At 32.7% G+C, this 72,089-nt stretch overlaps 2 protein-coding genes across 6 annotated transcripts; both read left to right on the top strand.

Annotated features, from left to right (window-relative positions):
• The first annotated feature begins 13,457 nt into the window (after positions 1-13,457).
• LOC127721526 (uncharacterized) lies at positions 13,458-63,478 on the top strand. Of its 3 annotated transcripts, none has more exons than XM_052228284.1 (11): positions 13,458-13,606; positions 26,117-26,272; positions 28,930-30,683; positions 40,616-40,840; positions 41,513-41,638; positions 45,368-45,502; positions 48,738-48,867; positions 55,921-56,048; positions 56,711-56,788; positions 57,938-58,108; positions 58,624-63,478. In XM_052228284.1, the coding sequence occupies exons 2-11, from the start codon at positions 26,125-26,127 to the stop codon at positions 59,152-59,154; spliced, it is 3,426 nt and encodes a 1,141-aa protein (XP_052084244.1). In that variant the 5' UTR covers positions 13,458-13,606; positions 26,117-26,124; the 3' UTR covers positions 59,155-63,478. The 3 variants fall into 3 exon arrangements, with proteins under 3 accessions (XP_052084244.1, XP_052084245.1, XP_052084242.1); XM_052228282.1 differs by lacking the exon at positions 13,458-13,606 and adding an exon at positions 20,698-21,008; XM_052228285.1 differs by lacking the exons at positions 13,458-13,606; positions 55,921-56,048; positions 56,711-56,788; positions 57,938-58,108; positions 58,624-63,478 and adding an exon at positions 20,659-21,008 and having other exon boundaries at positions 48,738-50,641.
• A 2,436-nt stretch (positions 63,479-65,914) lies between these two features.
• Positions 65,915-71,343, top strand: LOC127721525 (E3 ubiquitin/ISG15 ligase TRIM25-like). Of its 3 annotated transcripts, none has more exons than XM_052228279.1 (3): positions 65,915-65,981; positions 68,290-68,381; positions 69,312-71,343. In XM_052228279.1, the coding sequence occupies exons 2-3, from the start codon at positions 68,356-68,358 to the stop codon at positions 70,258-70,260; spliced, it is 975 nt and encodes a 324-aa protein (XP_052084239.1). In that variant the 5' UTR covers positions 65,915-65,981; positions 68,290-68,355; the 3' UTR covers positions 70,261-71,343. The 3 variants fall into 3 exon arrangements, with proteins under 3 accessions (XP_052084239.1, XP_052084240.1, XP_052084241.1); XM_052228280.1 differs by having other exon boundaries at positions 65,936-65,981; positions 68,293-68,381; XM_052228281.1 differs by lacking the exons at positions 65,915-65,981; positions 68,290-68,381 and adding an exon at positions 68,171-68,254.
• The last annotated feature ends 746 nt before the right edge of the window (positions 71,344-72,089 follow it).

The following is a 72,089-nucleotide window of genomic DNA, read 5'->3' as shown; positions in this document are numbered from 1 at the left end:
CACGCCCACTAAATCTTTTAATTTGAATATGACACATGCTACTACTTTGAAATTTAAATAGACTTATTTCGATAATTATTTGGAAAATAGGTGACTGATTTGATTACAAAACAACAGTCTTTCGCAGTTAAAAAATCCGTTCATTATAAAAAATTATATGTTACAGGCATTTTCTAAATTTAGGCATTTTGTAAAATGCCTGAAAACTGTAGGCATTTTCTAAAATGCCTGTAACAATCAGGCATTTTATATTTTGACTAATTTTTTCAGGCTTTTTACAAAATCGCCTGGAAAAATTGAAAGGCAAATTGTTACAAAATGCCTGAAATTATTTTATAGAATGAAATTTTAACACTGAAAGTATTGAACAACTATGATAATTACTTATTATAAATTTAACGGTTGCATTTTAAAAGTTTTAATATGGTAATCTAAAATAAATTCTTCTGAATTATTTAAAATTCACACAAGCACTCGTCAATTATTTGTTATTTCGTGAAATGTTTGGATGACAGGTTCTGTTACGCATGTCCTGATTTTTATATATTTTGTTTTTTGCAAATACATCGTTTGGCTTTAAATCTGGTCAATACTACAATCACAGTTGGTGAAAACCGTCCATGGCACATTCAACGCTGTCAATACGTTTATGATAAAACACATAAAGTGCGAAACAACATGGGGGTTTTGCAAAAAACATACACATGAATATCTTCTTTACATCTGTTCCCAAAAGATTAAAAAAAACAGTAGATCGATTAGATTGCTTTACATCTTTTGGCTTATTAGAGCATTCAACAGGCTGAAGCAGATCTTCGTCAGCCGGTGATGCATGTATAGCAGGAAAAGCTTACCATGTCCACGCACCCCGTCTGGCTTCGTATGGAATGCATGCGATCCCTCGGGTTTTGTTTCTCAGTTACCTTGATTTGTCTCATCTTGATCGATTTTCTAGATTTTATCAACGGTAAAGTACTCTCCGGCGCCTAAATTCATCAGATAGTAAAGACCCTAGAATTCACAAGCGGCATTGAAGATGAAGATACTCATATCTTTGCATCACAAACAATCACGGCCTTGTATGGTGAACACCTAAAGAGGGGAATCACTTTGATTGTGCAGGATGTATAAATTCTCATTTTTTCTGAATGAGGACATTAAATCTGATGCCTTGTGTAAGGAGAGTGCCACACTCTCTGCAAGTTAAGAACTCTTTAACCGCTCCGTAGGTGGCCTGTTGGAAGACAACATTTCTGTCCCTATCCAACATACCTTCATTTCAAGTGGCAGTCGAAATTCCAGTCCTTTATATGAGTCAATCCATTGCAAAACTTATTTAATTTATTATCAATATTTTCTCTTCCCAATTATTCATAAAATATTTGCTACTGAACGCAAACAATCAACAATCAGTCATGCAATGAAACCCCATCCTTTCTTTTCTCTGCACCATATTGTTTTGATTCTAGATTTTCTAAAGATTGGGTAGTTAATTTTGTTCTATTGCAAGAACAATTTGTCCTTCTGGAGTGAGGTCGTGGAGAGGTTGTTTCATATGTGTATATTTATGTTTTGTGTTTGTCTTGTGGTTGTGGTATTATTAAATGCAAATTTTTATTTAGTTTTGTTTGACGCCCAATTGACAGATCTATTTGATTGTCCCCCTTACTAAAAGAACACAGAAGTGAAATTTTCACTTCTTTACATTTGGCCATTAACTAACTTATTGCACCCCTTTTAGGGAGCTACCATTTGATTTTTATGGGGGGGGGGGGGGGGGGGGGGGGGGGGGGGGGGGCTAGGATGAAAAATTTTGTTCTGCATTTTTTTTCAGTTGTAATCTCTGTCCTGCCTTTTTATTTTTCATTCTATTCGGTCCTGCCTTTTTTTTTTAGTTTATCCTGACTTTTTTTTACATAAATTGTCATCCTGCCTTTTTTTTTTGCAAAGTGTCTCATCCTGCCTTTTTTTTTTACTCAAAACTCCTGTCCTGCCTATTTTTTTCAAATTTCATCCTAGCCCCCCCCCCCCCCCCCCCCCCATAAAATTCAAATGGTAGCTCCCTTATTGCACCCCTTTTACAACTTGAGAATCACATGAAAAAAATAGGATTTTCTTCAATTTGCACTTTGCACAAACATGTAAAAAAAATCAGGTGCGGGTCAAGGTGATTGGCAAGCCAACGTAGGGAGTGATACTTGTAAAGAGTGTATGTATTTATATATCATATATTGACGTTACCCGGGTCCCTGCCCCCCTTAATTCGCATATGAAAATATAACCATTATTGCTTAACATAACACATTCCCACCCAGATTCATCTATCACAGGGGCTCGGTTTATGGAAACAATTTTTAATCATCGTCTCCTTTTTTTCTTAATTCACAACGATAAAATATTGTTTTATCCAAACTATAGTGAACTGTAAAGGCAGGGCGGATTCACGATTTTTGAATGTTTCCGGAATTTTCGAAAACGTAATATGTATCGCCGAGCTGAGCGAGTCGAAAATGTTTTTGGACGATTTTATACCAAAACAATCAAAGAAAGAGCATTAACATACATTTTATAATCAAAATAAGGAATACATTTTATAATCAATATAATATTGTTCGGGTCCACACATACACGAAAACACTATGATGAACACGGCGTCGCCACAACACCACCAGTTTGTCTCCTATGCTTGTCACCTCGAATTGAAAAACACTTAAAAAGAAGACTCAAAACTAAACAATAATGTTCTATAAGATAGATATATATACTAGAACTTATTCCTATTCTATTGCAAAACATTATTCTCAACCCCGTCAGTCTCAAATTAGATCTTCCCATAAAAATTACTACAGACAAATAAGATGCAACAAAGAGATATTCAACTTTCATAAATAACCAAAGTCATGATCAGGAACCTGTAATTCAGTGGTTGTCGTTTGTTGCTGTGTTTCATATTTGTTTTTCGTTCATTATTTTGTACATAAATTAGGTCGATAGTTTTCTCGTTTGAATTGTTTTACATTTGTCATTTCGGGGAATTTTATAGCTGACTATGCGGTATGGGCTTTGCTCATTGTTGAAGACCGTACGGTGACCTATAGTTGTTAAGTTCTGTGTCATTTGGTCTATTGTGGAGAGTTGTCTCATTGGCAATCATACCACTTCTTCTTTTAATATAAAGACTGGAATAAATTATTCCAAAACATTAGCAAAATTGTCTCGTCAGACACTCACTCATAAGGTGTTTATTGACACTTATACACACCTGCAATCAATAAATCACCTGTTTTCATCTTATAAAAATTAGAAGTTGTGGTATGATCGCCAATGAGACAACTCTCCACCAGAGATCATATTTCGTAGAAGAAAGCAACTATAGGTCACCATACAGCTTTCAATAAAGAGGAAATCACATATCGCACAGCAAGCAGTATAAAGGCCCCATATGACAATTGTAAAACAAACGAGAAAACTAACGGCATGATTTTTGTACAAACCAATAATTAACTAGAAACAAATATGATATACAACAACAAACAACCACCATTGAATTACATGTTCCTGACTTGGGAAGGTACATACATAATGTGACGGGGTTTAACATGTGAGCGGGCGCCCACCTACCCGTTATAACAGAATTCTGATGGTTTCCCGTAACCGAAAAACCGGAGAAGAAGAATAACGTTAATGATATCAAACCATTACTGTTAAACTAGCACCAAGATTTATATAAAATATAGAATGGAAATGGGGAATGTGTCAAAGAGACAACAACCCGACCAAAGAGTAAAAAAACAGCCAAAGGCCATCAATGGGTCTTCAACACTGCGAGAAAATCCCGCGCCCGGAGGCGGACTTCAGCTGGCCCCTTAACAAAAATGTGTACTAGTTCAGTGAAAATGGAGGCCATACTAGTATATGTATACTTTCAATGTACGGTATACAACAGTATGTACCACCATATCCGTGTAATACAAAAAACAAATCTTGATCTCTAATAGTGTCTCGATGGTGTTTACAAATTAGATAACAATGGGACAAAAAATAAAGAATGGAGAAAAAATGACAAAATATAAGATGGTGTGCTAGACCGAGAGGTTAAAAACTTTTTGAATAAGGACCAAAATATCGTTTTCCATCTAAAATAGATTTGAAACAGTATCGTCAGGTCATAAAATACCGGCGCTCTTTCATCGTATTGTAAAAATTGGTGTAAACGGGAAATCGGATAAAAAAAAATCTCTTGATTCTTGTTTAAATAAATGTACTGAATGTTGTGTGTATTCGAATATCACATTTTGAAAACAATTTATAAATACATAAAAGAGTACATAATACGCCTATTTCTAGAATAAGAAACACACTTCAAGTACTCGCAAACGGTTTGTACAAGTTTGTAAAATATTTTTTCATCTTGGCCTCTAGTAAGTGTTCTACAACTAATCTTTCAGTGCTTTTAACTATAAAAATAAGAAGATGTGGTATGATTGCCAATGAGACAACTCTCCACAAGAGACCAAATGACATGGAAGTCTTAGATGCATGATTTTTTTTTCTTTAGTTGTTATTGGCTTTGAAGAAGCTGTCAGTAACTGCGAGTACTCTCAGATTTGTACTTAGTGTCTTTCTGTTGTGTGGATGTACAAGTGCCCGTCCACGTCCACTCTGTTTTTGTTAGATGTTTTTCTATTTGTATCCATCTGATGAGTTAAGCCTTTTTCAACTGATTTTTATAGTTTGTTCTTATATTGTACAGTTACACCACTGTCCCAGGTTAGGGGAGGGTTGGCGGCTTCAAACGAGTTTAACCCCGCCACATTCTGTATGTGCCTGTCCCAAGTCAGGAGCCTGTAATTCAGTGGTTGAACTGGCTGTCAGTAACTGTGAGTACTCTAAGCTAGATCTGTACTAAGTGTCTTTTTTGTTATGGGGATGTATATATACCCTGCCACGTCCGGTCTGTGTTTTTACTAGACGTTTTTCTGCTTTGTCTCAATCTGATGAGTTCAGTCATTTTCAACTGATTTTTATAGCTTGTTCTTATGTTGTACTGTTACACCACTGTTCCAGGATAGGGAGAGGGTTTTGCGCCAGAAAACTAGTTTAACCCCGCCACATTCTATATGTCCCTGTCCCAAGTCAGGAGCCTGTAACTGAGTGGTTGTCTTTTATTGTTGTTTCTCATATTTGTTTTTCGTTTATTGTTTTTTTATAGTTTGTTCTTGTGTTGTGCCGTTGCACAATTGTCTCTGGTTATGGACAGGGATGGCGCCTTCGAACATGTTTAACTCCGCCACATTATGTATGTGCCTGTTCCAAGTCAGGAGCCTGTAATTCAGTGGTTGCGTTTGTTACTGCATATCATATTTTTTTTTCGTTCATGGTTTTGTGCATAAATCAGGCCGTTAGTTTTCTCGTTTGAATAGTTTTACATTTGTCATTTCGGGGCCTTTTATAGCTGACTATGCGGTGTGGGTTTGTTAACTTCTATGTCATTTGGTCTCTGGTGGAGAGTTGTCTTATTGGCAACCATACCACATCTTCTTATTTTTATATAGAATAGAAAATAATGGGGAAAAAAAGCACCCCATTATTCTCTATTTCTAGCTTTTGTTTGACCTATTTTTCTCTATTCTTTATTTTTTCCATATAGCTATGCTATAGTCTATTAGTTTGTAAGTGTTCTCTATCATTTTCATTTTATTTTTCAATAAAAATGTTTTTAGCCATAAAGTGGAATGGGCAATTGCACCCTAACCCCCGGCTCCTACGCCAGTGCAAACCATTTCTATAGCAAAACACATGCAATATTAAAAAATACACTGTCTCACTCACAGACACGCAAACTATTCATCTATGCAAATATAAAGCGAAAGAAGAGAACCAGTAAAAAGAGGGATAACTCTATTTGATATATCTAATTTGTAGGCACTGGTAACGATTACTCGCAAAAAGTAACAGTTAGAAATAATTATTGGTACTTCCGAGACTAATCGCCGAAAGGTATGTCCGGGCAGGGAACCGATTTCATACGGAAATTGCAATTAACAATAATATCACTTTTTATTGTTACCTGCATTTATTGTTACCCGCAAAGTATATTCAGGCAAGCACTGATCTAAAAAATGTTTGATTTGCGAATAATCTGTGAAATAAATTTTGTAACAATTACATGATTAAACCTCCAGATGTATTGGCCAATATGGCGTTCACTTTTGCCAAAAAGGGGTCGATTAAAACAACTCACTAAATACGAATGAGCAAGATGTCCAATTTGTGTTCGGTGAAATGTATATAATTATCCTTTCAAGATTAGATGCAAATTATGTGTAGTTATATAGAAGAAGTTCTTGTAACAAACAAGATATCACCGAAGAAGGATAGAGCAAAATGGAGCCGTGTTTAGTGTTCGGTATAGACGTGCATATATATACTAGTAGTTTGTGACGGATGTCTGGAGATACGTATCACCTGAAATGTGTTGGCTTCAAAATGACACCTGCAGTTACATACTGGATGTGCAGAAAGTGCCACCGAAATAAATAGATAAAAGAATTCTAAATATGTAAAAATGTGCTTTAAGTTTATCATTGTTTGTTCAATAAATATTTATTGTTCAAATATGTAAAACAACGTATACGGGTCAATGACACGAAGACAGTACAAAATATCCCAATGCTATACACACAAAAAGACATAATTTGCATAGTTTATGTAAAGTTTTGCAGATAACAATAACGATAAAAAACAATATTATTGTTACCTGCAATTTCTGGTATGAAATTGGTCCCTGTCCGGAAATTCATTTCGGCGATTAGTCTCGGAAGTAGCAATAATTATTTCTTATTGTTACCTTTTGTGGATAATCGTAGCCAGTGTCTAATTTGTATTTCTTTTCCCTCCTGTTTCGTTTCATTAAGACATAGACTTTAAAAAATGACGTATTTAACTATAAATCTTCATATAACATGATCCAGATAAAGACATTTTAAGGTGTTTTTTTTCAGGTATGGAATTTTTTTGAAGTATCTTTTCTCCGAATTCATTATGTTGCTTCATTTAAAATATGATACTCTAGAACATACAGGAACAAGATTGTAATGGTTTTTTTTAACTAATTTTCAATTGATACAAACTATTTCTTCACTTTTCCACTGAAACATTTTTTTTTTTCTATAAAGTTAAACTGAAATAATGTAGTTGAAAAAAATCCATAGCTCCTATAAAAGATGAATGGTCGCTGCCTAAAAGAAATACACCATGCCTTAAACACTTTTTACAATCTGTATGTAATTTAGTTAATGATTATAAAAAGCCTGTGTCCATGATGACATCTTACGTGCTCATTATAGGGGATATATGCTGTTTGCAGAACAGAGAATCATCGGCAAATATCAGAGAATAAAAGGCAAAATAAAATAAATACAAAAAATAGTAAAAAAAATATGTACAGAATAAGAATTGAGAATAATGAGGTACTAAAACATAAAGGATAGAGAATTGAGAATAATGAGGTACTAGGACATAAAGGATAGAGAATTGAGAATAATGAGGTAAAACATAAAGGATAGAGAATTGAGAATAATGAGATAAAACATAAAGGATAGAGAATTGAGAATAACGAGGTAAAACATAAAGGATAGAGAATTGAGAATAACGAGGTAAAACATAAAGGACAGAGAATTGGGAATAACGAGGTACTAGGACATAAAGGATAGAGAATTGAGAATAACGAGGTAAAACATAAAGGATAGAGAATTGAGAATAATGAGGTACTAAAACATAAAGGATAGAGAATTGAGAATAACGAGGTACTAGGACATAAAGGATAGAGAATTGAGAATAACGAGGTAAAACATAAAGGATAGAGAATTGAGAATAATGAGGTACTAAAACATAAAGGATAGAGAATTGAGAATAAAGAGGTACTAGGACATAAAGGATAGAGAATTGAGAATAACGAGATAAAACATAAAGGATAGAGAATTGAGAATAACGAGGTAAAACATAAAGGATAGAGAATTGAGAATAATGAGGTACTTAAACATAAAGGATAGAGAATTGAGAATAACGAGGTAAAACATAAAGGATAGAGAATTGAGAATAATGAGGTACTTAAACATAAAGGATAGAGAATTGAGAATAATGACGTATCTAAAAGATAATTATCAACGGAAGGTATCGTCCTTAATCCAGAGAAATATACTATAGATGTCTCTCGTTAATATGAGAATCCATTTATATAGATATAAGAAGATGTGGTATGAGTGCCAATGAGACAAATCTCCATCCAAGGCACAATTTTTAAAAGTAAACCATTATAGGTCAAAGTACGGCCTTCAAAACGGAGCCTAGGTTCACACAGAACAGCAAGCTATAAAGGGCCCCAAAAATGACTAGTGTACATGTAAAAACATTCAAACAGGAAAACCACCAGTGCATATATCAAATAAAAACTTCATATATCAAATAGAAAGTGATTCGTGATTTAAAAGTAGTTTTATTATTGTAGATACATTTTTGTACTTGTAATACATTATTTAAAAGACTCACCAATATAGAATAGAAAAACCTGCTTGTATAATGCTAGTTATTCAACACATATAAATTGATTCACTATCAACATAAAATACCTTAAATGAAAAAAAACTAAAAGAAAACAGAAAAAAACAAAAACGCACACCCCCATCCCTTCAAGAAGAACTCAGTAAGACACTCAATATTTAAGCCTAACTAGCATGATTTCTTGCTTACGGTTTGCTGTTTACAGCGAAGCTAGTAAAATTGGAGTCTATCTTCATAAGATGCAGGACGCCTTCATATTTTGGTTGATCGCTTTAGGATGACTATGTCACAGATGACAAGGGATATTTCCACTTGTCGTATCCACAATCCCCTTTACTCCTATGTGATATAACCGAATGTGACTGCAGGACTTGATGGGGGTTCTTTATTTCTATATTTCGTTAGTTTTCTTAGGTCATTTTTCTCTATTTTTCTATTTTTGCCCATTCTTCTCTATTTATTATATTTTAGCACCCCCACTATTTTCTATTCTTTAATTTTTGCCATATTTTTCTCTTTTCTTTATATTTTGACCCATTTCTTCTTCTACTGTAAACCCCATCCAGATCACCGACTATGTCATGAGTAACACGACAGTGTCAATGTGTTGTCTGGTTAATTTCGACTATTATAGTTTAGATTGTCCCCCTTTGTATCTATCCAACCGTATTTTGTTTTAAGACAACCGGGAACGAAGTCTTACTTTTGGACAAGCTTATACATATAAATAGTGGAATTGAACTAGTTTATCTAAATCTCAACCCTTCCCTTTAAATTAATATCGATAGGTAGATTGATTGATTGTTTTTTTTATCCGTCCAGTGACGCATATTTCAGACATATTAGGACGACTAAATAAAACACTACATCCAAAGGTAACTTTGGCTTTAGTGCGTAGACCGGATGAAGAGTGAGTTTTTAGACTACCTCTCGAAAATGAGGGTAATCTATGCTTGGTACATCAGATTTTAAGTCTTGGAACAGTTACATTTATCAATAGAATAACAAAAAGCATCTAAAAGAACGTACAGTAAAAACTAGTGGATGAAATATTAAAGCACACGACTATAAAATAGCGGTATAATTTTTAACACAATCAACTTTAAACAAAACAATCCGTATCAAACAATGCTCGCAGTTACAGAAAGCGCTCAACTTGCTGATACACAATCGTGATGTCCGTACACACTAAATTCGGGGGATGTATTTTAATTGTTGCAATTTCAAACTGCAACGTCGTTAATAGAACAGGTAAAAATGGTCTGGATAAATGTAGTTGATTATTCCAATGATATTAGTTTTCCTATTGTTACCTTCTCATTCTTGAGTATTAATGAACACACGTTCTGTTATAATCTATGAAATCACTTATCCCAGTTGGCACAATATATCAATGTATATTTTTAATGAGAACTTGACAATACTCAATACTCACACATAAAAGAACTGTTTTTATTCTTTTGAATTGTTTTTACATTTTGTCATGTCAGGACCTTTTATAGCTTACTATACGGCATAAATTTTGCTCATTATCGAAGGCCTTATGATGACCCATAAATGTTAAAATCCTCGTCTTTTGGTCTCTAGTGGATACCGGTGTCTCATTGGCAACCATACCACATCTCCCTAATTCTATCAACAAGAATATGTGTTTCTATTGGACACCATTCTCCGTTGTCATTACCACACGTCTATGTTCAGTGAACCGTGAAATAAGTGTCAAACCCCTTGTTTGGTATATATGTTAAAAAGTTCAATAATAATGAACATGTCTACCAAGTTTCACGTGGATTTGACCATAACTTTAAGGCAAACTACTTTCACTCAAAACTTTAAACTGATTCGAGAGGGACTAACGGACGGACGGACAAACTTATTAGAAACATACCCTAGCCCCTTTTATTAGCGTGGTATGAAAATCTACTTCACTTATCTATTGTTGGAGACGATGCGTCTTGGTTTTTGTAAAGTTTTGTGCTTTTCTCATTGGCATTCGCATTTATACATAATTCAATAATATCTTTATTGCAAAAAGTAAAAACCCTGTCGGGTTAAAATGCAAACATGATTGACACAAGAAACATACAATACATAAAAAAAGTTCTAAACAAGTCAAGTTAATATTAACAATATATATTTATAAGTATATAGATAATTGACCAATGTGGATCTTATTTTCGAAATTCCATGGATTGCTTTATATAGCCTACAACATTTAAAAGAGGTACATTTACGACTATTTAAAGCTGTTATCCTAATGCTAGAAATTTAAAGGTTTAGTTGGCTTGCTTGCTTTGTTTGTATAAAAACTTCAGCTTGTTTACATTATATATAACACCCAATAACATTTAAGTATCAATAATGTATACAAGCTGAAGCTGAATCCCGCCTATCTATTGATTGCTGATGTCAATCTTAATTACAATGCTTGAGCAAACATTTATACAAACAAATCAAGCAAGCCAACCAAACCTTTAAATTGCTAGCATTAGGATAACAGCTTTAAAACGTACGCTTCCAAAAGTTCAACGTCTTTACTATAGACTTATTTATCTGCAATTAGTCAATTATTGTACTTTTATGCTTTAGTTTGGCATTTTGTTTTTTCTTCAGATTAAAAATCAGTCTTTTTTTCAGGTCACAATCTTATTGATTAGCAACGCTCCTTTATAGTCATATACTAAAGTACTTAATTGACAGAGAACTATGATAGCCCTTTTCAATGTTAACACATTTGAGAAAATGTTCTATATATATAGTAAGTGTGAGACCTGATTTATTTCCATTGTGGCAATAAGCTGAACTTTCAAGAAGTTTTTGTTCAAAGGTTTTCGAGTTATGTTTGTTTTTCATTTTTAACTATGGCGCGTGACAGAATAGCAGCACTGTAACTCAGGATAACCATTCTATGCTTTTTATGAAGGAGGCTCCTGGAAGATGAAAAATTGAAACACAATATACGTTTATTTAATTTCATGTAAAAGTCAGTTTATAATAGTTCGTTAAAAGTTATATAAAATTGAGAATGGAAATGGGGAATATGTCAAAGAGACAACAACCCGACCAAAGAGCAGACAACAGCCGAAGGCCACCAATGGGTCTTCAATGCAGCGAGAATAATTGTTTTTGGCCTTTATAATTTTTTTGTTCAGAGGTGTGCGAGTTGAAGTTGTTCGCATGTTTATCTGTGGCGCGCAGCAGATTGTGACTCAGGATAACAAATCTATGCTTTTTATGAAGGAGACTCCTGGAAGAAGAAATAGTGCGTTAAAAGTTATATAATTGTTGTTGGTATTTTTTACTTTTTGATTCGAGCGTCTCTGATGAGTCTTTTGTAGACTAATTCACATCCGGCATACACAATTTTAATCCTGGTATCTATCAGATGATGAGTTTATTTATAATCTCTGGGTTGATTTCTCTTTATGATTTTAGTCTCCTTATTAGATTTCCTGTCAAAATACTTAAAAAGAGATTGATTTCAATAAAGTAGTGGATTTGAAATTAATTCATAGTAAGTCTTTTTAGTAGACTAGTGCCAACGTATAGTTGGTCTTCCTCACAGAAATACTCTGTAAACTGCCGTTCATGTGTTATCAACGATGCTATAATATCTACTCCTGGTGGAACAAATATTCTTTAACTACCCTTTATTGTCAGGAACGTATACTGTTATATTTCTTCAAGTGGAAACTTATATCATGAAGGAACTTCTATTTCATGACAAAAAAGAATCCTCTAGAAACTATGTTATGAACGATGCTATAATATATATTCCTGATGGAACAAATATTCTTTAATTACTCTTTGTTGTCAGGAACGTATACTGTTATCATGGTTATATTTCTTCAAGTGGAAACTTATATCATGAAGGAACTTCTATTTCATGACAAAAGAAATTCCTCTGGAAACTATGTTATCAACGATGCTATAATATATACAGTCTGCGCCAAAAACTTTTTCATTTACTAGTCCGGAAACTAAATATCAAAACTTGTCCGTATATGACTATATAAAATTTAGAAAATTTTCACTTGTCCGAATCAATATTTACTAGTCTGGGGCATCAGACTAGTGGCTAACGGGGCAGACTGTATATATTCCTGATGGAACAAATATTCTTTGCCCTTTATTCTGTCAGTAACGTCTATTGTAATATTTCTTCAAGTGGAAATGATATTATAGAATATTTCTTTAATTAGGAACTTATATCATGAAGGAACTTCTATTTCATGACAAAAGAAATTCCTCTGGAAACTAAGTTATGCACAATGCTATAATATATATTCCTTTTGGTACAAATACACTTTACCCTTAATTCTGTAAGGAACGAAGACTGTAATATTTATTCCACAAAGAGAAATAATTTTCTAGACTATTTATTCCAATGGAAATAATATTCAGAATATTTTTCCAGTGGAAATCATATTCTAGAATATTTCTTCCAGTGGAAATAATATCCAGAATATTTCTTCAAGTAGAAAATAATATTCCAGAATATTTCTTCCATGCATTTTCGAAATACTATATTATAAAGGAAGTTCTATTCCACGACAGTAGTTTTACACAGAATCTATTTATAAGCAGCTTGGTTACTCCTCTTCAATGATCGATACTAAAAAGAATGACATTGCAGAATATCTGTCATATTGTCATGCAGGTGGACTTTGATTGTAAAAACAAATAGTTAATTTTTTTCCAAAATTCAACTTTAAAAAAGAAATAATTATTAAAAATTATCACGAAACTATTATAATGATGCCACGTAAATCGCAATCATTACAGATTACCTGCATAAAAACAAAACTATTAAGAAAGTCGGAATCTGATTGGTTGAGTTCTTGAATTGATTTCCAACAATCTTCGTCATTAAAATTACTCAATATAAGCATGTTATGGTGCTATACATACATCAATGTTTTATAACTTTCATAGAATTTTCAATTTTATCAGTATTGGATATTGTTATAATATTGATATTGGATGACTATGCATAAAAACATTATGGTTGTGTATATGTGGACAATTTATTAAAACGATTAAGGTAATGTATAATATTTTGATATTTATGGGTGCACATGTATTAAAAAAATCGTAACACCGTCATCTTTCGTATGCAAGAGTCATTGTAAACACGTGCTTTAATAATTGTCTGACTGACCAGTTATTTTTTTTTGTGAAGGGGATAGAGGCAAATGGGGGTTTAAAGGAAAACATTTTTCTCTCTCAAAAATTGGGAAAAATAAATTTGGACAGTGTTGCATAAATATCTATTAGCATTTTCATCATGTGCACTGATTGACTATTGCACCATTGTGTGAGTCAGAATTTTCATTTTCAAGCTGTCTTTGTAAATATTTTTCATGGATCATTTGATATTCGGGGGATATTGAAAATAAAAGTGTTTTTTTCTATAGCCGTCGAATATCAAATGATCCATGGTCCCCTGATATCTTATTTCAGGGATTGAGATGCAAAAATATATCATAAGCTGACACAATTCATAAACAAACAATACTCGCTTTAAATTCTCCATTTTTTCCAAGCTGTGACGTGTACAATTTTTGCATGCAGTATACCTTACCATGCCAATATTGAACGTACATATCAAAGCTGGTATCGTATATATCTATTTTCGATTTTTTTTTTCTCGATTAGATATTTCTTTCATTAAAAAGGGAGAGAAGATAGCAAGAGTGTAATCAAACCATGTGCGGAAGAAGAAAATAAGACATCGCCATGGTGAAAAAAAAGTCCCACAAACAACACAATCAACAATAAACAACACGAACCCCGTAAAACAGGGATGAATTCGGGCGTTTCGAAAAGGGCGGAATCATTTTTATAATACAATACTTGCTCTGCATCTATATTGTCGTGTATAATAAAATTAAGAAAATGATGTAAAATTGAGAATGGAATTCGGGAATGTATCAAAGAGACAACAACCCGACCAAAGAGCAGAAAACATCTCAAGGCCACCAATGGGTCTTTAACACAGCGAGAAAATCCCGCACCCGGAGGCGGTTAAACATGTTTTGTGAGATCTCACCCCTCTATACCTCTAGCCAATGCAGAATAAACAAACATACAGCAATACGCACAGTCAAACTCAATTTAAAAGAAGTCCGAGTCCGATGTCAGAATAGGTAACAGAAGAAACTAAGCAAAATGACAATGATACATAAATTAACAAAGAACTACTAGCAGTTACTGACATGTCAGCTCCATACATCAGACTATATACACGGTGGGTTAGGTTGTGACAATGTCCTTCGAGAGAATGTTTTGTGCCGTTGTTTTGGTCCTGATTTTGTGCTGGGTGTTTGTTTATTCTCTATTCTCACCACCAGCACATTGTCAGGACAATTTCGTTTTGCGCGACTTTTGCTTAAAAAAACGTTGCAATATACCTCGCGAGGTATACTTGTAACGTATTTGTGTAAAAGTAATCATTTGAAAGGTTGTTTATTGCCGTTCTGATACAATGTAATAATGTCCTGGTACTTTTTATTTCAGTATAAAGGAGCAAATATTTAAGCTCATTGCTTTCGAAAATATGTATAATTGGTATTAAAAAACTTAGCATACATACATACTTGCCGCGTTTAATTTTAGGTCCTATATAATTCTTAATATTTATTAATGATTTGCCTTTATGTAATCCTGATCATAATACTGATCTATTTGCTGATAGCACTATTTCTGTAATTGGAAAAGACAAAAGGTATATAAGTCAGGCACTCAGTGTTGTATTAGAAAATATTTGTCATTGGGTTGATGAAGTTAATGTGTCAAAAACTAAGACAATGTGTATAGGTTCAAAACAAAAACTGTCTGTCATGTGCAATGACACATTAAATATATCCATTAATGGCCAACATATTAATGAATGTCATTGTGAAAAGTCCTTGGTATTTTTGTTGACGCCACTCTTTCTTGGTATGATCAAATTAATCATATAATCAAAAAAAATAATTCTTCATTAGCTTTATTAAAAAGAATCAAGAAATACTTGAATCGTAATGCACGAATTCTATTTTACAATGCGTATATTCTTCCACATTTGGATTACTGTTGTTCAGTATGGGGAAACTGTAACAAGTTTTTAGTTGACAGTTTACTAAAATTGCAAAAAAGGGCAGCTAGAATTATTTTAAACGAACACGATATTCGTAAACCATCTACTGAACTATTTAAGGATTCTGGAATTATTCCCGTTACCAAGAGAATACTTTACCACAAGTCATTATTAATGTATAAATCAAAACATGAACTGGCACCAAAATATTTATCAAATCGTATTGTGCCTACAAATAGTAAACAATCGTACAATACTCGACTTTCATCATCACATAATTTTATTGTCCCTAAATCAAAAACAGAATCATACAAATCAAGTTTTTCTTTTAGTGGTCCAAAAGTGTGGAATTCACTATCCAGTGAAATTAAAAAAATCAAAAACTATATCTGCATTCAAATACTCTTACAAGTCATTATATTTTTAAAAGTGTGAAATTTATAAGTTAAGCCACAGTGTATACTATAGGTGGTTTTTTGTTGTTGTTATATTTGTGTATATATACATCTATTGTTTATATGTGTGTAATAGTAGATTAATTATGTTTTATTCATGTAGTTGATATTGTATGTAGAGAGCCTTATTGAAAATTGGTTTAATCCAAATGAGTTACTCTCTTTAAATTAAGATATTATTATTTTTTTATTAGTATATCATTAAATTTTTGTCTCGCCTGCGATTTGTCGTAGTATGCGAGACATAGTGATTTCTATCCGGCGGCGGTGGTGTAAACTATTTGTATAAAGCTGTATATTTCAGAAGGTAGAAGACCTCGATGCTTCATTCCTTGTATGCAGATGTCTTATGTTACGAAGTTTCTGTCTGTCATATGTCCATTGTCCTTGACCTCATTTTCACGGTTCAGCGACTGCTTGAAATTTTTTAGTTTTTTTGTCATGTAAATTTTTCACTTATGAATAATAGGATAACTACTGGCAAAGTTGACCTTAGATGGATTTAGACATATTTTAGGTCCTTTTTGGTAATACAACTCTTCAAATATTTCGGATCTTATACATCTTTGTCTTTCAAACATTCGGCTTTGAGCGTTCCTGATGAAGAAAAAATCTAGAAAAGCGCTTCAAAGGCGTAAAATTTATAACGTGTCTTTTTTTTTCTATATTTGGTATATGGGTTCCTTGGAACGTCTACATGACCGTCAAACAGGGTTCACCAGAGTTAGCATTGACTTCATTTCATAGATCACACCGTCCAGAACGCCACATGCGGGGTGTTGGTATTAATATATTAATATTATATAAAAAAAATCTGAAATATGATTGAATTCAAAGCGACTGTGTTTTTGTTATATAGTATAGTTAAATTGTCTTAGAATTTTATGAAACTTTGGTAGGAGATTTTTCTATGATTAAGAGAAAATGCGCTATAAACGCTTTACGATGTGTTTTACATTTATAATCTCTATTCTTTTGGTATATATATATATACCTACCTACTTCAATGCATAGGGAATAGGCATATTGATATAGGTACAGAGAAGACATTTGCACTAGGTATATATTATTAAGAGTACATAAAGAATGTCTATACCATACATAAGTCATTTTCGTTAGATACGATCTTATAGCCAGGAGCACATTCACCTTTCTTGATATGCTTGATAAATTTACAAATTTTATCTATAGCGATTTTCTTATGTCATAATCTTCCTATAATAAATACTAGTAGTATTCAGTGCAAATATGTTTTTGTTACAAAGTATAGAATATATACTTTAATTTTATTGAGGGTCTGGATAGGGGGTCCATCATTTCTGCATTCCTTTATATTTTAGGTCATTTTTCTCTATTTTTTGCCCATTATTCTCCATTCTTTATACATGAACTTAAGCACCCCATTATTCTCTATTCATTATTTTTCATGCTATTTTTCTCCATTCTTTATTATTGTTGCATGTTAATTTTTCTGTACATTTGGCCCTTTATTCTCCGTAATCTGTAAACCCCATACATACCCTCTTCTATCTATATTATTCTACGACTTCGCTCATCGGAAAGCTGCTTGTTATAGACCATAATATAAGTTCCAAGTGGAAGAAATATTCTGATATATATTTCCACTGCAGTAGTGTTGTTCCTTACGGAATGAAAGGTATAGAATATTTGTTCCAACAGGAACAGATGGGAGAAATCCGTTTGCACAAAAATGCGTTCTTTTGTGCCACTAGTTTTAATAATATCATTTGCGCCAAAAATAAAGTATACGATTGCGCCAATTAAAAAAAAAAAGCAAAAGCAACTGCCCACCTACTTATATTATTCAATGTAGGTAGTGACACTTCGAACAACACTAACATGTTCCATCTGCAAATACATCTTCTGCATCCTCGTCCTGAACATGCATGACATATTTGCCATTGAACGTTAAGCAACCAATAATCAATCAATCTTCTGCATCCAACCCGTGAACCCGAAAAAAATTACATTAGCTTCACAACAAAGAATCACTATTCCATGCAGTTTTAATATCATTCAACAAAACAAAGTCCTCATCTTTATTGTTACAAATTAACTTCATGTAAAATTTTCTAAAAGATTACCAGGTGATTCACCTCTGAAATAACTCCGATCATATGATCTTATATTTTTTTAATGGTATACTCACCTTTCAGTTTATATTTTAAGCAACAATTGTCATATTTGTGACATGAATTATACTTTTTAAATTAAATTTATCTTTGATTATTTTATATGATAATTATGTGTACAGGTAAATTGGCACAAATGAAATGAATACCGTATATTGGCGCATTTGATACCTTCGAAAAATAATATTTGGCGAAAATGATACATCTCAAAAATAGTAAAATAGCAATTGGCGTAAATGGACTGCTGTCGTACAGAGCATATATTATGGCATTGTTTATATTAGATGTAGTCTTTTCATATCTGAGACATCTACATCTGATTTAAATAAAAGTAAATTAATGATTAATTCTTTTGTATTTTGAGGGGCCTGATAGGTTATTTTCGTTCTTCGTGATCGGCGCATTTTCGCTATCGTGATCCGTTTTTCTACAGATTTTTTTTTTTATATTTTCGTGAATCGTGATTGACAAAAAAATCAACTCGTGAATCGTGATGAGACCCCCCCCCCCCCCCCATCAGGCCCCTCTATTTTTGCTAGTTCTAAAAAGAGCAATTAGTTCTGATAAAACAGGAATAGTGTCAATAAATGAAGTTTTATAGATCCACTAACACTTTCAGAAGATGTTTTATATGTTTATGGATTAGGAATGAAATTTTAATTGCGTCTTTTTTCCTATCATTAAAATAATACCTTATCAATGATTTTGTATGGCAATATGAATCACTATACTATCTTGTCTTTTTCTGGTTTAATTTCCAAAATCTTAACTTTTTGCTGATAAATGATAACACTTCTATGAATCTTCTGTGAATGTATATAGGTCAGAAAGTCACAGGACAAAAAGTCAAAATTTAGTTTTGAGATTATTTTTCTTTGAATAACAAAACATTTATTTTCAAAACATTTTTATATTTTTCTTGAACTTTTATATATTATATAAGGCAACTTTGAAACAACATTTATTCTAAAAAAAACATCAATGATGAAATAATTGTAACAAAAACAATTTGTCAAAGTGGCTTGTTACTTAAATGGCTTCTTGGTGCCAATAAATATATCCTTGGCATGATAACAATTTGATAAATCTTCATTTAATCAAGGCTTATGAACAATAATAAAAAAAAATTATTTCCAGAACTTTCTCTTACACATTCAAACAATTATAAGCAAATCATTTGTGACTTTTTATCCTGTGACTATTTGTCATATCAAATTTGTGACTTTCTGTCCTGTGACTTTTTGTCCTGTGACTTTTTGTCCTGTGACTTTTTGTCCTGTGACTTTCTGTCTTGTGACATTTAGTCCTGTGACTTTTTATCCTGTGACTTTTTGTTCTGTGACTTTCTGTGCTGTGACTTTCTATGCTGTGACTTTTTGTCCTGAGACTTATTGTCCTGTGACTTTCTGTCCTGTGACTTTCTGTGCTGTGACTTTCTATGCTGTGACTTTTTGTACTGTGACTTTTTGTCCTATGACCTTTTGTCCTGTGACTTTCTGTCCGCTTACCGCTTCATTGACTTATACCGCACATCACATGTTATTCTAGTGATATTATGTTTCTCTGAAATGGAATATCCGTTATGATAATATAGATAAAAAAGCTTGCTCATAATTAAGAAATAACAGAAAGTGATTTCTGATATTAATAATTCCAAAATATTATAATATCAACATCGAATCTTCTTTAATAAGCTTTTCCGTACAATGTAAATAACAGAAAGTGATTTCTGATATCAATAATTCCAAAATATTGTAATATCAACATCGAATCGTCGTTAATTAGATTTTCCGGACAATTTCTATAATTAAGAAATAACAGAAAGTGATTTCTGATATTAATAATTAAAAAATATTGTAATATCAACATCGAATCTTCTTTGATAATTTTTTCCGTACAATGTAAGTAAAATAAAGTGATTTCTGATATTAATAATTCCAAAATATTGTAATATCAACATCGAATCTTTTTTAATTAGCTTTTCCGGACAATTTCCATAATTAAGAAATTAAGAAATAACAGGAAGTGATTTCAGATTTTAATAATTCCAAAATATTGTAATATCAACATCGAATCTTCTTTAATTAGCCTTTCCGGACAATGTCTATTAGCAATTTACCTGTACTATAAATTACATTTAAATGTTAGAATAAAAATAACACAGGCAAACGTAATTTTTTACACATTAACTGCTCTGATTACAAACAATACATAGATCTTCATAACAATACCATTTCTCATTCATACCAGGGTACAATTGAACTAATACTTGAGGGTCTTTATGAGGTACAAAGAATAGAGAATAATGGGCAAAAATCTACTGAAAAACGGACCAAAAGCATAAAGAATAGAGAAAAAGAGGACACAAATTAAGAATTAAGAATAATGGGATGTTCAAATATACAGAAAATAATAGACAAAAAATGTAAAGAATTGAGAAAAAAGACATAACACATTATAAGATACAGAAATAAAGGACCCAATCCAGACCCTCGTACTTAAAACTTTAAATTACGTAAAGAAACAAATAAATTTAGCCAACCAGAACCAAGCTACCCCTTTACATAGCTATATAAAATAGAATTTATTGGCGGATGTTTTTATACAGTTAAAAGGAACTAAAATGAAAAAGTGGATTCTTTAAATGAAAGAAAAACTTGCAAAGTCATTTAAGGACTTGTTTTGAGTGCTGTTTTACAAATAATGTGTGTATATGTACAGGGATATAACACAACATAGCGGATATATTACAATACTGTAAGTATTTATGTGTTTATAATCCGTTCAAAAATGTTTGTGGTTTAATTATGAACACAAATTTAAAGAGATAGGCCTATATAATTATGTTTATATTATTGATTATGAAAACATGCTAGAAAAAATGAGAAAATTCTTACAGTTGACCACACTATAATGATCAGTGTTCTAGGTAGGATTAGGGACTGGGGGCAAAGTTTTAAAATAAAGGATACTTTATCGCGGTTTCTAGTCTTAGTAGGGACAAATTGGCCGTGTTTCGTTAAAGAATTGAAATAAGTGAATAAACTTTAGTATTTTTTGGTTGTAAAAAGCTTTTCCCAGTAGTTTCCAATCTTCTAAAAACCAAAAAGCACAGGACATTACAATAAGGGAAGTGATATGCACAGAAGGACCGAGGGGGAGAATAGAAAGGTTACAGAGGAGCTGTGCCTCTTTGTATTGGGCTAGCTTTAGGATTCTGGTTATATTGTACGAGAAAGACTGAAGAGACCAACACATCATTGTCAACAACAATGTTTTATTCATTCAAATTGAACTTATATAATTCCAAATTAGAGCTTAACATTCATGATGGTGTGGATGGGGGTTTACACAATAGAGAAAAATGGCAAAAATATAGAGAATAGAGAAAAATGAAGTGCTTAGATATAAAGAATAGAGAATAATGGGCAAAAGGTATACAGAATAGAGAATAATGGGCAAAAGGTATACAGAATAGAGAATAATTGCCTAAAAAATTAAAGAATACAGACTCGATATGAAGAACCCCAATCCAGACCCTCATTCATTCATCCCTTGATTAAAAATAAGATAGACACCCTCTTAAATCATATATTATTAAACCTACCTCCGTCCCAAATAAAAGATAAATTCTACCGACTTTCAAAATATTAAAAACTCTAGTCTACTACCATGTTAATAATGATATTCCCTCCCAACCTTAACCCGAATAATTCAGTCGTTATATTCCACTGCTCTACGATGGCTACATACTTGCGAGTGGGAGAGACGATCACGGGGAGGGACTGAATTATTCGGGTTATCCTAAACTGACAGCTCTGATACCACTTCTAAACACTCAGGGGCGGATACAGGCGGGGGCGTGGCGGGGGTGCGCCCCCTTAAATTTGCAAAGCATGGGTTGTCCTCAGCTTAATAAAGAATATTTCGATAATTTTACCTCAAAAAAATTTTGCGCCCCCTAACCTTAAATCCTGGATTTGCCCCTGACTATGACATTTTGTCTTCCCAAATATCTGATAAGCTTGACTCCTCTTCTGTTATCGATAACATTATCTCTTAATAAAATCATTCATAACACAGTTTTCTCCAAAGATATTGAAAAACCTGTTTCCTCTACGCACTCTCCAAAAAATATAAAATTATTTCTTCTATACACTTCTCCCCAAAAATAATTGATAACACTGTCTCTTCCTAAATCGTTGGAAATACTTCCCCTCTACATGTCATTGATAGCACGGTCTCCTCTCAATTCATTGATCACTCTGTCTCCCATTCCTTTAAAGCATTGATAACGCCTTTTCCACCTTAATTATTGATAATACTGTCTCCTCCGATATCGTTGATAATACTGTCTCTTCCGAAATCATTGATATACTGTCTCCTTCGAAATCATTGATAATACTGTCTCCTCCGAAATCATTGATAATACTGTTTCCTCTGATATCAGTGATAACATTGTCTCCCTTAAACGTTGTCTCCCTAAAACAATTGTTTACAATGTTTCCTCCTAAATCATTGATAACAATGTCCCCTCCGAAATAATTGATAGGGCTATATAACTCCCTAAAAGTCATTGATGATAATGTCTCCCTAAAAATCATTGAAAATCTGTCTCCCAAAAAAATCACAGATAACACTGTCTCCCAAAAATAATTGATACAACCGTAATTTCGACAGATTTTGGCAAATTTAAAGTAATACATTGTATTTCCAAAAAGGTATAAAGAGGGCAATTCTGTCTTAACCAAAAACCAAAATTTTTTTTCGTCGTAGTGTCCTTTTCGAATACAACAATGTTATATTCATTGTTGAAGACCCTACATCAACTGTCAAGATGAAGAACAGGAATAAAAGCCCTGTTCATTGATAACTTTCTATGTTTTCTATGTATTGTGTGCAATTTTGTCCCATGTACATTTACTCCATATCCTTTCATTTTCTATAAGTCATTTTGGTTAGAGACGCCATTCTATGTAAAATTGACAGTATAGTCTCTACAACAATATGTAGCGCTATATTCAAATTTTACTATACGAACAAAATATGTCAAGTTCGCCAGAAGTTCAATTTGTCCTATAGAAAGCAGTACCGGTTTCATTCAAACAATTGAGGGTCTGCATGTTGTTTACAGAATAAAAAATGATCGATGGTTGTTTGCTTAACGTTCAGTGGCAAATATTGCATGTATGTTCAGGACGAAAATAATTAACAATAGATGAATACTAGTAGATAGGTCCTGCAGTAGAGGTCGACTATGAAGGTCGGGAAATTTTGACTGGGACTGGAAAAAATGAGAGTATATTGGATAAGGACAGAAATGTAGCCTTTCAACAAAAGTTGTTGCATGGGTTCTTAAGTTCAGCACTCTTTGTACACGGGGCATCGGATTTTACGTCCTCATTCTGACCGGACGTGGCTGCGTATTTATAAATCCCGCACCACCAAGCTGAAGCCCCACTTTGGCAAGCGTTTATCTGCCGGTCGGAAGCAGACCAAAAGTGACCATACTTTTATTCCCCTGTCATCCTTTGGGTTTAAAGAATAAAAAATAATGGACACAGGACTTGCGGTCAATACGATTATCGTACTTAACTTGTGTACATTGTTTTATTTAACGCCATTTTTTCTCAGGTTAAGAGTTGTCTTTTTGACACTGTTCCTACATCTTTTTTTATTAATATTGTATGTATTTCGTGTCATAGATCAAACTTATTCGTTTAGTGTATGTTAACTTGTTTTTGTTTAAATGTCTTTTTGATCGAGTTAAGCCATTTCAATTGATATTTTATAGTGTGTCTTTTTATGTTGTAATGTAACACTATTGTCTCCGGTTAGAGTGAAGGTTGGCGCCTGTTAAAACGTTTAACCCCGCTGCATTTTTATGCACCTGTCCTCAGTCAGGAGCCTGTTGTTCAGTGGTTGTCGTTTGTTGGTGTGGTTGATAGGTGTTTCTCGTTTCTCGTTTTTTTATATAGATTAAACCGTTGGTTTTCCTGTTTGAATTGTTTTACACTAGTCATTGATAGGCAAACATATAAAGAATAGATAAAATAGGCTTAACAAATAAAGAAATACAGAAATAAAGACACCCAGTCCAGTCCCTCAATTACCCAGACACTGACTTTTATCAACCTGTATTTATCATAATGAATTATGCATCTCTGTTCATTGTATGCTCGTACCAGTTAATTACTCCCCGTTCACTTAGAATTTAAATTAACTGTTTCTAACAAAACAAAACGTATGTGTTAATTTTGTTCTATTCGGGATAACTGATCGTAAATTCCAACTCTTTTCCGTTCAAATCTCTCAAATTATAATTATTCTACATCAATTCTAAAAGTTTAAAAAAATTCCTTGTAGAATGTTGGACTTAAAAGTTGATGCGAACACGTTGCATTTACGTCATCCCAGACCGGTAATGTGCAATTTATCAGTTCGATATATATGGATATAAATATTTAACGAGATTTTGTCATTATTAAAAAATCAATGTACACGTTAATAAGACATAAGTGCTATAAGGACTTGTACTCAAGTACATGTAATTGAAAATTTAAATACGTCATTAGAATTACAATATTACAGGATCAATTGTCTTTTCAGTATATGATATATATCTTCATTCTCATCAACTAATACAGAGGTGTAGAGAAGAAATGTGTAACATCATAATAAATACATATAATTTAGATACAATATGTATTTGCAAATTACAAAACAAAATCCCATTTTTCCCTTAATTATGTAATGGACTCTCTATTTTTTTAGGTGTTTATTTTTTGGTAATGAAAGTTTAATATCTTTAATATTCAAACTTATCTACACTTATTAAACGTGTACTTTCTCTTATCCACACGATCTTACAATAACATTAGTTTATAAGTGCTGCCACTTTTTTTTGTAAATTTAAATTCCTTTAAAATTTGAACTGATTTTCACTAATTTAAAGTGTTCTTGGTCTTATCAAACGATTTTTCAATCACAGTAAAGTATAAGTGCTGACCGTCTATATTCTTATTGTCCACATACATGTATGATAGAGGGACATGTCCGTCTGTCCGTTCGTTCTTTCGTTTTTCTCTCCCATTTTTGTATCCGCAATTTGCTCCTTAACTTCTCACATGATGTACCTTTGCACCTCTTATTTCATTTCTTTATCTCAAAGCTTTTGAGGGTTTACTTTGAAATACCATGTACGCATACTTCTTCATCTGTGCACGCTATAGTACACACACATTTTATATCAACTTCTCCTTCTAATTATTTTTTCATAATTATATGAATCATTCTCAGAATCTTGATCATATACCATTGTATACCTCATATTTTGCAAGGGGCGAGGGTAATCATCTTGTGAGATTTTCTCGCAAAATCTCGTTCTTATTGTTAACATTAATGATTTTGTAATGCTTATAAACTACTGTAAATTCTAAAATTATTGCGTGCATTTATTTTTGCGATTTTTGCAGAATTAACAAAATTGCGAGATTAATCATTTGTTAATTATTGCGATTTGTGGAAAAGCTTCATACAGATATATAATAGTCATATATCAGAATGCGAGTTCTTATTATTGCGATGTTTACCCAGTCGCATTATTCGCAAAATTAAAACCTCGCAATAATTTCTGAATTTACAGTAAACGTTATAATCACATTGCTATTGAACCTGAATTAAGTTACAAACAAGCACATTCATGCTTCCAAGCGGTCATTGGGGCATAGGAATATGGTCATCATATGGCGTCGCAGTTCAAAACCTTTTGAATTGATTAATTGTTATCGTCCTGATCATGTATGAAACATTTGCCATGACTGAACATAAATCATCAATCAATCAATCAATTATTTATATTACAGAAAAAGACATGGCCAGTGATGAAAGTTCCAAAACGGCTTGGTCAAACAGTGTCGAGGAAACAGCACATGAAGCGGGAAAATTACAAGAAGAACGAAGAAACCGGAAGCCATTTTTCTACTGCAGATGGGTAGCAACACGTCCTTATCTTATGTTTTGTACGTATTAAATAAAACAATATCTAAAATTAATAATGTTTATTTCGACTGCTAAATAAATAAATAACATGTTTGGATGGCTATTAAAATATAATAATGCTTATAATTAAACAAAAGAGAGACGGAAGATACCATAGAGATATTCAAACTCATAAGTCGAAAACGAACTGACAATGCCATGGCACAAAACAAAAAACGACCATAAAACGACAATAGACTCGAATCTGCCATCACTGACGAAGTACCTGACTTGGGACAATCTGATTGAATTACATTTCGTATGAATACCCTTCGAGTACATCTTCCAAGTTAAGGAAGCGTGGACACAGACGTCTGAATGCTTTTTTTAGATCTGCTTGGGCCCCAGTCACGGACTAGATAGACGAATGAACTGGCAAGCGGTGTTAACAATTTTTTCCCAGTCATTGGACCTCTTATAATATGTTTAATTTGGTTATTTAAGATTATTTAAAAGATTGCCGTCTCTGGTTTTTTTTTAAGTTTACCGCTTTTGGTTGTTTTTATTGTTTTGTTTGTTGTTAAATGCCACTTTATCGAACTTAGCTATACCATGATGGCTAGTTTTTATTGACAAAGTGGAGAGGACCACTAACCTTCGACGGGAAAACTGTCAATCCTTGACATTTAAGATCGGAGGCCAACAAACCTCGCCAGGAGCGGGGTTCTGACTCACAACTTCCGAGTTGACAAGCTAGTAATCACTGTAATGTAACTACTAAAACTGTTCGTCCACCAAAGCCCCTTATCCCCTTTTGTTAAGTATTTCAAAGCTAGGAATCATTTTCCTGCAAGGTAGTATATATATGAGGGTCTGGATGGGGTTTACAGAAAAGAGACAAAAAGAAAGAATATAAAGAATACAAACAAATAGACAAAAAATATAAAGAATAGAGAATAATGAGCAAAATAAATCAAGAATACAGAAATGAAGCACCCCCATCCAGACCCTCATACATGTGTTTCATCATTTCAACCCTCACTGTAACAGAAACACTGCATGGTATATTGTCTATTACCGATTTCCTTAGTTTTGACTAGAAAGAACGAAAATTGGTATCTTAAATTTCAAAGAATCCATCAAAAAGCTGTTAGAACTGGATATAATCAATATTGGAAGATGCAGCTTAAAGGTTAAATTCATGCGCGTGGGTGTGATTAATTTTTAGTTGTGCTTGATTATTCTTTTGACGTACTTCTCAGCCTTTTAACAGTTGGTATATGGAAAGAATTAATTACAACATTGACAAACTGATGAAAAATGTCCACTTGGTATAAAACAGGGTCTGGATGGGGTTCCTCTATTTCTTTTTTTTTTCTCTACTCTCTATTTTCCTCATTATTCTCTATTCTTTATAATCAAGCAACCCAGTCCCATTATTCCCTATTCATTATTTTATTTTGCCTATTTTTCTTTATTCTTCATCTTTTTTGCGGTTTATTCTACACTTATTGTCAATTATCCGTTCAAACCAATTCAGACCCTCTTATACGGACAGCGTAAATTACTAGTACGTCATTGACAACTGATAAATAATTTCCGCTTGGTATATGAATCTTAATCACGTTTTTTTTAAAGCTTTTTTTTTTGCTATTGATGCACGCGGGTATGCGGAAGGGGTTAACAGCAGAAGAGAAAACAATGAACTAGAAAAAAAAAAATAAGCCAGAAGTAAAGCCAAAGGATATAAAGAATAGAGATTAATTGGCACAAACAAAAAACTACACAACACAACACAACCACATCTAAAATAAATAAAGCATAGAGAAAAAAATGAATTTTATCTTATGATATTAAAGCACTCAACTATCTACCAAGAAAAGCTAGTAATTTTACTCTCTAACAAGAAAAGCAAGTAATTTCACTCTCTACCAAGAAAAGCTAGTAATATTACTCTCTCTCTCTACTAAGAAAAGCTAGTAAATTTACTCTCTATTAAGAAAAACTAGTAACTTTACTCTCTTCCAAGAACAGAGTAATTTTAGTCTATTCCAGGAAAAGATAGTAATTTTACTCTCTACCAAGAAAAGCTAGTAATTTTACTCTATATCAAGAAAAATAAATGGAGAATGTGTCCATGAGTACACAGATGATGCCCCCGCTTGCATATAACGTTATAAAGAAACATAACTCAAGAACGGTAAAAGTCGAACTTGGTCTGAGTTTTGTGGTGATAAGCATTGTGTACAAGTTTCATACCATTTGGTTGAGCTAGAGAACCGACATTAATTCGGGATGTACGTACGTACAGACGGACAAGGGTAACACTAAATGCCCCTTCCGCTGCGGGAGGAAGGGGGGGGGGGGATAAAAAGCTACAATTTTACTCTTTACCAAGAAAAGCTAGTTATTTACTCTCTACCAAGCACGTTTTACAAGAAAAGCTATACATAGAATGTTTACCTAGAACATTTAACTAAGCAAAAAGTCGGAATAAAGGCCCCCAAAAAACCAAAAATAGAGAAAATTTGGGTGCTAAATTATAAAGAATAGAGAATAACTGGTTGCTAAGATATAAAGAATAAAGAATTATGGACAAAATAAATAAAGAATAGACAAGAATGGTAAAAAAATATTATACAATAAAAAATAAAGAAATAAAGACCCTTATTAATGACGACTTTTCTTTATTTTGCAGTTGTGACGCTTATGTTACAGTTGTTACCGGTCTTTATTACTGGGATGTTGTTTGGTGTCAATTATGATTTGTTTCCAACAAACTTTGAACAATTACCAATGGAGCTTTATGACATTCCATACAGACTGAGAGATTATGCCTATAGAGATAAACACAAATATGACAACAGTATAACGAGATCACTAACTGATTCAGGATATCCAACTTACGAAAGAGGACTCTCATATTCGTTTTCAAATATCGAACTATTTTTTGATGCGGATGGCGGAAACATTTTGACAAAAGCAAATTTACAGACTATCAAATATATAGAAGAATATTTGGTAGCAGCAGATGGATATAGTACTTCATTTTGTCATACTCAAAATTCATCCTTAACATGCAAGGATCCGACTTCTCTGATTAGATACTTTGATGGATCTTTTGCCTCTGTGAGTCCGACTTTTAACGATCCGACATTCAGTAACATTCCTGGTGTAATTTATGAAGCATACACTAATAACTTGACAAAAGCGGACTTTGAGTATTTCCTGCCAAAGAGTTACAGCATTACCCCGACAACAGCCTCGTTTTCGATCACCAGAACACAAATTGCAATTGGCTGTTCCTTATCTGGAAATACAAAGTGCCTTTCAATGAGAGATTTAGCCAGGTCATGGCTTGGAAATACCATGAAACCGAGGCTTGAAACTCTTCTGGATGATATCTCACAGTTCGATTTTTATTATATTTCATCGAACTTATTATTCTATGACGTCATTCAACAAGCTATGAAAGACATGATGTTCGCCATTGGAAGTATGTTTTTCATATTCTGTTTTATGACATTCCACACGCGCTCCTTGTTCGTTTCCGGTTTAGCTGTTATGAGTATTTTGACTAGCTTTGCTGGGACCAATTTGATATACAGATGTATAATAGGATTTGAATATCTCGGGTTCTTTCATGTTTTAGCAATATTTATTATCTTGGGTATAGGAGCAGACGACTTGTTTGTCTTCTATGACTCGTGGCGGTTGACAGCATTTTCAGGCTATCCATCACTCGGACATCGTCTCACAGAAGCATATTCTAAATCGTGTAAAAGCATGTTAATAACTTCCATCACTACGGCTGTCGCTTTCACGGCAAGTGCTTTATCCCCTTTGTTAGCAACAAAGTCGTTTGGTGTGTTTGCCGCCATCTTGGTTATCTATAATTATCTGTCAGTTATCATTTTCTTTCCAACAGTTGTTATGGTTTATCATATAAAATATGAAGACTGGACTTGGCCTTGCTGCCGGTGTACGAAAAAGACAAAAGGTGAAGGGGAATGCGCAGATAGCAAAACGGAAGTTGATCAGAGAAACTCGATGTCCAAAGTTGTACCTGAAAACGTGTATACAATCCAGTCGAATGACACTAAAGATCCTTCCAGTCCTATTAAAGGAGATTTTGTTCGCCCACCGGCTCGATTAAGTCCTATTAAAGCTAAGGAACTTTCGGATAAAAGTAAAGTTGAAAACGGCTACTCTACAAGTAGCGTTTTCCCACATGACAATAATAAAAAACCCATGACTACTGAGGAAAAACTTAACTCTCCTTGCTTTCCAAAAGCGAAACAAAAAGAAAAAAAGCTAGTGGTATTTTTCAGAGATCATTACTGGCGGTTTATAACATCAAAATGGACGAGAATTGTTCTGTTACCAGTTTTCATAGCAACAGTGTGTGTATTTGGCTATTTTGCCTCAACACTGGAACCAGACAATGAAAATGTAAGTAATAGTATTTGAATTTGTAAAATTTTCCTTATTACTTGTAAATTGTGTCATATATAATGACAAGAATGTGTAATATATAATGACACGAATGTGTCATATATAATGACACGAAGTTTTGCAAAATACTGTATTTCCCAAATTTTCAACTGAAATTAACAAATTATTTTTTATCAAACCATGCTCTGTCCCCTCATCGGATAACATGTCTGTGTCTTACAAACATTTTGATGTGACCCATTGATTTCTTACCGTTTGTATGTTTCTCTATTTTGAAACGATGTTGTCTGGCAGATTGTGATGGTATTTTTTCTTGACCGTCACAATCTGCATTTTGCCGATATGACCCGCACTTTCTTCAGTGCACTGATGTATAGCAAATAATTCTGCTAAAACTTTTGCTTGGGGTGTAAGCTTTTGGTTCAGGCTTATAATAAAGCTTCACTGTGTTACCTGTAAAATGAATGCGCGCAAATGTAATCCAAAAATATAGAGAGAACCATTTCCTGCCAAATTTTCAATTATTTATATTTTAAAAACAGTTATTGATAAGAACAAGAACACGTTAAATAATTGAAAGGGGGAGGAGGGGGGTCCATTCCCCAAGCGCCTGTGATTAAATTTAGAAAGGAATTTTAAAGACCGGTCAAAGCAAACCCTGAGATATGGCCGATAACTAACTTTAAACATTAAACTATACTAAGTACCTGACAACTATAAAGATCTTTAAACACCCCCAAAGAATAAATTCAATGTTGATGTGTATTCGCCAAGGTCGATTATAGCGTATCAAATGAGTTCACACAAACGTATTGTAATTTATTAGGAAAATAATTAAATCAATCTGTTGTGTAATTTAGGGTTTGAAACAAGTACTAACGTAAAATTGTCGATGTGGGACAAAATTCGTACCCCCTACTTTTGTGAAATGAAATTAAGAACAAGAGTTATTTTGTTTTACGATCGAGCGATTGCACTGTGAAAGCAATTAGCCACTTGGCATGCACCGACTTACATGTAGCGCACTTTTCATCTACACACAATCGATCAATGTCTATATTTTTCTTGACGTTTCATGTTGGGTATTTCATTAATAAAGAGACACGTAACCTTACCTTAAGTCTGACCTTCAAATATATAGGGCAAACTTCCGATTATGATTAACAATTACCTTATTCTCTTTTTTGATCGAAAATTTCCGTATTGTCTAGAAATCGAAAGGTCAAAGGGTGTACGTTCAAAGAGAACGTGCGGTTTTGTCAGGAAAAGTATTTTTTTGTTTTGATTTGGGTATGAATAATTATAGATACATTATAGGGTGTTGTCACGAGGGCGGATACGATTTTTACAAAGATAACTACTTTGAAGGTAATTAAAATTCGCAAATTCTATCTTATCAGATGAGTAAAAAAAAAATCGTCCATGGAACTTAAAATGTCCTTTGTTGTCAATCTTTACTGAAGAGAACACATCAATTAATTTGGCATTTAATATTGTAACACTGAAAAAAAGCGAGACAAATTTGCACTTGTTTATGTATAAACATTTTGTTTTATTTTATATTGATTGTTGTTTAATATCCAGTGGCAAATATTTCATACATATTCAGAACGTTGTTGATTGTCTGACATCCAGTGGAAAATATTTCATACATATGCAAGACGTTGATTATTTAATATCCAGTGGCAAATATTTCATGCATATTCAGGACGTTGTTGATTGTTGAATGTCCAGTGGCAAATATTTCATTATATATTCAGGACGTTTTTGATTGTTCAATATCCAGTGGCAAATATTTCATGTATATTCAGATTAATTTAATTTATTAAAAAAATATTTATATGTCCTTGAAATTGATATCTTGAATAATTTCCAGGACATTGAACCTAAAAAGTTATGTTAATATGTTTTATGCAAGGTTTTCCTTTTTGTTATCTGAGGCAAAATGTAGCTTGTTCCAGTCCTCCAAAATGTCTCTTTTATTCTGTGTATCATTATTGTTCCTAGTTTTTTTGTCGAGCCTGCGACTTTTGTCGCAGAAAGCTCGACATAGGGATAGTGATCCAGCGGCGGCGGCGTTAGCTAACTTCTTAAAAGCTTTATATTTTAGAAGGTGGATGACCTGGATGCTTCATATTTTGTATATAGATGCCTCATGTTACGAAGTTTCCGTCAGTCACATGTCCAATGTCCTTGACCTCATTTTCATGGTTCAGTGACTACTTGAAAAAAAGTTCAGATTTTTTGGAATGTTAAATTCTCTCTTATTATAAGTAACAGGATAACTATATTTGGTATGTGCGTACCTGGCAAGGTCCTCATGCCCGTCAGATAGTTTTCACTTGACCTCGACCTCATTTCATGGATCAGTGAACAAGGTTAAGTTTTCGTGGTCAAGTCCATATCTGAGATACTATAAGCAATAGGTCTACTATATTTGGTGTATGTAATGAGAGTAAGGGGTACATGTCAAACTGGCAGGTGTCATCTGACCTTGACCTCATTTTCATGGTTCAGTGGTCATAGTTTAGTTTTTGTGTTTTGGTCCTTTTTTCTGATACTGTTTGCAATAGGTCAACCGTATTTGGTGTATGGAAATATTGTACGATGTTCATGTCTGTCTGGTAAGTTTTATTTGACCTTGACCTCATTTTTACGGTTCATTGCTCAATGTTAAGTTTTTGTGTTTTGGTTTGTTTTTCTAATACTGTATGCAGTAGGTCAACTATATTTGGTGTATGGAAATATTTTACGATGTACATGTCAGTCTGGCATGTTTTATTTGACCTTGACCTCATTTTCAAGGTTCATTGCTAAATGTTAAGTTTTTGTGTTTTGGTCTGTTTTCCTAATACTGTATGCAGTAGGTCAACTATATTTGGTGTATGGAAATATTTAATGATGTACATGTCAGTCTGGCAGGTTTTATTTGACCTTGACCTCATTTTCATGTTTTATTACTTATGTTAAGTTTTTGTGTTTTGGTCTGTTTTTCTTACACTTTAAGCAACAGGTCAACTATATTTGGTGTATGGAATGATTGTAAGGTGTACATGTCTAGCTGGCAGGTGTCATTTGACCATGGCCTCATTTTCATGGTTCAGTGGTCAAAGTTAAGATTTTGAGTTTTGGTCTTTTTTTCTAATACTATATGCAATAGGTCATCTATATTTGGTGTATGGAAATATTTTATGATCTTTATGTCAGTCGCGCAGTTTTTATTTGACCTTGACCTCATTTTCACAGTTCATTGCTCAGTGTTAAGTTTTTGTGTTTTGGTCTGTTTTTCTTAAACTATAAGCAATAGGTCAACTATATTTGTTGTATGGAAGAATTGTTAGCTGTACATGCCTGCCTGGCATGGTTCATCTGACCTTGACCTCATTTTCATGGTTCATTGGTCAATGTTTAGTTTTCTTGGTTAATGTTAAGTTTATGTGACAGTTGTAAGAAAGCTTTATATTTAGGACTATCAACATAATATCAATGATTAGAAAAGAAGGCGAGACATTTCAGCGTGTGCACTCTTGTTTACCATTCGTAATTAGATTTTTGTTATCAATAATGTCCTTATTTTTTTATTTCTCCAAATAATGATAAGTACTGTGTCTCAGCTGCTCATCCCAACCACTCTGTTGAAAGAATTGAAGTTACCTCCCCTGAGTATAAATATAACTTCGATGTGTTAACTTATGCCGAGTTTTAATGGTTAGGTTGCCGAATCATTGGCGTATACCTCCACCTCCTCCTGTTCAAATTTCTATTTTTTTGTTTCGATACCATCATTTGGAAAGTTATGTGAAACTGGCAGAATCTGTTGCGACCGTTGTTTGCATTCCGGTATATATTAACTTTCTCAAAAACGTACATAGTCACAATTTTAGAAACCTAAAAGATAATTATGTAAATATATACAGGGACCTATACAATCAAAATGGTCATTGTAGAAATACGCAGACAGTTTCAGTGAATAATTTCATTGTTCATATACCAAAATGAAAATAACGCCATGCCATTGGCTGAACTTCCATGACATTGTTTAGTACATTTTTAACCAATCACAACGTTTAGTGTACGCCTTTGAGAAGATTACCCAGAATGCACTAGATTCTCAACAGTTTTCAAGTTTTTACTGTTTTATTTGGCTAAATCAGTACTCTAGGTTGCATTTCTGTAAATATAGACAATGCAATTTCCCATAGGAACTCCCTTTACGGCTAAAACTGTGCCACTTTTACTATGAAGTTTCGTGAATTTTTTTTATCCTAGAATGGAAAGTTGATATGCACTACTATTTTATTCAAAGGTCAAAACATAGGGCTGTGTGGCATATTTTCAACATTTATATGCCCCGAACTTCTAAGAGTTTAAACTTAAACTTAAGTTCTGTACTACCCCTACCTTCACTTTAGGTGACCCTCAGAATTTAAAATTCCCTGCAACAATGTGTAAATATACTGGTAACAATCCCAAGTTATCATGTCTCTATGAGGTGAAACATAGAGATCATATCTGGGAACCAGTACGTAAACAAACAAAATATCTATGAATATTATATATCTGCCCAAAAGAGGCGTGGTTAGTGAAAAAGCTGTATTTACAAAGTGCAACCTCTAAAATACTGCTTACACATAAAGATCTGAAAGAACAATTACATCAGGTAATTTTTCCTTCATTTTGATTGGTAGAAAACAAACACGTGGTATTTTAAAGACTAGTGATGTTTTATTTCCCCATAAACCTACCTTAATATTAGGTTTCTTGTTTATTTGTTCTCGTCCTGAATTTACATGGAATATTTGCTACTGGACGTTAAGCAATCAATATGACATATAGTGCTCGCTATGACAAAGTTACAACAATAGATAAAAATATATGAAACAAAACACATGTTTACTTCATTTTCTTGGTTTTAACGAAAACATATAAATATATTGAGTTTTATTTTGTTTATTCTATGCGCTCATTATTTGTGCTTCAAACAAAATGAGCTTCGATTGTTCAGCGCTTTCATACCAAACCGAAAAATTACTAAAACGAAGCATGCAGTTCTTAATGTTTTAATCAAGATATAATTCATTAAATTTTTTTGTAGATATATATAATAACTGTCATTTAATATTTTTATGTCGTAAAACGATATTTAATGCATTATATCGGTGGTTAAATAAGTACCATCTTTCCATTTGGTATATAAGTTTTTTTTTAAATCTTGATAGGAAATTCTGCTAGAAAAATGCATTAGAATTTTTTTCAAAAGTACACGTATGGTTCAATCAACTCAAGTTGTATTTATCTTAATATCTAAAAGTAGGTTTTTTTTTTATTAAAATCAATATGATTAGATAGAAGTTAATGTAGTGTACAGGTTATTGCAGCTTTGATTTTAATATGAATTGAAATTATGTTCATTTGGTATTGAAGAGGAGCTGGCTGGGGTGTACAGAATAAAGATTAATGGACCAAAAATTAAAAAAAATGAGAAATTGGACCTAAACAATAAAAAGAATAGATAAAAATGGCCTAAAATTAAAAATTATAGAAATGTACTAGAAGGCACCCCATCTGCACATTCGTGTACAGTACAACCCACTCTAGTCGTATCATATCTATAAGAAACGTTCACAAGGTCGACTGGGGAATAGAAATATGGTCATTTTGGCCTTCTTCCGACCGGCAGTAAAACCCTTGCCAATCCGGCCAACGAGGGGCGTCCGTTTAGGTGTGCGGTATAAATAAGTACGCAGTCACGTTCGGTTAGAATGGGGACGTTAAATCCAACGCCTCGTGGAGAGAGAATGCACGCCAGGAACCATTGCATCAATTCTATGGTTGTCCCGTAGGTGGCCTATTGCAAGGCAATATTTCTGTCCCTTTCCAATATACCCTCATTTCCAAACGACAGTCCAAATTTCCCCGACGTCCATCCCTGACGGCCTCTACTACAGGGCCTACCTTTTGTATATTTTTATTGTTAATTTGTTCTCGTCCTGAAATTCATGAAATATTTGCCACTTGACGTTAAATAATCAACATGACATTTCGTGCTCGCTATGACAAAGTTACAATAATATATAAGAATATATGAAACAAAACACATACATGTAAAGTATGAGTTAAGTTCATTTTCCTGGTTTTAACATAAACATATAAAGATAAAGATCGAAAAGTAACGGCATGTAAATAGATAGAACCACACCTTGTGTAATTGCGGTTGAGATTTTCATATGATGATCATATGTTATTTAAGACAGACATGAACTTTTCACTGGTGATTAAACCATCTTGAAGCCAAGTAATTGTTAAAAGTACAGTCGATAACCCAACCATAATCCGATAATTTGATACATTCACTTCGTATAGCATCACCGTCAGTACCATTTTACCTTAATATCTACTTATATCTATCTAATTACTAAACGGAGGAAGCAACTGTTGGAAACAATGGCCGTTAACATGTTATCTAAATTTCTTGGTGACCAATGGTTGACAGCAAATTAGATCCACACAGACAGCTTGAAAATAAATGTAAAAGATGTGGTATAATAAATAGCTAAAACCATTCAGATCCTCATTAAAGATAGATCTGAAACTTCACCGTTGATTGAACCATATACAAGTTCTTGTCAAAAGTACATTAGATATATATAACAAGGACAATATTGTTATTATATATAACGTTCGCATTTCACTTCGCAGAGCATCACTAGTATCTAAATGAATATCTACTTAATTACTGAATGAAAGAAGTGTTTTGTCAGTAACTGTTTGAAACAATGGCGTAAACATGTTATCTAAATTTCTTCGTGACAAATGGTTGACAGCAACAAATTAGATCCACTATGTAATTAAAAAAATAAGGAAATGTGGTTAGACTGACGACTGATGCCCCCTGACTTGTTGCCTACGCTCAAGATATAACGATAAGATTTAAGACAGATTTATCAGTCTATATATGTGGTATGATTGTCAATGTGAAAACTATCCAACAGCGACCAAGAGGTAAACGTGGGGACAGTCATTCAAACCTTAATAAACAGAATAAGAATATTTGTTTTCCAATTAAAGGGCCTTATAAAGAGCTTTTATCACATAACATACAAATACATAAGATTCGACATCAATTGAGAAACATAAAAGAAAACAACACGGTTTTACAATAACTGTTATATAAGGCCAGAACCAGATAATACATATAACATCTATGAAATATACCACTCAAAATTAGTATATGTATGACTAATTTGCAGTTATTATCTTTGGACTTTTCCTTATTTCCAGAGTTTTTAGATAAACACTTTCCCAAACATTTATATACTTCTAAATTTTCTTGTGTAAATAGCCATGTAAACTTCGAAAGATTGTCTTAAAATTGAAAATTATTGCAGGATAATGAAATTTCAGTAAAAAACTCAGTTCTATTATCAACATATAGTGGGCATTCAGTCCCAAAGTGTATCTCATTCTCAACTTTATTCAATGTACAGTATAAATATTTTCTAAGTGATCTATTCACATAAATTTTTGCATATCTATCAGTCTCAATCCTTAATCCTAAACACAATTGGAGCCAGGGGCGGATTTTCGAAAGGGGATGTAATTGCCGAAAAGATAATACATACCGCCGAGCGGAGCGAGATGAAACATTTTTTTTGGACGATTTATGCTTAAAATTCATATAAATTGTGAGAATCATGAGCCTTTTCTTTCTTTTTGGCAATCTAAAGGGAGGAGGGCGTACGCCCTCATCGCCATACCCTGGACCCGCAACTGGGAGCTATATAAGCAGTACTGTATTATATACAAGATTAGCTTGAACCATTTATGTTTAACAGTACATATACATCCAGTGCGGTCAGTTCGATTTGGCTTTGAAAAAATTATGTTTCTTCTTCAAAAACACAGTTGCGGATCAAGGATTTTAAAAGGGGTCGAACTAAGACAATGCTATGAGTGTGACTTTTAAAAAGTCTATGCATTAACCGTAATATAAATAGCTCCATAAAATGGGGTCATTGATATGATAAATATGTAAATTAAATAAAAAGAAAATAATATTAAATGTATGCCTAATTGTTATTTTATTTAAAGGGTTACGGTCCTTTTTGATCTTGATAGAAACATTTGATTGTCCCATAATCTGCCCTAATATTTAGTCTATTTTGCATAATATTAAAAAGTATCTATATCTTATTGTCGATTACTTATATTGATTTATCATGTCATTATGTATATCTGATTTCAATGGCTTGATAAAGTGTAGGACTTCATGATTTCAATGGCTTTATAAAGTGTAGGATTTCATGATTTTCAGTAATGATTAAATTTATATTAGGAACATATCTCATTGTAGCTGTAAGCATTTATATGATATGGCCGTTACATACATTGATATAATTTCAATAGAAAGAAAAAATCATCTTACACAGCTCATCAAAGTAAATTCACTTAACAGAGTAAAGAGATACCAAGAATGATTTTATTTTAAGAACTATGACCAATTTTCTCTCTGTTTGTTTCATTCACAAGGTCAAAATCAGATTGCGTTCGAAACCGAATTTGAATAATAACATACTTTAAAAATATCCAAACAATTAACAGATATTCCTAAAATCACAAAGTGCAATTCAATCTGTTGACAATTTTGATACGATACTGTCAAATTCTAAACGTTTTCTTCACATCACTACATATAAAATTGAATTATTTACCTTTTTGCACGTATATATATAGGTGACCGTGTATTGAGGCTTTATTTCAATTGTTTTGACGTTATGGATCACACAATGTTTTATTTTTTATACGCCCGTCAAAATTTTGACGGGACGTATTATGGTATACAAATGTCATCTGTCCGTCTGTCCGTCTGTCCGTCCGGCGTAAACATGTCGCACCGTAACTTGAGAACGACTTATCCAAATTACATGAAACTTAAAATAGTTGTTTCTTATGATGGTCAAACGATCTGTATACATTTTGGTGAAAATAAGATTAAAACTTTTTGAGTTACGGGACTAAGTAACTAAAACAGGTGTGTGTTTTTTTCACATGTCGCGCCGTATCTCAAAAACAATTTATGATTATTGCTTAAAACTTTACACACTTCTTAGTTATATTAATCTTAAGATCTGTATACTTTTTGGTGATGATTCGAAATTTTTTTTTTGAGTTATTGAGTATTTTGTAAAAAAAGGGGGAGGGTTTTTTCACATGTCGCGCCGTATCTCAAAAACGATTTATGATTATTGCTTAAAATTTACACACTTCTTAGTTATATTAATCTAAAGATCTGTATACTTTTTGGTTTTGATTCATAATTTTATTTTAGAGATATTGAGTTTTTTGTAAAAAAAAGGGGGGTTTTCGCATGTCGCGCCGTATGTCAGAAACTATTTGCATAAAAATTCACACACAAGACGACGGGCGTATCATGCGCTCATGGCGCAGCTGTTTATTGTTAAATGGTGAATTATTTAGATTGGTAATAGCAAAAGATAAATCCTTACTTTCTGTGTGAATAAATAATAAAAAAAGACAGAAATGACGAAAATGATAGAAATGCACACCCACATACGTCTATGCAAAAGCATATAAGTAACCCATGGATTTTATATATTGAAAGCAATCAAATATGATTTCAGGAAATATACTTGGTATTTTATGGCAATTTACAATAAAACAGGACACACAAAACAACAGTGAAAAGTTTACATGGATGGGCAATATAGCGGGGCTCCCATAAGGGTACCCCTTAGGTCACAAGTTACCTCGGGTCACCAAATATGTGAAAGTAAATCTCAATTAACCCAAATTCATTGATTAATCAGAAGGCATTAATTGTAAATATGTGATAGTAAATCTCAATTTACCCAAATCTATTGATTAATCAGAAGGCATTAATGGTAATACGTGCGTGATTTCTCTTTCAGTTACAACTTTTCCAAGACGATCACCATTACTCCAAAGCCCAGTATGCACAGGAATACTCTATGTTAGTCAGCACAGCCGACAGTTTGGTCCAAATCCACGTGGTTTGGGGACTAAAGAACAAGGATCGTAGCCACTGTCACTTTTCTTCTATACAATGTGGTGGCAATAACGTATATGACGAGGATTTTGATCCAAATTTAGTGACCAATCAGCAGGCGTTAATGGTAAATATGTGATAGTAAATCTGAATTTACCCAAATCCATTGATTAATCAGAAGGCATTAATGGTAAATATGTGATAGTTAATCTCAATTTACCCAAATCCATTGATTAATCGGAAGGAATTGATGGTAAATATGTGATATTTGATCTCAATTTACCCAAGTCCATTGATTATTCAGAAGACATGAATGGTAAATATGTGATAGTGAATCTCGATTTATCCAAATCCATTGATTAATCAGAAGACATCAATGGTAAATATGTGATAGTAATTCTAAATGTAATATTAAAAAAAAAAAATTGAAGATATAGCCGAGGTCTTTTTCACCTGTCTTTAAATAAAAAACTCGACGTTTAGAATTTGAAAATAACATTTTTATCAGAATAGTTTTTTGCAAGGCTTTATTTACGTACAGACATGATGTTACTCGCACTTAATGAGGCATCCGATTTAACGTTCTTATTCCGACCGAAGGTATTCATATATCACACACAATAATTGATTTGTTTGTTTGTTTGTTTTGTTTATTGAGAGATTGGATTGAGAAAGAAAGTGAAAGATATAGAGATAAAGAGACAGAGAGACAAAGAGCGATATAGATAATAATGACGGAAATCATTTCTTTTAAACTTGTCCGAGTATTATAGTAATTTTGATTGGTTGTTTGTTATAGACTTTCTGTGACAGACTTTATAACATGACAGCAGCAGAAATACAGAAGTACAAGATACGAACAGATTCCACCACAGGTCAGACAGAGGTGGCGTGTTTTACTAAGAGTTTAGATACATTTCTACAAGTAAGTATATGGCTTACCATACGGTATGGGTCTTGCTCATTGCTGAAGGTCGTATAGTGTCAGACCTTTATTTAATTCGATGTCATTTCGACTCTAGTTAATAATAGCCTCATTGGCAATTAATACCTCTTGGCGAGAGAGTGCCTCGCTCTCTGCACGTCAAGAACCATTGCAACAACTCTTAATTTCAGTTCCCATAAAATCTACACTAATATTTCAGAAGCAGTCCAATAACCCGCCATTCATTCCGGTCGAACCCGTTTATAGGGCCTTTCTATTGTATATAGTATTAATCTGTTCTCGTCCTGAAGATGCATGAAATATTTGTCACTGGACGTTAAGCAGCCCAAAATCAATCAACCAATCATTAGCAATCATAACACATCTTATTTTATAAAGTAACCAAAAGGTCGGGAAGGGGTTTACAGAATAGTGAAAATGGGCCAACATATAAAAGGAGCAGAGAATACTGGGTTTCTTAAATATAAATAATAGAAAATAATGGGCAAACAAACACGGAATGACTTATATATTAATAAATCTCCTTATTTTCAAACATGGTCAAGGTCAAACAGATTTCTAGTGCCTTCATGGAGTGTTACTGATACTGGCACGGACCACCATCATCATCAAAACCTAAAACATCATCAAAGAATAATAACATTTTTCAAATCTTTGCTTTTTCTTTTTTTTATAAAGTTCGTATAACCTCCAATACATTTGTTTGTTTTACATGCATGCTCATAATATTATTATATATGTTTCAAATGATATTTTATTGGGTGTCTTTTTGTGTTGTAATGTTATACCACTGTTTCAGGTTAGGGTGAAGGTTGGCGCCTGTTAAAACGTTTAAACCCGCTGCATTTTCATGCACCTGTTCTACGTCAGGAGCCTGTTGTTCAGTGGTTGTCGTTTATTGGTGTGGTTCACAAGTGTTTCTCGTTTCTCGTTTTTTATATAGATAAGACCTTTGGTTTTCCTGTTTAACCACTAGTTTTACACTAGTCTTTTTGGTGACCTTTATAGCTTGCTATTCGGTGTGAGTCAAGGCTCCGTGTTGAAGGCCGTACTTTGACCTATAACTGTTTACTTTTTATTACACATTGTGTCTTGGATGGATAGTTGTCTCATTGGCACTCATACCAGATGTTCTTATTTATATCATATTGTATTATGTAGAAGACTTCAGAATAGAAAAGAAAGGATATGGGGTATCGATTCATGACACAAAATCAGTACATGAACAACAGAACACAAAAAAACACAACACAACAACAAAGGAACAGCGCATTTATTGCTGTTCTTCAGCTCATAAGAATGATTTACTTGTGTCTCGCCCATTTCGTTTAGATTAAGCCAATAAAATATGTTTAAACTAAACAATACAGAAACCGAGACACCTCATGCAGACCCTCTGATATTGAAAAAAAAACAAAACAAAATTGATAAAAACTGAATAACCTGTTTGCACTGAAAATAATTTGTCATGATTTGTGAACGTTGACCCTTGTTTCATATTACCGCAACTAATCTAACATACTGATACTACAGTATTATGAATTCATTTATGAATTTAAAATGATGTTTTTTTCTCAGATTTTACCGATAAAGATACATTAATTTTTTTGTAATAGTTATAAATAAATTTTGGTTTTTGTGTTTTTTTTTACATATTTAAATTACTGAATATTTAAAGGCTACATGACAAAGTGACATCTATGAATTTATTGTCTTTTAGTTGAAATCATCTGACATTGGTATATGAGAATTATAACTACCCTGGCAGTTTCAAATTATTGAATATCTATTGTCAATCTGACAAAGAAACATCTATGAATTTATTTTGTATTCAGTAGAAATCATCTGACATTGGTATATGAGACCGTTCACTACTCTGGCAGATTCAAACTATTGAATATTTATTGTCAATGTGATACGGTAAAATCTATGAATTTATATTTTGTCTTCAGTCGAAAACAGCAGACATTTGTATATGAGACCCATCACCACCCTGACAAATACAAATTATTGAATATTTATTGTCAATCTAACAAAGTAAAATCTAAAAATGTACCTTATTTTCAATAGATGAAATCCTCCGACAGTAGTATATGAGACTTATAACTACCCTGGAAGATTCAAATTTTCTTTTCGAATATTTATTGTCAATCTGACACAGTAACATCTATGAATTTATAGTTTGTCTTCAGTCGAAAACAGCAGAAAGTGGTACATGAGACTTGCCAATACTCTGGCAGATTAAAATTATTGAATATTAATAGTCAATCTGATACGGTAAAATCAATGAATTGATATTTTGTCTTCAGTCGGATACAGCAGACATTTGTATATGAGACCCATCACCACCCTGGCAAATACAAATGATTGAATATTTATTGTCAATATGACACAATAACATCTATGAATTTACATTTTGTCTTCTGTCGAAAACATCAGAAATTGGTACATGAGACTTGCCAATACCCTGGCAGATACAAAGGATTGAATATCTATTGTCAATATGACACAGTAACATCTATGAATTTATATTTTGTCTTCTGTCGAAAACAGCAGAAATTGGTACATGAGACTTGCCAATACCCTGGCCGATACAAATGATTGAATATTTATTGTCAATATGACACAGTAACATCTATGAATTTATATTTTGTCTTCTGTCGAAAACAGCAGAAATTGGTACATGAGACTTGCCAATACCGAGACCGTTCACTACCCTGGCAGATTAAATTATGAAATATTTATTTTCAATCTGAAAAGGCAACATTTATAAATTTATATTTTGTCTTCAGTCGAAATCATCTGACATTGGGATAGGAGACTTGTCACTACCCTGGTAGATTAAAATTATTGAATATTCATAGTTAATCTGAAAAACTCTATAAATTTATTTTGTGTCAGTCAAAAACAGAAGACATTGGTTTAGGAGACTTATAACTACTCTGGCAGATTAAAATTATTGAATATTTATAGTCAATCTGATACGGTAAAATCTATGAATTTATGTTTTTTTTAGTCGAAATTAGTAGACCTTTGTAAAGGAGAACCATCACTACCCTGGCATATGAAAATTATTGAATATTATTGAATATTTATTGTCAATCTGATACAGTAGCATCTACCCACCACTACGCTGGTATATTCAAATTTTTGAATAATAGTAAATCTGACAAAGATACATCTATTCATTTATTTTGTCTTCAGTCGAAAACATGCTATTGGTATAAGAGACTTATAATAACCCATACAGATTAAGATTATTGAATATTTATTGTCAATCTGAAAAAGCTTCATGTATGAATGTATTTTGTATTCAGTCAAAAACAGCAGAAATTGGTTTAGAAGACCCATCACTACCCTGGCAGATTCAAATACTGAATATTGTTAATCTAACAAAGATACATTTAGTAATGTGTTTTTTCTTCAGTCGACATCATCTGACATTGGTATTTTAGACCATGGCAGGTCCAAATTATTGAATATTTATAGTAAATCTAAAAGGCTACATCTATGAATTAATATTTTGACTTTAGTCGAAATAATCTGACATTGGTATATGAGATTTGTCACTAACATGACAGATTCAAATAATTGAACATTTATAGTCAATTTGCCGATTAGAATATAAGTTTTTTTGGCATATTTAAATTATTGAAATTTTAAAGTCAATCTGACAAATTTACATCAATGAATTTATTTGGTCTTCAGTCGAAAACAGCAGACATTGGCATTGGAGACTTGTCATTACCATGGGACTATACAAAGACTATGAACTTTATGAATGCTCTACCGTCTCATTACGACACATCGTCCTTCACAACAGATTTCAAAGACTTCTTGGCAGTAAGTTGAAATATAATTTATAATACTCCTCTCTAGAAGTGGGGGCTAAATTGCAACCACCTTGTCCGTCTGTTTGTCTGTTCGCCCAACAAATATTTTCGTCACACTTATTTTTTAGAAACTACACAACCATTTGATGAGTTGTAACGATATTTACAAAGTTGAAGAGCATTGAAAACCAAATACTACAAAAAAAGTTGTGCCAAATCTAGCTACGGTTACCTATGCCAAGGGGTAGGAAAACCTTAGTGTTTCGAATAATTTTAACATTTCAATAACAATACATTAATAGAACATTACATATCAATTAGATTTCATGTTAGTTCAGCAGCGCTGACTACTGTGCTGATAATTTCATTTTGAAAGAAACGTATATCAGTGGTTGTATAAACTCACCAAAGATACCAGGCTTATAATGTAGGTTGTTTGCGTTCGAAAGTTTGAATTGAAATCTATCGAACTTTGTGACATTGTTGAAGCAACTGAAGTTGAAGTTGCAAAAGTTTCGGAGCTAGAGACAACTACTTTGGAACTTCCGCACGTTGAACAGAAGACAATAATCGCTGGTGCAACAGAGGCAGTTAGCGTCCGACAATGGTACCATTTGAACAAAGTGACATTCAGTTTGATACGTCTAACAGTATTGATGCGATCAATAATGACGAACCTAGAGTTTCAACATATACTGAACTGCGGCCAAGCTTAGCGAAAGGTCGTGCAACAATAATCAGTCAAACAAACTTTATTAGATTAACTCGTTAAGGAACGATCGTTTTCATTGGTCAATTCAAACCTTCGACCTCACACCTGCGAAAATAGAACACGCGTACTATAAAGCTGAATGGACTGATCAGTATTCACGTAGCCGATCAAGGTCGTTAAAAACTTCCATCGTCATATTCACGTACATGATTGTGTTCTTGATTATCCCATGGCAATTCTAGCTTTTATACATGTGCATGTAAAATTTTAAACTTTAATCTTAACAGTCACGTCGAAATATTTAATTCAACTGTCTCCTCTCAATTGGTTCTGGATTAAGGGAGCTACCATTTTATTTTGATTGGGGGTGGGGGACTTGGAAGAAACATTTTGTCCTGCATTTTTTTTAGTTGTTATCTCTGTCCTGTCTTTCTATTTTTCAGTCTGTTAGGTCCTGACTATATTTATTAGTTTATCCTGATTTTTTTACATAAATCGTCATCCTGCCTTTTTTTTGTCAAGTTGCCTTATCTTTTATTCAATGGACTTGATGAATTAACGTTGTACTTGAAATGAAACCGTACTTAACTACACAAATAACCAAATTACATACTAAAGATATTGCTCGATTTTTATAGTAAATGGGTTTGTGTTATAAACTGTCATGTTCATTATTCATATTCTTTCATAAGTTTAAGGATAGTGTGATTTTTTTTCTGATTTAGTTTACTTGATTTTGAAAAAAAAATCCCGAAATTCTAAGTAAATTCAGAACATGTAACCAGCCATGCTTTGTTTAGAGAAAAAATGGAGATGGCAAACCATGGCACAGTGGAAGGAAATGTACTTTATAAACTCCAGCGATATACTTTCTTAATTTATAATTAACTGTTTTGCTATCCTCGGTTGAAAATTATATATTGTAAATATTTAAATAGTTGCATAGAAAACAATCAGTTTTAAACAGTGTGGTTATTCACTAAATGTATTGATAAAAGGTGACTCCATTTTTGTACATACTTTTACAGTAGTCATCCTTAATTTCTTAATATTTCGATTATAAGTTTATCATACATGTATTTCATTTTAATACGCACGCATGCCACACGTTACTTTGGCGGATAGTTCAACAATGTTATGCAAAGCTCTATTCTTACGGTATGAAATTAAAGGATAAATTTTCAACCAATTAAAATCGAAAACAGTACATTTATATAGTTCCTTATAAACTACGACATTTCTCACAAGTATTTATTTATTTTTTAGTTCCACACATGCAAAAATAAAATCTTCGCCGATGAAACATTTCAAACCTTTTTACACCAACATGCCTTCACTGAATTCATTTGAATTTCGTGGTGACCATGATAGTACATTGCATAGTACATCTATATTCACGTGCACACATGATACGATCTTTCGGGGACAATTTGCTCGTTTATGACACGTCATTTCTGAATGACCAAACGCTTAGCTACTTTATTTTCGTTTTATAGCATGAAAACAATAAAAGAGGAATGTGCAACCCATCATAAATTTGAAATGGATCAGTATTATGAGATCCTTATTATAAGTAACTACGACATTGTCAGGATAATAACCTAGCGTCAATATGAAAGAAATTAAAGTGGTTCATACATTCATCCGTATAAAAGCGGCACATGTATTTTAGTTTATCCTTATATTTTTCATAGTGCGGTACAAGTGCTGCATGCATAAAGAATATTACTTAACACAAATTATTAGTATAATATTTCGACCCCACTATTTGAAATTCGCAAAATACTTATTTAATTATTTCGACCAAAAATCATTGTTTTTTACGTTCGTAGTAACGTAGTACATTCCATTGTCGGTCACCTGTGTCAATTCACGTGCAACGTGACTACAATTGTTGTTATATTTAAATCTTTCGGCCAATGAAATTAGACGTTACAAGTTGTTTGTTTGTGATACGCCAGAATGTTATCAATGAATTATCAATCGCTAAACTTGACTGCATTTCAGTGTATACTGATGTATCGACACCCGTATATGATAAAGGACTTCCGATATAATGAAAGTTTATGTGGAAATGACAAGTTAACGCCAGACACGTGGTTCGTCTACTATGGAATTCAGGCTTCGATACCGCTGCTGGTTGACTATCAGTCCCCGAGGGTATCATCAGCTCAGTAGTCAGCACTTCGGTACTGACATGATTTATTTTAAACTTTCTTCTGAAACATATAATTGTCAGTTTATTAAATTCAGAAATTCTTGGGAATCTAAGAGGTTTTAACTCCCTCAGTCAAAGTTGACCTTAGATGGATTTGGTTATTATTTTTTGGTCCTTCTTAGTCATATAGCTGTTAAATCGACTGTTTCGGTTCTTATATATCATTTGCTTTCAAATATTCAGCATTGAACATTTCTGATGAAGGTAAATCCAGAAAAGCGCTTCGGATGCATGGAATTAATAACGTGTTGTTTTCATGGTTTTCGTAAGCATGAAATTTATAAATTAAAGTGTTGTTTTTATTTTTTATTGCAGATACCTGTAGGATACTGGCTTTACAACGAGTTTCAGAAGAATTACACGGCCGATTTTGGACATTATGATGCCCTGATTGGTGAATATAAAAACACAAGTGGATTTACACAACAGCTTTTGTCAGATTCTTGTAAGCTAGTTTCCATAGTTACTGTTATTGAATTAAAAAGGGGAAACGGGAATGCGCAGAATGACTCGGAATAAAGGGAACCACGATGAACGCGGAAATAAACTTTTGTTATCCAGTTTCGAACTAAGATACAGATGATATAGGGTCTGGGTGGGGTTTACAAAATAGAGAATAATAGGCAAAAATGCATAATAAAGGTAAATAATATAAAGATTAGAGAAAAAAGGTAAAAAAATAAAGAACAGAATAATTGGGTGCTAAAATATAAAGAATGGAGAATACGGGTTAAAATAAATAAAGAATAGAGAAAAATGGTTTCAAGAGTTAAAGAATAAAGAAACAAGAAACCCCGTATCCAGACCCTCATGATAGGGTTAACAGGATCGTTACAAGACCAGAATGATTTTTGTCGCTATGTGAGTAGCTTTGATAATCGTTTAGTCTCTTAAATTACAAGTACAATCAAATCAATCGCAATAACACTTGAAACATATATTTGTCCGGGTTTAAAACAGTATATATAAAAGCCGATGATATATTGTGTGTTAAAAATATATTTAAAAAGAAAAGCAATTCACCAAGCTTTTGTTTGCTTTGTAATCAAGCGTTTGTCAATGGTACTCAATTGGTGTCGAAGATTTCCAGCTGTATGTTTCTGAAATAACTTTCTTGATTTTATCTTCAAAATATTTTAGCAAGTGGTTCTCTTTGGTTGTTATCTGACATAAACACGATATCGTCCGCTTTTCCATGGTTTGTTACGGTTATCTCATTTCTTGTAAATGCATATTGACTACTCCAACATTTTAATTTTGCTCAATGTCTCTATAAATACGGTCCAAAATGATTTAAATATTACTTGAAACATATTTGTTCCCATGTTATTCTTATAGGCAGTGATATCTCCGAGGTTAGAACAAATTTTTTTTTAAAAGAAACAAACTTTCCACCAACCATTTATTTGACTCTAAATAAATATTTTATTATTAAAGAAAAGCACATTTATACCCGAGGGGTTGGAGGCGAATAATACAATGATATACACAATGTAAAAATATTAAAACATCATATACCAATAGTAAAATACACTAATGATAGTTATGGAGGTACGGTATTCATTCTCCTCGGCGCAAATGATTCTTTATTGAACGAAACAATAAGCTGCATAATATTAAATGATGATAGAAGTAATTGCAATCTATCTTTTTTTGGAATGAATCCATAAATTTTTTGGATGAATATTGTTTATGTCATTTTATGTAAGTGTTTGTTATTTGTGGTCAATTAGTTTCAAAAGGACTCCAACAGAGTATTTCTATAATGAATATTCATGATAGGAGAACATGTTTGGAAAAGTACATATGGAAACACAACAAACGGAATAGCAAAACCTCGTAACGAAATTCCTTTCTCAGTTCTCAGTATATATTGGCATGAAGTGAATTTCAACTAGTGTGTTTTAATGATCATCCCTTTTTCTTGTACATCAAATGTTTGAAATAATTTTCTAGGTTTTCCAAGAATTAGTTATAATGTAAAAAAAGTCCCACACAAATACTTTTGTGGATTTACGAGGTTTGAACATCGAACTTCAGTTTATGACCCATTGATTTTTAACATTCCAAGCTTCCCTAAGCCTACCCAGTAACCGAGTTAATCTTATAGTCATAAACATTACAAGAACAATCAATTCAGTTGAAATAACATTTGAAACACAGGTTTAAAACAGTAAATCTTAAAGACGCTGTTAAGTTCTACGGGGTAAAAAAGTAAATTTAAAAATAAAGCAAAACCCCTTCCTTATATTTGATTATTAAGTGTTTGTCAATGGTTCTCAATTGATTTCAAAGATTTCAAGCAGAATATTTTTGCAATAAATTTCTTTATTGTAACTATCTTCAAAATATTTTGACAAGATGTTGTTTTTCGTTGCCGTCTGACATAAACATGATGTCGTGAGGTCGACACGCAAAGCAATGAATGTGGTTTTTAATTTGATAGATGCTTTTGTGCTTTTTTGTAAATAATTGTTTGTTTTGATATTGTAACACAGTGATGACTGCTGTACCCATATTTTGACTATTTTATTTATAATGTCTGTTTTGTTCACGCATCGTTGTAAATATAACGGAATTTGATAAGACTGTCGTACAAGTGAGAGGTTTAGCGCTATAAAACCAGGTTCAATCCACCATTTTCTACATTTGAAAATGCCTGTACCAAGTCAGGAATATGACAGTTGTTGTCCATTCGTTTGATGTGTTTTGTCATTTGATTTTGCCATGTGATTAGGGACTTTCCGATTGAATTTTCCTCGGAGTTCAGTATTTTTGTGATTTTACTTTTTCCAATGGTTTTTCGTCTTATTCTTGTATTGGCCTATGGACTTCTTTAACAATTCTATTTTGCCCTATGTCTCTTATCAATAAAGTGAAATCGACTTAGATAATACTTGAAACATATTTGTTTCCTGGTTTAAAACAGTAAATCTTTAAAATACCATTGATAACACCGGGATTAGAACAATAAATTTTAAATTAAAACCCACTTTCTACCAACCTTTTACCTGACTCTAAATAAATTGGTTGTTGTTGTTACTCAATTACTTTGAAAAGTACTGCAGCAGTGTGTTTCTAGAATGCCTATTCATGTAAAAGGGAAGGGGGTTAGGAAGGGATATCATCCCGAATTCCCGGGAAAATAAATGTTGAATAAGAATATAAAGCATTCTCTTCTGGATCCTGGAAAATTAATCATTAATTCTCGAATCCCAATAAGTGTAAATCAAGAATTTACGCAAAAAAAAAGATCCAATCAAGACGTTTCGGAAAAACAGTCTTCTGCTTCTCATGTGAGGAGAAAATGTTTCGAAAAGTAGATAAGGAAACATAAATACGAAATATCAGACGTCAACGTCAATTTATTAGATAAGCTAAAAACAGAGATGACGAAATCCCGTGACGACATTCCTTTCTCGGTATATATCGGCAAGACGTAGTTTTTAATATCCCTTTCCTTGTTCATCATATTTTTGAAAATAATCGTCTAAGTTTTTCCAAGAATTTGTTATGAATTGAAAAAAGTTCCACACGAAATACTTTCGTGGATATACGAGGTTTGAACATTGGAAAACTTCAGTTTATGACCAATATAGATTTAACATTACGACTTCCCCTATTTTAGTAGCTGTGGTTATCTTTTAATCACTAACTTTGCAAGTACATTCAAATCAATTGAAATAACACTTGAAACATATATATGTATTCGGATGGGTATAAAACAGTAAATCTTACAGACATTGTTGAGATCTACAAGATTAAAAAGTAAATTTGAAAAGAAAATAAAACCCATTTAAATAAACTCATCATAGATACCTGGATTGAAATTTTGTATTTGCGCCAGACGCTCGTTTCGTCTACAAAAGACTCATCAGTGACGCTCGAATCAAAAACCAATTCTTCTATTTAATTATTAATTAAGTGTTTGTCAATGGTTTTCAATTGGTTTTACAGAATTCCAGCAGTATATTTCTGGATTAACTGTCTATATATGAGGAGGAAATATATTTGAAATGTGAATAAAACTATATGTTTGGGGATATGTCATGGTTTAAAACAGTACATCTTAAAGACATTGATATATAGGGTTAAAAATTAATTTCAAGAAAGTCAATTTCAACATAGCGTTTATTTTATAAATCAAGTGTAATCAAATCAATTGCAAATAACACTTGAAACATGCATAATGCATATTAAAACAGAATTTTTATATTTACCTATGGACTTCTCTATCATTTCGATTTTGCTATATGTCTCTATAGATACAGTGAAATCGATTTAAAGAATACTAATACTTAAACATAATTGTTTCCGGGTTTAAAACAGTAAATCTTTAAAAACAATGATATCACTAGGATGAGAAAAATAAAATAAAAAAAATCCTATATCAACCAACCTTATATTTGAATATAAATCAAGTGTTCTTAATTAGTATTCAATTAGTTTCAAAAGTATTCCAGCAGTGTAGTTCTATAATGACTATTTATGCAAGGAGAAAATGTTTTCAAAAGTACACAAGGAAACACAAAATACGGAATATTAGAAGTCAAACCCAATTTCTTAAATCGACTTCAAACAGAGGGATAGCGAAATCCCGTTACGAGATTCCTTTCTCAGTATATATAGATCGGCTTGAAGTGAGGGTCAACTGGTGTGTTTTAGTTATCATCCTTTTCATTGATATAAAATATTTGAAATTAATCGTATAGGTTTTCTAAGAATTTATTATAATTGAATAAAGAAGTCCCGCGCGAAATAATTTCAGAGATTTACGAGGTTTGAACATCGGTAAACTTAAGGATGTTCGCTCCTCTTGTTTTTGAAATTTTGCCAGATTTTCGGAATCCTCTGGTTTTATCCATGTTTTGCCATTAAATAATTTTGTCCACTTACCCCTACTTTTCTTTTCATAATTTTATTACATATAGTTTAAAAAGCCATATTTGAAAATCTTATAAAATCCTTGTTATTTTTTCGTAGTTTTTGAAACAAAAAAGCGACCAATGTTAAAAGTATGAAAATTCTAGAGAGAATAATTTCCCGCCAAATTTTCAATGGTTTATATCTCGAAAACAAGCACACGGACCCATAATTTTTCTTTGCTATTTTAGTTCCTTTATTTATATACTATCATTTTAGAACAGTCTTTTAAAAAGCTTGTTATTTTGAAACCGAGGAGCGAACATCCTTAAGTTTATGACCCATAAATTATTAACCTTTCCTTTTCCCCTATGTCAGTAGCTGTGGTAATATTTTAGTCATTAACATTACAAGTACAGTCAAATCAATTCAACTAACACTTGAAACATATGTGTCAGGGTGGGTTTAAAACAGTAAATCTTAAAGACGTTTAGTTCTACGGGGTTAATCATCCCTTTTTCTTATAATCTTCTAACTTTTCCAAGAATTTGATATGAATTAAAATAAAGTTCCAAACGATAATACTTTCATGGATTTACCAGGTTTGGACATCGGTTAACTTCAGATTATGACCTATTGTTTTTACAAAATTTTAATCCTGGTATCTATGATGAGTTTATTTAACATTCCGAATTCCTATACATTTACCAGTACACCTGTTATACTATTTTAGTCTCTAAAATTGAGAATACAATCAACTCAATGAAATAACACTTGAAACATATATTTGTCAAAATGGGTTTAAAACAATAAATCTTAAAGACGTTGTTGAGTTTTACAGGGTTAACAATTAAATTTGAAAAGAAAGCAAAACCCATTTCAACTCATCCATTTATTTGATTATTCATTAAGTGTTTGTCAATGGTCCTCAATTGGTTTTGAAGAATCCCACTGTATACTTCTGTATTAATTTGTTATATATGAGGTGAAAATATATTAAAAATGTCAATACAATAATGTGTTTTTATGGTATGAGTACGGGTTTAGAACAGTAAATCTATGTACGGGGCTTAAAATAAGATTGAAAAGAAAATCAATTTATTTGATTATAAATCAAGTGCGAGTTAATGATTATCAATTGGTTTCAAAGAATTCCAGTAGTATATTTCTACAAAATTGCTTTATATGAGGAGAAAACGTATTTGAAAAATAAGGTGTTCGGGGAATTTTGTATCATTTGTACAACAACTCGTCACCTATATCTAGTACTCACCAGGCGCGGATTAAGACAGGGGGGGGGGGAGGTGGTGGAAGGGGGGGGAAACAAGTGCCCGCATCCCTTAAAAACATGTAAAAAAACAGCCATTTGTTTGTCAAAATGTGTTCAATTAACTCCTCATTCGCAGGAGTGACCCCTTACATCAAATCCTTGATCCGCGTCTGTTCACCGTACAGCCATCCACGATTAACGAAAGCCTAAGATGTATGTCATATATGTTATTGTTTTGTCATAAATAAGGTCGTTTGTTTTCTCGTATAAACATTTGTTATGTAGCGGTCTTTTATAGCTGACTATATGGTATGGAATTTGCTAATTGTCGAAGGCTGTCCGCTGACCTTTTGTTGCTTACTTCATCGACTCTGGTGGATAGTTGTATCATTAGAAATCATACTACATCTCCTTGTTTGTATATAAATATTTCAAAACCATGACATGTAATGAATACATTCAACAAAAAATACAGCATACAACATTTGATGTTAAAATTAAAATATATTTGCTAGTGTTTTATGACGCCCCTATTTTTTTTAAAAAGTAAAGCCGTAACTCAAGGATACGAGCAAAGGGGACCACCTTGTAAGGTTATGTGTGAAATTTAAATCATTCATAAATAATTTGCATTTGTAAAAGACGTTAATTAAGATCAGATAAAATCACATAATTTTGTTGTCCTATATGAAGGAATGTCTAACAAATAATTTGCTTTACCGCCTCAAATTTTGCTTTTTTGATTGATAATCAACACCGATCGTGTTGTGCTTTTTCACAATCCAAGATGGTGGAAGACTCCAATACTTCAACTGTATTTGTAATATATCTTTATAAAGCATAAATTATCCAATCCGATCCAAAAGTCTATTTTTTTTATTGTATGTTCTTTTATGTACTTTTTGATTATCTACTGTTCGAGAAAAGTAGTCTAACCCTTCACATTTTCGTGTACCTATCCCAAGTCAGGAACCTCGTCAATAGTTATCGTGTGTGATACCTTAAATAATGGTTTTCGTTATTTGGAGAATTAGGTGTTTATGGCAGGTCTTTGGTTGTTTCTGTCGAATTAATTCACAACTTTTATAGAATCGGAACGACCTCTGGAGGTTTTTATATCATGTTACTGTTTGAGGGTTTCTGTCTCATTGAAGTTTACCAGTGGCGGTTTCAGATGAGAAAATAAAAATAGTACAAAAGTATTCAGTTATATTGAATTACGCCCCCTTTCAAAAATCCTCATTTTTCATATCAATTTGAAGCCCTATGATATTAAATGTACATGTGGAAGAGGATCGATATTCTCTATTTTAGAACATTATGATTAAATTGCCCTTCAGGTTCACAATATACGTCTTCTTACAGCAATATATTATGGAACCCAATTCAAGTACATAGCCGTAGAGATCAATACCACTATCAACCGGAAGACAACCGGATATGCTACTGGGATACCCTTGGTGGAGTTATGGGAAACATTCATAAACAAACAGGTGAGGTGTCATTCAATATCATCTAGGTCCATCGTTAACTATAACGTTAACTGAAAGGAACATCTGTTCCATACTTTGAACATTTTACTTCCAATATTAATTAATAGATACATTAATAATATTAATAACAATCATATCTGATCGCCATTAAAAAAACTGAATTGTAGAAGTTTTATTATAGCATGCAATAAAAATGCATCAAGAATATTCTTCATATTACATTTCAAGTACAGGCTGTTCTTTACTATAATCATGTTCGCTCCTCTGTTTCAAAATAACAAGGTTTTTAAAAGACTGTTATCAATTGATAGTATATAAATAATGGAACGTAAAAGGTAGAAAAAAGTGACAGGTCTGTGTCCTTTTTTTGGAGATATAATCAATTGAAAATTTGACGGGAAATGATTCTCTTTAGATTTATCATACATTTAACATTGGTACCTTTTTTCTTTCAAAGGTAAGAAAAATAACATTGATTTAAAAGGATTTTCAGAAATGGCTTTTTAAAGTATGTGTAAAAACATTATGAAATGAAAAGAAAGGGTTAGCCGGTAATTTTTTTATTGGTACTACATGGATAAAACTAGAGGATTACGAATATCTAACAAAAATTCAAAAACAAGAGTAGTGAACATTCTTAAAGTAAAAGTTTTCTGCCACAGGTCTCGAAGATGCCGACTGGTCTAAAAGGAGGATTTCAACTTACATTCCAAACATGGCACTGGTTTTATGTGCAAAAGGTAAGAACAAACTGACATAAGCTCCTCATGGATACCAGTATTAAAATTGTGTACGCCAGTGGGCGTTTTGCCTACAACAGACAGCTTATCAAAAAATTTAAAAAGGCCAAATAAAGTAAGAAGTTGAAGAGCATTCAATTTGATGACCCAGAGTTCCGAAAGGTTTTGCCAAATACAGCTAAGATAGTGTATTCCTCGGTAAGAAACTCCTTAGTATTTCGAAAAATTCAAAATTTTGTTTACAGTTTATTTCTGATTAATCAATATTACCATATCATTGACAATTCATGTCATCACAGAAGTACTTACTACTGGGATGGTGATACTCTCGAGGAGGAAACTTTCACCAGCAGTGGCATCGACCCATGCAGTGGTTGTAAATAAACATATATAGTTATATTTATTTTGTCATACGCTGCTATATCAAAATAAGGAGATGTTTGCCAATGAGACAACTTTCCACCAAAAGACCAAAAGACCAAAGGACAAAGATGTCAGCAACTTTCAGGTCATTGAACACTGTTGAACAACGAGCAAACTCATACCGTATAGGAAATTATAAAAGGTCCCGGCTTGACAAAAGGTAAAACAAGTCAAACGAGAAACCAAACAGACTGATATATGCTAAAAAACTAAGCAAAATACAAATATGACACACAGGAACCAAGGACAATCACAGAGTTACAGGCTCGAGATTTTGGACGCACATATACGATGTGGCGGGGGTTAAACATGTTTGTGTCCATTTGAGTTTATGTAAAAATGTCAGATCGGAAACAGAACTTCATTTAGGAACCAAGATTCATTTAAATATATAGCAGTGTTAACTACCCTTCTCTCCACCATTTTTCTATCTTTAGCAACATATACCTAGTAAAAAAAGTATAGCAACACATATTTTTAATTTTATATTTCAAAACTCAACTATGCTTCTAAATATAAAAATATAACAATAAATAAATTATTGTAACAAAGAAAATAAACCATAAGGTGCCATGTTTAATCGTCAAACACAAATATTGAAATTTTTATTTCTGCAACTTTGAAATTTTTTAATTAAAAGTATTTTAGTTAAAACATATGTGCTAAACTTTGATAACTCAGTATATATATGTTTGGGTATATATTTTCTTTGCCTTGTTTTTGTAGAGTTTAGCTGACAATGCCGTACAAGGAATCATTATAGGAGTTACCTTGGCTTTTCCCATCCTGACCTTGACAACCATGAATGTAATTATCGGATTTTTTGCAACCATGTCCATTTGTTGCACAACAATTTGTGTGATTGGAGTGATTCCCCTTGCTGGATGGAAACTTGGAGTAAGTATTAGATGAGGCCACTCATGGGGGTGTCGAAGTAATCACATAATCACAAATGTTTTGCCAATATAATCACATAATCATTAATTATTTTTTAAACAAGATAATCGAATAATCAAAAATACAGTCCTAGATTATCAAATAATCAAATAATCATGAAATATTTATAATCACTATATAAAAACTATAAAAACGGCCAAGTAATCACACATCAAAAACCTCATGAGTAGGCTTAGATGATTTTATCTTCTTTTTTTTTTATTTTCCTGAAAAATACCCTTTTGTCCTTTGTTCGAAGCCGAGAGTCCTTATGACATTTTAGAAAATGTTCTTTGAAGGGTGAGTTTATTTGCATAATGAACCTCAAACTGAATAAATTATTGTGTATATGGAGTTTTTTTTAACAACACTGAAATCATTGCATCAATCTCATAATTTTGCATAGACTTCGTTATCAATAATTGTTAAACCCTATTTTGAATTTAGATTTACAAATAATAATTTGTTCATTTCAGTTATTAGTCTCCCTAAACATGTGTATTGTCGTTGGGTTAGCTGTGGATTATGTTGTACACTTGGCGGAAGGATATCACTTATCACTACACAAGGGCCGATTAAATAGAACACGTGATATGCTGGAAGAAATGGCAACATCCGTGTTTTCAGGAGCATGTACAACATTAGGAGCGTCGTGTTTTATGTTTTTTGCAATGGTTCAATTTTTTTTGCAGTTTGGGATATTTTTATTTTGCACAATTGGGTTTTCTTTGTTTTTCTCTCTCGGTTTGTTTACACTTCTGATGGGAATGCTTGGTCCCGAGAACAACACGGGGTGTTTGAAGACATTGTTTGCCAAGTGCAGAAATAAATGTAAAAAGACAAAAAAGACGGAAAAAACGGAAACAGATTCCGAAATAACTTTGAACCCGTCGATATCAGCGTCAACAATTAGTACTGCTGGATCACAAAACAAGTTAATTCAGTCACAGGGACCGCCGTACGTGTCACGAGTGAATGTAAATGGTTCTGTCAACAAAAATGTATGATTTGAAGCATTTAGAACTAACTAAAGATTTTTTTTAGATAGTTTAGCAGAATAGTGCATCAAAGACTTTTGAAAAAAGCTGTGATATATTTTCCGTGCTTTAAGTCAAACTTTACTTTTTAAGTGCCAGTCTTTGTAAGAATCAGGCAATTTAGAAAAAAATCAAAACATGGCCGAAAAAAAGAACCCTACGACCTAACCATCCTAGTCTGAAGTTACCCTCATCCTGAGTAAGAAATGATAGGTCTTTTGTTTCTGCTTGTCTGGTAATTCGAGAAATCTCTAGATAACTTTTGGTTAGAATGATAGCAAATTGCGGAGTTACCTCCCATAAATTGTTAATTTCTAGTGCATTTCAACCCAATTATATCTTGAATTACCAGACCAGGAAAAGTAAAGAATGTTATATTCATGCACATTATACGATTTGAACATAAATTAATGTAAACTTGAGTGGGTTTTTGTTTGTCATGTTTTCGCCACTGCCTGATTCTTAGGCAGATAGGCACTTAAGAGTTGGGAGTCAAATATTGTAAAACAATGTTATGAAATGAGAAGGTATGATCAGGTGATTATGTTTAATTTATAAATTCATGAATATGCACCATCTAGAGAATCTTAAACTCTTGAAACATTTATGTTTTGAAAGTAGCCGTTCCGGATTTTTAATTTACACTCATCTGCATTAGTGTATTTTATGTAATATTTTAGACAAAACATAAAATGTAACATTTAGATTTAACATTATATGTAACATTTTAGACATATCATTGAATGTAATATTTCAGACAAAGCATAAAATGTTAATTTCAGACATACCATAGAATGTAAATTTTAGACATTCCATGTAACATTTTAGACATAGCATAAACATTCCATGTAACATTTAAGACATATTAACATAAAATGTAACATTTTTGACATATTAACATAAAATGTAACATTTTAGACATATTAAGATAAAATGTAACATTTTAGACATAACATACATCAATACATACAATGAAATATTTTAGACATAACACAAAATGTAACATTTTAGAAATTCAATGTAAAATATTCTACATAGATATGTCCCATGAATAAAATTCCTATTCAGTGCCAGAAGCGGATTTAGGGGGGAGGGGGCAGGGGCCCCAGGCCCCCTTTTGTGGAAAAAAAATTTTGTTGTTTATTTAGGGAATCACTGAGTCATGACTGGAGCGGGCCTCCTCTTATGGCAGTCAGTTGGTTCCTTCTTATAAAAAATTTTGGATCCGCCACTGAGTGTGTCATTTTACTATAAAGAAAAACACGTTCATGTGACAAAAAAAAATCCATTTAATTTTCTAATTATGCTCTAATTCTGGTACGTTTCAACAACTCCGATTTTGACCCTGCTCGTGAAATAAATACGAGGCTATTGGTCCTACTCTTTCAATTAAATGGAGATCCATTGCTTACTGGATTTATTGTCCATTGTATAAAATATATGTACAGTATTGTGTTACTTTAATAAGTATGTGTAAAAAAGTGTAAAATAAATTTAGAGAGAATTTATGCTTAAATAGTCGCTATCTCGTTTGGTGCTGAATTTGAAATTTATATGTATGAGGGTCTGGATGGGGGTCCTTCATTTTTTTATTCTTTAATTTGTTAGACCATTATTCTCTTCATTATTTATTTTGTCCATTTTTCTCTATTCTTTATATTTTAAACACCCCATGATTCTCTATCCTTTTTTTTTTACCTTTATTCTGTGCTTTTTGTTCAGTAATTATTTGCTTTTTTGAAACCCCCATCCACACCCTCATATATTTATCGATTTTAGATAGAGTTGTATTGTTATTGTTAATTGTATGTATTATATCGTTACCAGATGGATCATTGTTAATTTTATTATTACATTGTTAATAAGTATTTTAGAGAGGAGAAAATAGTTACGTACTTGTGTCCCCTGAAATCGAAGCAGTAGCGACACCTAGGAGGGATGGCTTCTGTTGACGTGCAATGTCATTCGTTAATCCGCAACACGTTGAAAATGGCTGAATAGAATTTCAACAAATATGATTAGATTCTTTTAGAGTACACGTAGTTGTTCACTTGCAATTTATTTTTTTATATATTTTTTTTATATTTGATATACTGTTGCTCCGCCTCTTATTCATGACTTGGGGAAGTACTTAAAGTTGATATGCAGCTTTATTAACCAGTTTAGTGCATTATGTATGAAACTGCCCCTTTATTAATAAAAGCAAAACTGGTCCATTACAGACTAGCAGTACATTAATACAGGGCCATCATGAATAAACAGGGCTGTAATGAATAAAACAGGGCCATTATGAAAAAAACCAGGGCCATTATGAATAATCAGGGCTATTACGGATTTTCAGTTGTCATCAATTCAAATACATTTCTGGGGAAAAGAAACATCAAGAAATTGAAAGTTCCCAACAATCGTGACTTATCTTATTTGACCCAGTTGTCAAGTTATTAACTACATTATGCATTCCTTGATGTGTATCAATTTTTTTAATTTTGAGTTTTAGAATCCAGAATGAAATCCTGTATTTTATATGCCATAAATGGCTTTGAATAGGACAATAATAAAACTTTATTTACATTTACATGTTTTTCCATCACATCACTTTCTTTTCAATGTTGCATTTGGTATAATTATATATTTACAATTTCTCCACAAAAAAACTGTTTTGGCTTGGTTAAATATTACACATTGACGGTTTGGTTGATAATAGTGTTAAGATAAGGTGTTTTCAAATTGACCCTGTTCTTTGTCCTCGGTCATTAATAATGGTCTCGGAGGCTGTAATATGCCTCGGCGTTGCCTCGTGCCATTACAGGCATCCTTGACCATTATAACAGACCTTGGACATATAACAGGGCAATTATGAAAACACCCATTTATTAATACTATAGTATTAGCAATCATGCATTATAGACATATACGGTATATTAGTCCCACTCTCTCGCCGCCCTTCAATGACTGATGCATTGATTTTAAGTTAACTTTTAAATCCTCATCACAAAATACTGCATGGAAAAGAGATAAATAGCATTCCGAAACAACCAAAAACACTCTACCATGTAAATATGACTGTAGAATTGTGCACATGACGTATCTTTTATAGTCGATCAAATATTCAGAAATAGTCAGTGTATTTCATTATTTTGTATATTTTTATGTTGTTTTTATATTTGTTATATTTGTATATTTATAAATATACATTTCACAAAGAGATTGAGTGTCGATGCAATGTTGCTTTAGCATGACAATCATACTAGTAGCTTTAACTGAAACAAGTACACAGTATTTTTGTTTTGTTTATAGACAAATCAGTGCTATTATTGTATGTTTAATGAGACAATGAGATGCGTGCGCATTTCTGTGTTTGAATCAAAGGAGGAGTTTTGATACGTACCAATATTTGACCGCTGAAATTGTAAAAGAAATTTAAAAAGCCTTTTAACATTAAGTTAGGTTAAAAATATTGATAAATGAACGTATTGCTTTTATATTGAACCTTTAGTGCAGAAAAGTTCACTTGCAATGTCATTATGGCTAACATTTTGAAATTTACGTATCTGACCTAAAATGACAATTTCATGCATAGTTTTTTGTCCAAACCTTATATTTGCAAAAAAAAAAAGATATTTCACATACATTAATCAACATCTTTGTAAAATACATTTTGTAGCAAAATATATTTTTGGGTAAAGCTCTAGCTCGTATACTTAAATATTAATGATAAAATCTCAAAATGAGGCTATTTTGGCACTTTTTGACGATTTGCACTTAATGTAAGTTTGAAGCCAATGTGCGAATATGTAAGACAAAATTTAAAAAAAGTTAAATAATGATGTCCGACAGACGTCTGAACATCTGACAGATGATTCAAGAACCCTAAAAGTAGTTATCATCCCTTCTCCTTAATACAAAGAATGGTAATAGTGTCTTTTTAAGTGAAATTAAGTAGGCCACATTTTTGAAAAAGTATTTTGCTTCTGAAGTGAGAGAGTAAACTTCTTCTTGCAGATAATGTGTATTTCAATTTGTTTGAAACAGTGTCAAAATTGCCATCAGAATATTTTATTTGCAAAATGAATGTGATCCCCTTTTTTCTATCTTCTCAATATACATTTATGAATCTCCCTTCTTTATCATACAGATTGCGCACACGTATCTATGTGTTTCTATGAGTGTGTGAGAGTATATGTTTTGGAGTATTTTAAATGTAAATAGAACAATACAATGCATTTTTACTGTTATAAATGTTTGCTTAATTAAATTGTTGAATTAAATAAAGTCTTGTTAAAGTTGTTTAAAACATTTTTGGTTTTGAGTGTACATGTTAAAGGTAAATCCAGAAAATCGCTTTGGAAGCACCAAATTTATGAAGTATTATTTTTCATTTTCTATCACAAGATCAATACCCACTGCTGCCGAACTGTTTGTCTTAAAGGTATCATGAGGGTCTGGATAGTGGGGTCATTCATTTTTTTATTCTTTAATTTTTAAACCATTTTTCTCTTTTCTTTATATTATTTGCCAATTATGTTCTATTCTATATATTTAAGCATCCCATTATACTCTGTTCTTTATCTTTTTGCCTATTTTTCTCTATTCTTTGTTTCCCCCCTTTATTCTCTGTTCTGTAAAACCCTTCCAGATCCTCTATCATCATACCAGTAGACAGTGTTTCCTCCCTGACCTGATTTATATGGTATTTACCTCAAACATTCCGTTGATATGTTGAATTTCAGAAATTGTATAAAAAACTAATGTTCCAACTCCTTCAGTCAAAATAAAAAGTTAAATAACAAAAACACCGAACTCCAAGGAAAATTTAAAACGGAAAGTCCCTTATCAAATGGCAAAATCAAAAGCCCAAACACATCAAACGAATGGAAGAACCCTTCACGCGTCTTGCTTATCATTTTAGGTCTCTTTTATCCATACAACTCCAAAAGTATGTATACATCCTTGACTTTCAAATGTTTAGTCTTGAGCGTTGCTGGTAATTAAGTGAAGGGAAACCAAGAAAAGAGCTTCGGACGCACCAAATTCATATTATATTGTGTTATTCATTTTTTAGAACAATAATGTTAATTCCAGATCATGTTCAACTACTTGGTCAAATCAATTTTTATATATAATTGATTATGTAGTAAAAATTTAAGGGACCCGATATGAATAAATGAGGAATCGGCTATTCCTTAATCATGTTAATGACAGAGCAAGCTATCCAAAAAAAAAAATAACCCCAAAAACATCTTAAAAACTTAATTACAAAAAGTATAACAAAAATACTGAATTCCAAGGTAAACTAAAAAAAAAAAGTCCATAAAAACTGACAATATCATAGGTTACCAACCAACGGTACGAGTTGAAAAAAACTCGAAGAAAATGGTGGGTTAAACGTGGTTAAAAACATGGTCTTCAACACAATGGGCCGGTAACTCGATTGTTTACTGGTCTTAGTGGACCCGAAAAAAAATTCTGGATATGATTAACAATTAATACAAAATGTAGGTTTTTCAAAATAAATTCGACCAAGACGAAGGACGAGACAATTATACTACCACAGGGAGAATATAAGTATGTTGGATAAGGACAGACATGGTGCCGTACACCAGGTAAAAACTGAACAAAATATGAAAAAAAAATATGCTGCGTTTTCTCCTTAAGGTAATTTGAATTGCAAGAGGAAATCAATCATGGTTCAATTTTCATTAATTAAGATAAACAATTTTGGGACAAAGATTAAGGTTTTGCCTAGCAGATTTATATAAACAAGATTGTCATTATCTATTGTTACAGTATTGCATTTAACATGGACAATCATTGTGAGATCATATCAAAACGAATCATATCAATAAAGATGAAAGAACAATGTCACAAATTTATCAATGAGACAGCAACCCAACGACATAAAAATAACCAACAAATATCCAGACATCCATGTGTCAACATACTAACTGTCTTTAACAATAGACAGGAGTATAGAATACCATAATAAGCTGTAAATCGCCCTGAGTCTTTTGGAATACATCAAATATGGGCTATCAAAGAACAACCATCAAGACTTATACACAGAAAGACGAAAATCATAAGAAAAAACATTGATCAGGTTCCTGACTTGGGAACATATTTTGAATACAGTTTCTGGGCTGATATTCATAGAACGAACGGATTTTCTACATGTCCTACAATAAATTAGTACAGTAACTACGATTGGATATCTTACTTTAAGTTGTTTTATGCATATCAGCCCTGAACAGGGTTTTAAATCTATAATTGTCGTTTGCCCATCATTATCTATCCTTTAAATAGTTGCACCCCTTTATTCTCTATTCTTTATTCTTCCTTTTTTTACCTATTTTTCTGCATTTTTTATAATTATTACTACTTTTTTTAAGCCCAATCCACACTCTCATGAATCTGACAGTACAAACTAATAACGCAATCTACACAGTTTATGATTAAAGGATTAAGAGTATTCAGCACACACCCTATCATCTGATGTTATGCAGTGGCGGATTTAGGGGGTGACAGGTTGCCCGGCCCCCTTATGGAGTTTCATATATCATAAATGCATATGCTTTTTACAATTCACTTCAAATGTTGACTTGGTGAAAAAAAGGTATTTTTTGCCTTATCTTAGCTTTCATATCAACTGGCATATCCCGCGTCACAAGTCGGCAGATCCCGTACCTCCATTTATAAGATCACCGGATTAAACCGAGGTTTGCCGATTGCTTGTATGTGTCATTTATTAAGCTAATATGTTGTATATAATATTACTTTAATTAAAGGTAGAAGATTACAAGGTAAATGATATGTAACTTATTAATAATGTTTTGAAATATCACTTACACATCAACAGATCAACAGATCAACAGATCAACCTGAGGTAGGATAAATTAAATTAACCGTTATACGACCTTTTGCAAAATTATAAAACGAGAACAAAGTATAACAGTTTAAGTAGATTAAATGACAATAAAAAAAAAAGAAACTAGGAGTTAATTGTTAAAACAGATAGTTTTTTTTTTACATATTAAGCACCGCCTATTCATCTTTCGGGGAGGTGGGTGTCTCGAGGCAAACACTCTCTCCCCAACCGGCAAAATAAAACACACAATATTTTTTCCAATATCATAGACTACTGGGACAAGATATTTTACAAATCGATGTTGTTTTTATTCATTCCTTTTTTTTTTATCAATTTTCATTATTTCCCCCACTTCCCTTCTGAAATAAATTTGTATCAACAAAAATCCTAGATTAATTATGACCTAATAAAGCGTGTCTTTATCTACTAAAATATTTCTTAGAATGATGGATGCCGTTTAGAATTGCCCTCAGCATATTCATTTTGCAATACATGCTACCAAATAATGATAGACATGGTCTTTTTTTCTCTTGTTTTCAAGGGAAGGTTTGGTCTGTAAAACCATATACTCTGTATGAGGAGATTGATGGGATTGTCTTCATATTTGTATTATTTAATTTCTGAGCTATTTTCTCTATTTTTTATTTCTTTTGGACCCCTTTTCTTCTATTCTTTTTTTCTTTTGATCCAATTTTTCTCTATTCTCTATTTCGTTTGATCCCATTTTTCTCTATTCTTTATTTCTTTTGATCCCATTTTTCTCAATTCTGTATTTCTTTTGATCCCATTTTTCTCTATTCTTTATTTCTTTTGATCCCATTTTGCTCTTTTCTGAACTATATTCTATAAAACCCTCACCCAGACCCTCACATATAAATGGTATAAGGAAGCGTTAGCTGCACAAAAAAAGAAATTCTTCAGTCATATCCTATATTTCAGTTTCAACTACAAGTAGTGATCGTCTTACAACTTCATAAATTTGGCTAACCGGACACGACTGTGTACCAATTGCTTTCTTAAGACAATTAATTACAATATAATGTCTATCTAATAATGTAAAATTCTTTATGCATCTTTATTAAAGGAATCTTTAACATGCGAATAAGGCGGAACTCTCACTACGCGAGTCATCGGATTAAACATCCATTCCGACAGGATGTGGCTACGTAATTATATACCCCGCGCATCCAAACGGAGGGTCTTACTTACGAATTGAAGATCAGGGATGTCCATATTTCTATACGCCTATCTCGTTAAAATAAGACCCCAAGGTTGACTGCGGAATAGAAATATGGCCACTTGGTCTTCTTCCTACCGGCAGTAAAACCCTTGTCAAAGTGAGGCGTCCGTTTGGTTATGCGTGATGTATAAATCCGCAGCCACATCCGATCAGAATTGGGACGTTACATCCAATGCCTCGCGTAGAAAGATAGTGTCGCACTCTCTGAACATAAAGAACCCTTGCAACAACTCTTTAAGGGGTCCGTAGGTAACCTGTTGCAAGGCTAAATGTCAGTCCCTATATACAGTTTACCCAATTTTCCAGTGGCAGTCCAAATTTCCCGCACTTAATCCCGGTCGATCCCGTTTACAGGACATACATATTGTTTGTATTGTTAATTTGTTCTAGTCCTGGACATGCATGGAATATTTGCCAATGGACATTAAGCAACCAATCAATGATCATTAAAATTTGATTAAAAAAAAGTTCACCATGCTTCGTTAGATTCGTTTCTTGAACGTTATACAAGAGCGACAACCACATCTAACTGACCAAATTGAAAATTGTAATACCCAAGTTAATTTTTCGAGTTCTTCAACACTAGAATTTGCACCGCAATTTTCATTCTCTATGCAGATATTCGTAAAGTCACTACTACATGTATTTCGGTTATTGATTTTTATCGTAAAAATTTGGCGAATGATGAATGAATATTAAACAATGATCAACAAAATATTTAAATCAATCAATCCATATTTATCTGTTTGTGCAATTGTCATAAGTCATCACTTGGCAGATGTTACAAAAATTTTGGCGCGAATCCCAACATAGGTCATATTTTGAATAAAAGTTCGTATTCATCAATTTTAACATATCTTAATATTAATTGTACAATTTTGGCAATTGTTTCAAATTTATTTCGTAGACGTCATCAAATAATTTTTGGAATTAAAACTTCTTAGTATGATCTGAGCCTATGATTTTTTGTAAGTATAGTTATAAATTTTATATTTTATATAAGCAGTCGGACATAATCTGTATGGGACTTTAGGAACATAAATAGCTCAGCAGGAGCCCACTGAAAACTATGAATCAGCTGAGGAGATGTGGAAGGTAACTTATTTCATAGTGTCACGTGTCATCTATCAAAATATTGCAATTTAATTCTGTTTTCTATCAAGTTTAAAAAAAAACGCTCACTTTTCATGGCTGTAAGGGATCACAGAGTCCATTTTCGATTTATGATATGTTAAACTTCTTTCTAATGTACTTTATGTGATACATTTTATTTTCAATTGCTAAATTAATGGCATATGTGAAGTGTACCTAATGGAAGAGAAATCTAACGACAGAACGTATTTATTACCGTAGTCGAAAGTTTCACTTCTTTAGTTGCACATTTTGCTCGCCATTTCATATTTGCGTTTAAAAAAAACATATAAGTTTAAAAATGATATAGACATAAAAGTCTAAAAAGATATTATCGTTCATTGATTGATTGACAATGAGCCACTGGTCCTCAATACACTATTTCCATTTATACCGCAAGATGAAGGAAGTTGGGAAATAAGGCCAAAAAACTTTAAATCGAAATGACTAACATAATATATGGGGTATACGCGAGACAGTAACCCATCGACACAAACAACCAACCGACCTTTAGTGGTCAATATACAATATACCGTCTTCAACAAAGAACAGGTGCTTATACAATGTGACAAGCTTAATTTGCTGTTACAAAATTTTGAAAATTATTTAAAATTAAGGAATGTATCTCCCTCATGCAAAGCTCTGATTCCTTGCCCGACTTTAGCTTTACTTTTTTGTCCCTTTTGGTTTATAGCTCTTCATCTTTTTAATAAGCTTTGGATTTTCACATATTTTGGCCTCGAGCATCACTGAAGAGACATTTATTGTCGAAATGCGTATCTGGTGCAAAAAAATTGGTACCGTTTATGTTATTATTTAATTCAATAACATTTTTTCTACATGTTTGTTATTATTTTGCAAAGATATGCATTTGTATATGCCTTTTATATTTAGCGTTGGTGATATGAACAGTCCTCGAGAGCAACGCTGTAATGTATGCCAACTCCGACGTGTGTACAATACTGCTGTCGTCTGGTGTTCCGAATGCGAGGAAGCACTATGTTCCGAATGCAAACAATATCACAGCCTGATGAAAATGTCCAGAAGCCACAAAACAGTTTATATTAGCGACTACCAACGACTCTCGCCATCTGTGCTTGCCATCAAAAATCGATGTGATGATCATGAAGAGAAGTTTGAATATTTTTGCGATCGGCATGGCAAACCGTGCTGTATTATTTGCATAAAGGATCGCCACAAGGAATGCCGGGATTTAAAACAAATCAGCGATTTAATTAAAGATTCAAAATCATCAAACGAATGCACAACTATAGAAAGGGGATTGAAAAACGTACTACAAACCATTGACCGCGTTCGGAAAGATAGAACGGAAAACATACTAACTCTAGATGATCAGGCGACCCGATACCAAAATGAACTCAGGGAAATGAAGCGTGCCATCAACGACCATCTCGACAGAATGGAAAGTCAATTTCTCGATGAAATGGCATCAAAACAAAGGGAAATGAAGTCAAGGATCCAACGAGTAATCGATGATATTGATGATCGAAGAGAAAAAGTTCAAAAGAAAATCCGAAATATCAACGCCATGAAACGATATGCATCCGACCTTCAGAATTTTCTTGGTATCAGGGGAATGGAGTTCGATGTCAAAAATGAGCAAGAGTATTTAAAAGCCTTGAAAGAAAACGGCAGTCTCGACAGCCTGGATATGTTCGTGCATTTCCATTCGTTCTCAGCTCTTGAAGCCATCAAAAATAATGTTACAGTTTTAGGCCGTATCACAACGAAAACAACAAGATGTACGCTGAAGGTCACGCCACAAAATTCCAACCTGGACAGATTCAAGTCTATTTCATGGTGGGATCTAAATGACAATTGACAAGTTTCGTTTGAAATAAGACATGAATATACTTTTCGTATCAGATTTGTTTGCTTTGTTTTTATAACGAAAGTTTGTAAGTTAACTGTAGGATAAACTGTTTTGGACGTCTTCATACTCAGAAATGACATATAGTTTTCGTCTTGTTTTCTCTAAAACAATTCTCGCTTTACTTTACAAAGGTGATTTACTGATAGTCGAAGAACGCCTCTTTTTTTTTACGTTTCTTTAGTTCATAACTAAAGTTTGGCACGTTAGAAAAAAAAGAAATAAAAAAAAAAAATAAAAAAAAAAACACCGATAACAAAGTAATTCTCGTCGTTCAGCAATTCTCGCAATCGTACTTTAGTTTCTTTTAAAAGTATATGCAAGACTTCATGCAGTACGTAGAATTGGAAATAAGCGATTCATCTAAAGTTTCCGAAATATGGAACATATCTGATGGATTAAAAAAAAATGGCGGTGAGAACTCCTACTCGTAGATAGGTACTGTAAGACTTGTATCTAAAGTATGATTTAGAAATATGATGTGATTCTTATCTGGAATAAATCTTGTCATGAAATCGAAATAAAATCAGTATTAAAATACCATTGAAAGATCGCTCTCCGATTAAAAATCAGAATGAACTCATTGCACGCTTTGTCAGTCCTTCTCATGCTAAGGTTTAACCAATAGGATTTTAAGGGACATAACTCGTAAACATCACTGAAACGTTTGTGTTAAGCCTTTTCATAAATATATTAAAAGCTTCTAAGTAACACCGATTATTCTAATTTTACCGAAACTTTTGCCTTTCAAATGAAGGACCAAACGTACATAAACCACACGTGCTGATGTCGTTCATTAAATAACTTTCAATGGTGATTTTAAACGCTGTGTATATTTTGTGTATTTCATACAGTTTTCTTAAGTTGCTTGACACTAACGGCAAATAGGTTTGCTTTGTTTGTTTAGATTATGTTAAATAGAACAGTATTGTATTGAATGTTGACGTCACAACTGTGTAAAGTATTTTTATGATTGTTATTTATCTCTTATAGAGGACGACAACGAATATTGGAATTAATAAACCTTGAAAACAGTCTCATGTTTTTAATTCGTAAATTATTGTTAAACTTTTGTGGATACAAACCTGTATCCTTCCGCACCAACCATTCCATATTTTGTGTGCGTGTCCGTGTGTGTGTGTGTGTGTGTGAAAAAAAAATTGGGCAGATTTTTTTTTCTTCAAATAAATTGTTTGATCCCAAATTTCATTGAAAAAATAGTTTCTTTCAGGGCAATGAAAAAATAGTATATTTCTAAAAAAAATTAGGAGAGAAATAAAAAGGACATAGAGCTAAAGCAAATTTCTTGTTCCTTTATAGTATTGACAATATAGTTGTTCGTTACTTATGTCGAAAATTGAAAAAAAATTGTGCCTAGAAAAAAAAACCATGCTCCCCACAAGAGATGAACGGTATGTGCCTTAAATTAGGGGATACATACGACATAGAGTTTTAAAACAAATTTCTTGATTCTTGTTTCTGTATCATACTCACAATATTGTTTGTGTTTTTATACCTAATTCGAGAAAAAAGTTTGTCCATAGTCAATTTGAATTATGAAACACAGCAAAATATTGCACAACACAAAACAAAACCGTCTTTTAATTTAAGAATTATACTTGATGGATATGTCAGTTTGTTATGAGGCTCTAAATGGGGTTTACAGAATAGAGAATAATTGACAAAAATGCAGAATAAAGGGCGACAAATATAAATATTAGAGAAAAATAGATAACAAAATCAAGAATAGAGAATAATGGGGTGTTAACATATATATGATA

Source organism: Mytilus californianus, unplaced genomic scaffold (assembly GCF_021869535.1).
Source record: "Mytilus californianus isolate M0D057914Y unplaced genomic scaffold, xbMytCali1.0.p SCAF_12, whole genome shotgun sequence".
Lineage (NCBI taxonomy): Eukaryota > Metazoa > Mollusca > Bivalvia > Mytilida > Mytilidae > Mytilus > Mytilus californianus.
The sequence above is the reverse complement of the archived record's forward strand: the minus strand, read 5'-3'. Positions and strand labels throughout refer to the sequence as shown.

Coding starts and splice junctions, on each gene's coding strand:
- LOC127721525 (XM_052228279.1), top strand. CDS start 68,356: ATGAATCAGCTGAGGAGATGTGGAAG. Junction 68,382..69,311: donor CAGCTGAGGAGATGTGGAAG/GTAACTTATTTC, acceptor TTTTATATTTAG/CGTTGGTGATATGAACAGTC.
- LOC127721526 (XM_052228284.1), top strand. CDS start 26,125: ATGGCCAGTGATGAAAGTTCCAAAACGGCTTGGTCAAACAGTGTCGAG. Junction 41,639..45,367: donor GTTTAGATACATTTCTACAA/GTAAGTATATGG, acceptor TTTGGTCTTCAG/TCGAAAACAGCAGACATTGG. Junction 56,049..56,710: donor AAACATTCATAAACAAACAG/GTGAGGTGTCAT, acceptor TTTCTGCCACAG/GTCTCGAAGATGCCGACTGG.